This window comes from Gopherus evgoodei, chromosome 2 (genome assembly GCF_007399415.2).
Source record: "Gopherus evgoodei ecotype Sinaloan lineage chromosome 2, rGopEvg1_v1.p, whole genome shotgun sequence".
In the NCBI taxonomy this organism is placed as follows: Eukaryota; Metazoa; Chordata; order Testudines; family Testudinidae; genus Gopherus; species Gopherus evgoodei.
The window spans coordinates 28795375-28865077 of record NC_044323.1 but is presented as its reverse complement, the minus strand read 5'-3'; the positions used below and the strand labels follow the sequence as shown (position 1 = coordinate 28865077).

Genomic DNA, 69703 nt, shown 5'->3' with positions numbered 1-69703 from the left:
AGGTCTATAAGTCAGCTGTCATCTCTACACTCCTCTATGGGTGTGAAACCTGTATGACCTACTGACAGCACCTCAAGAGTTTGGAGAGATACCACCAACAATGCCTTTGGAAGTTCCTTTTTGATTAAGTGGGAAGATTGCCACGCTAACACCAAGCATCCTCACTGAAGCCATGTCACCAAGCATTGAAGCAATGGTCCTTATGCATCAATTTCTGGGCTGGACGTGGTGTGAGGATGCCAGAGTCGCACATCCCAAAACAAGTCCTACTCTCGAGCTCACCTATGGTCAGGGATCCTGTGGTGGTCAAAAAGAAATGCTGCAATGGCCTAGTCTACACTGGGGGGGGGGGGGGGTCGATGTAAGATACGTCGACTTCAGCTATGCTATTCTGGTAAGCTGAAGTTGCGTATCTTATTTCGACTTACACTCCTGTCCTCGAACGGCGCAGGATCGATGGCTGTGGCTTCCCCCGTTGACTCCACGATACAACGACCCCGTGTCTCACCCTGTGGGAGTTCTGGAGTCGACAGGAGTGTGTCGAGGATCGATAGATCCGATCTCCGATAGATCGATCACTACTCCTGATCCGATGGGTAGTCTGGACGTACCCAAAGACACACTGAAAGTGTATCTCAGAAAACTGATGTGGACATCACAAGCGGAAGGAGCCAAGCCACCAATTGACCTCAGTGGCACCACATCCTCCATCAGGCAGTGGCCTGCTTTGAAGGGAAGCGCCTTGCCCTTGAAACTGAGAAGAGAGAGAAGGAAGGAACCTTTCTCCCAGCAGGCAGCTGACCCACCAGGAATGTCTGTGCCTGGTGGTGAATCTGTGTTTCCAGGATTGCACTCCTGAATCATCTCAGGACCCATACGTAAATCCGTGGTAGAGATCATCCTCAAATTGAGGGATCGCTGAAAAAAACTTTTCCCAAAACGTCATGCTTCTAATGAAGAAAAGAGACTGCACTCCCTGATGTTAGATGTGCCTTGGCCTTTTATGTGTAAAGAACTAAACCAATTGGGAAAACACCCAGACTATTTGTCAGTATAGCAGAGCGATGGCAAGAAAAAGCATTATCTGCCCTGAGACACTCCCAGTGCACCTCTGGAAGCTTCATTTTATGTTATCAGTTGGCATGTATTGCTATGCCAGATGGGCCAACAGCACGAGAGAACAAGCAATGTCATAAGCAGGTGCCGGCTCTAGCCATTTCGCCGCCCCAAGCATGGCGGCACACCACGGGGTGGCCTCTGCCGCTTGCCGGTCCCGTGTCTCGGGTGTGACCTCCTGCAGGCATGCCTGCGGATGCTCCACCGGAGCTGTGGGACCACCAAGACCCTCTGCAGGCACGCCTGCGGGAGGGTCCACCGGAGCCGCCTGGCCGCCCTCCCAGCAACCGGCAGAGCGCCCCCCGCGGCATGCTGCCCCAAGCATTTGCTTGGTGTGCTGGGGCCTGGAGCCAACCTGGTCATAAGCACCTCTTTGAGAACTACCTATACTGGTCATTTGTATGATGGCTACCTGGAGCTCCTTCAAAACATTTATGAAGCATTATGCCTTAGTCATGATCGCTTCTGCAGCTGCAGCTGTGGGGACCACAGTATTACAGACGCTGCATATCAACTGTGTCCTCACACCCACCTCCAGTATGAATACTGTTGATCAATCATCCACATGTGGAATACACATGGGGACCAGCACTCAAAATAGAATTGGAGATTACTTACCTGTAACTGAAGGCTCTTTGAGATGTGTGGTCCCTATTTGTATTCCACTATCCACCCTTTTTCCCCCTCTGCTCTCTCATCTTATATAATTGCACTAAGAAGAACTGGAGGGGTGTTGTGTGTGCCACCTTTTATGTCCTTGGTTCAGAGCACGAGAAAGTAACTGTGGCAGGCACAGACCTGTGGACACTACTTGCTACAAATCTCCAGTCTCAGGTGGCCTGACCACATGTGTACCCACATGAGGAATACAGATAGGGACGCACATCTCAAAGAACCTCCAACTACAGGTAAGTAACCTCCATTTCTCAATAATCAGAATATATTGCATGGACCATAATGAGCACAGTAGGCAGGCAGGGCTTTGGATACCCCAATGTAGCTCTTTGTGAATAATCACACTGCACAGCAGAGTATCTCAAAAGTCAATATTTACAGTTTAAATTATTGATGCAAATTGATACATTCCTTGATATTGTAGTAAGTGCATTAATAGTAGTAACATTCAAATTCTAAAATACACATTTATATAAAGCCTAAATGTAATAAATGAATAATCAAATGTACTTGAAACAGGTAGCATGACATTTATCTATTAATACTTCTTTTGGATTTCTAGTTTTTCTGGGAGATAGTCAAGAACTACTTGAAGTTTATCAGGTAAAACATTAATGCAAAACGTTTTATGCTGTAAAAGAGTAAATATTTTAAAGCTATTCACTTAATGTAAAAGAGTGCTTAACTGATCACTAATGTTGTTAAACAGAACTTCATAGGTAAATATTTCTCCAGACAAAGAACAGTGTAAATAGGATTATTGATCATAATTACTCCAGCCCTCCAATTCAAAGGTGACCAAGATATATAGTAGTTATTGGGACGTGATCAATATTTTATTTGAATTTGCCTCAGGATGATGTGTGCTTCCCTGAAGATGGCCTGAAAAGTCTAATGATCTGCTCCTTGAAGGTCCAACCCCTCTAGGGAGAGAGAATAGTCTTAGACATGCAGTTCTTTGCTATAATGGATGATGTGATCTTTATTTAACTGCTCAGTTGAGTCACCTAAGCAAATTGCCTGTTACATATACTTCTTGGTGTCAATGATGCTTGACCAAATGAATGGGTATACTATCAAGCATTAATGTTTTCAAAATTGGTAGATCTATATAATTTTCCATTTAATACTTGGATGCAGAACAACGTGACAGATGTTACTTGAACTGATTATTTTCTGGATATTTGAGAATTTTAAGGAGGGTTTAAAGGACTTTAAGAGAACCAAGTCTAGCACTGTGAGGCTTAAAGTTGCAAAATAAAAATAATGAAGTTTCTCATTTCTGTCTGAGTATTTAGATGAGAAGTCAATATTGTATTAGCTTAAAAATGTACAGATGAAACTTAACTTTGAGATCTGCAAATAAAGTATTCTCTAAAGTATTGGATACCTTGCTGTGAACATTAAAATACTACTAATAACAGATCATTGTGATTTTGTATAGGTCATCTTGGCTAAATGCGTGTAGAAAATATATGTTAAAAATAGAAGTTTAATATTTATCTTAATTTACTGGTTTGCGTTGATGAAGTCATTGAGCAAGTGTTAAGTCTGCATTAATTAAATTGTAAGATTTATTATTAAGAATATGCTTTTTAATATAACATCTCAATGTTTTTGGAATAAAATACATGTGTCACGTGTAACCCCTTCACATTGCTTTTTTAATTTCTAGGATATTCAGCCTTATGTACAAGATTCTCCTAAAGCTTATGAGGTAAAATATAATACAAAGTCTTTAAATTACAAATGAGAAAATATCTTAAATAATCCTTTTAATGCATTGGGTGGTTATCACAAAAGGAATAGATTTACATAAAAATGCATAGTAAATATTTATAATGAGGAGGACACATTAACATTAATTAATTTTTCTACAGACGAGGGGAGCCTGAAATATTAAGAGTAAAAAATGTCCAAGGCTGACAATTCAGGGATAGAATGCCTATGTACTTTCATCAAAGGCAATATGCCAGACAGTACCCCTTTGTCCTGGTTGAGACAACACACTGCCAAACAGCCACTTCTTATAATATTATAAAACCATACCATACTTATATCCCAAACTCTCAAAATGCTTTGCAAAGGTTGGTAAACATTATTATGCAGTTGGTCCAGGTGGAAAACTGTGGCAAAAAGAGATTGTAGCTTACCCAAAGTCACCTAACAAGCCCTGACAAAGTTGATAATAGAACTCAGGTCTCCTGAATCTCAGGTCTCTGCTCTAGCCGCTAATAATGCTCTGGGAGAAAGAAAAAAGTTGGATTCTATTCTGACTGGTCCAAGTTTTGTGCTTAGTCTGGGGTTTATGTGCCTCCCCAACACATCTTGGAGCACTCCTAGAGACTGCTCTTGAGTTCTGATAGCCTTTAGTGCTTGCCTGTGAGCCTATCCAACAGAAAGAATAGCCAGAGAGCAGTGCACTCAAGCCCAACTGACTCCCCATCTTGCCAATCTTCAAGCATGCCTCTTGCATGTCACTGGCATACTAGGGCCCATGTAGAAGGATAGCATAGGACTGTTCCATTGTGCTTCTGAATTTCCTAGGGTAGGCAAGGCCTTATGGGTCATGTGGCTCCTCCTTTTCATTACTGTAGAGGTCAACCAGGATAACTTCCCTGATCTGATAATAAAGTTATAAGCACACAAGTAGAAAAGACTACTAGATCACTTAGCTCAGTCCCACTGCCACAAAAAAATGACCTCATATATTTGCTGGTATTTTCTTACAGTCTAGTTTTAAATGTCCCAAATGATGGTGTTTCCACTTCTTACATTGGGAGGTTAATCACAGTCCAGCTCTAATAATCAGGAAGTTACATTATTGGTCCATCTGCTATTCACTTTTTCAAATGGTTTTCTGGGTTGAAGTTCAACTGTCATGTCCTGTAGTGTTTCCTAAAGATAGTTTTCATTCTTTAGCAGTTCCCTCAGGCACAAGACTACAGCCTTGGACTTGTGATCTGAATACCTCCCCTTTCACCTTAATTTTATGAAAAGAATGTGGCCAAGTCTTTGCTGATTTGTATGACTTGTATGTTAAATAGAAAACTTGAGAATAAACCAGAAGCCCCAGAGAATTTTGTTTTTCAATTGCACTTCCTGTGAAATTTCCACCACATTAGACCCAGGGTCCTGCCATGTACTTCATCTTCAAATCGTTTATTTTTAACCCTCTTCATTTACTCAGACCCCTACACTGTTGTCATGTAAGTCATAATGTCTTTCAGTATAGTGAAGATTTTGCTGTCTTTCAAATAAATGACAATAGTCAGTTCAAGGAGAAATCATTTTAAGCTCCAGAGACCTCCAGAGGTCTATTTTACCTGACATTGGTTACAAATGTCCTCACAAAATCCAGTTGTCCAAACTGTTTGTCCCAATCGTGGAGGTCTGTTCTGTGAAGCCACAATGTTGTCTATATGATGGTAATGTTCATTAAAGTAGCTTAGCTCGATGAGAGCATCCAATTTTTCATTAGAATTGAACTGTATAAACAAGTAATGGATTCAAAATCTGCTAGTATGGTTAGCCCTTTTCCAAAGCTGTCCTGTTCTTTTTTCCAATCTAGTTTCTGATTCCTTGGGATTTGAAAGAGAGAAAAATTACAGTGCTAACGTTTTGGCCTACTCTGCCAGAACAGTTCTTTCCTTTCATGATAACTTCCCCACAGAGGTAATCAGTGGCTTGGCAACATCCTGCCTAGCCTTTCTTACAGTTTCAGCACAATCCTTCATTAGAAAGAAGAAATGGAATTCGTTCACTTCCCCCCATCTTTGGCTCATCATGAGAACAATCTCTGGAGTGGGATAAACAGTTTGAGTTACCTCTGTTCCTTCAGGGGAAAAACAAAAGGAGAAAAATCTTAAAGAGACTTTGTCCTAATTTCTTTGAGTCATAATTAGAATTGTTTATATACAATGAAAGGAAATATGCTAAAAATTCCTCGTGTTTTGTGTTGTTCTATTGCAGCTGCGTCTACATGATTACTCTGTAAATGCTGTGCTGCCCCTATAAAATTTAATACAGCACCTTAATGCTTGTTATGAAGTATACTGGAGCATTGTAATAAGTAACACTTTTTATATTGCTTATTGATTTGCAGATGTTTGTGGAACTGCACAAAGATTAATTACGACATTTTGTTTTTAGGATGTTCATGGGCATCTAGAAGAATTTCATAAAGATCAAAAGGTAAAAACAACACAGAACTGAAACATGTAAAAAGTATTTTTAGGGTATTCTTGAAACTTGAGTGCATGATAATCTAATCAACACTGTATTTGCAAAGTAGAATCTTCATTTACTGCAATTTAGAGCTTCTAGAACTCACCTGTACGTATGACTTAGGGATAATAGCCACTCTGTAAATTTCCAAGTTGGAAAAGTTTTGAAAATTAATGTGTGTGATGGGGTAGGGGGGAGAGTGAACCACATAACATTGTTCTATTGCATTAAGGTGGCAAAAAATGGAATGAAGGGGAGATAGAGAAAAAACAAACATTTAAAATTTAGAAAAAATTAAGTTTACAAATAAAAGATTGCAATTAGAAAGGAATAAATTTCATTTCATTGTGAACTTTTCTATAAAAATGAAAAAAAAAATCCAGCTTGAATTAAAATTTTTTCCCAGACATTTTCACAGGGAAATAAACAGGTATTTCTGCTAGCTGTACTCATAACTGCTTTGACACCCCCACTATCTTTCTGCAAGTCGATTCATTGTATTCTTCAGTGCATCCTTTATGTTCATGTCTCAAAACCATTTGCTAAGGACTTTCCTTTTTCTGAACATTGTAGCTAATTTTGTGCCCCTTTAATATTGCTTTTCTTTCTCCAGAGTATATGAGATCATAGCAAAAGACCTTTAAATGATCAGACGTAAAACAAAACATAAATGTTTTAGGTAAAATGTAAAATAGGAAATATTTTAAAGCTATCTTTTTCAATGTGGTTGTATGATCATGTCAGTAGTAATGTTTTTTTCAAAAATGCGTCATAAAATGCACTTTATATCCAAAGTGGCAAATCATTATACTTATCAGTGTGTATGTATATCTGTGTGCAATATTTTTTGAACTATGACTTTTTCTCAGTGAAGACAGACTGTGAGATCAGTGGGTCAGAGAATCGTCTTCCTTTGTGTGCCTTCCTTATAAATTTACTAGTTGCCTTAATAGTTAAATAATGTTATTTCAGTATTTTGAGGGATTCCGAGCATTCCCTATAGTTAAGTTGAGTAAGTTTAGATACTACGACAACTATTGAAGTAACCTTTAGTGATCTAAACCTACACTGGCAAGTTTTTAAAGGTGACCATGGACTGTATGGTGCCCCAAACACTATGTTCAATAAATAAAAAATTTAGAAAATATAGTACTGAGATTCAAGATTAACAATTTATATTGTAATACTATATCTTAATGATTTTTTAATCATAGGTATTAGAATGTTGTGGCATGTCACCATTCCATTATTACTTTTTGAGTTCCAGGTTTCTCAAGAGGATATTCAAGGCCTTCTTAAAGATAATGAGGTAAAATATACTTTCAAATAATGTGAAAAAATGTTTTTTAAAAACAAGTTCTATATTTTGGAGTATGGTGATTTCTATAGTAATGTGTTAGCTAAGAAGTATCTTCAGTATTTGCAAATTGGTCAAATGGAATTCCAAGTTCTATAAGTACTGTTGTTGAATAAATTAATTATTTGGGTTATTTAAAATTAATCTACTTTTAAATCTTATTGTTTAATGTTGCATATATTAAAGGTCAAATCAAGGTCACTGGTTCACTGAAACTTCAGCCAGTTCCTTCTGAAAAATTGCAAATAAAATTCTTTAATTCTTAAATGTATCTGGTTTGATCTGGAACAGACTGATGTTAGATTTATCTGACTTCCTTCTAGAATCAGTTTCTTGCAAATGATGTTCTAATATTGAACTAAATAGGTGAAGAAATTATAGCTTAATCTTACTAGAAGTAGTTATAGCTATATTTTGAAAATTACTGCAGAAAGCAGTAAACTAGTATAGAATAACTACTGAGATTTCTGTTGTAAGTATAGATGCTTTATATTGAAAGATCTTGTTATTGTTACAGGTCAACTTGGCTAAGTAAGTTTAAATTATAGCTTTTATTTTAAAAAAATTTAAGTTTCATTTTATTTAAATTACTTCTTATTGATTTAATGGGAATATTTCCTTGATTAAATCCCAAGATTTAATCTTGTTACTTATAATACCTTAATATTTTCTTACATCCATTTTATATGTCATATGTTGTTTTTTAAATACTATACATGGTGCCAAATTCCAGTCTGGTGCCTGGTAGTGGACATTTTTTCTTTGAGTGTCCTCTACATATTCCCACTCATGAGATGCTCCAAGGAGAGTAATCTGAATGGTAGAACTCTAGCTAGCAGTCACTGTTGGAGTGCTGACATTTCTCGCTCAGCACTCCCCTCAATGAATGCCGAGCACAAGAACCCTGTCCTCATGAGTGTTGGTCTCTGTGCAAAGAGCCAATCCAAGAGAGAAAGACTTATCTCACTAGATGGTCTTCAAGGGACCTGTTCTGAAAATAGGTTCTCATGGTAGGATCAAGAGCTATTCTTCTTCAGATCTGATTGTTTCAGATACAGATGATCAAGTTCCAAAAGTGAGAGCTAATGAGCTGATGATAATGTGAATCTATAAAGATTTGATAGTCACTATCTATATGGCACTGCAAAAAATGGTTCATTCATTGGATCCATATCCAGTTCTGTCAGTGACTGAACAGGTATTTCCTTTTAGTAGGCATTAGATATTTTGTTATAGCTGACCGAGCTGTTTGGAAACAGAAGGAGGCTTGCAGAAGTCAAGATCTCTCCTTTACTTCTACCACCCAAGACCACTTCTGGATTTCCAGAAAAGATTTTTTCTCCACTCTCCTGGATTCAGCCAAGGAAGTTGTCTCCAGTTCCTTCCAAATCAAGAATGGGCTTGGATAAGAAAAGGAATACATATTAGAGAATGGATCCTGAGAAAGAATAATATAGGCAGTTCTATTCATATGCTCCGGAATCATATGGACAAAAATATTTCCAACCAGATCTGAATAAGGGGTTTTGGCCTGAATGGCAAGTACCCCCTTGGGTTCAATGATCCCACTGGCAATCTTCTGCACCTTTTCAAGAGGGCTTTATGTAAGGAAATAGGTCTTCATCAGTTTGGTACTGAGATGGCATTCAATTGTCAGATCCAGAGGATACAGATCCGACAATGTGGGTAAGTCCTGATTAGTCCCCTACAGTAGTAAGGGAGTTGTTATCTGAAGAAGATGAATTATTGCAGTTCTCAGAGGTTGATCCAGATTTTGGTGGGATGTCTTCTCCAGCTAAAATGTAAGGGCCTCTTCAGCATCATAGCCATTAGGGAATGTGGTAGCATTCCATGAGTTAGTGGATCATATGACAAAGACATTAAATATTCTCTCAGTTTTTATTAAAGAATTCTTTCATCCTATTTTTGATATTTTGGGGAGAGCTACTAGACAAAGGGTCATGCATCCTTTGTTGGAGGGATTGTTACAACAAATGAAGGCAATTTCTCTCATCCCCTCAGCCTTTGTTGAAAAAGGCTGACAAATTATACCAATTCCCTCATGATGAAGGTCTTGCTATGTTTCACACGAGTCCATCTCTTAATTTGTTATTGGTAGAGGCAGTACTTCAAAGATCAAATTGTCCCAGGTTCACTGTACTCCATCTGATGAAGAAGAGAAAAGATTAGAAATATTTGAAAGAAAAATGTTTTCTTCACCTACATTAGCCTTGCATATATCCAATTATAAGCTGTCATGTCTAGATACCAATATCATTTATGGTGGGAAATGTCATAGTTTCTCAATACTCTACCAGAGAAACACAGAAGGTTAGTGAATGCCCTTTATATGAAAGTAAAGAATGTTGCTGAACAGCAGTTAAGAGTAGCATTTAATTCTTTGGATGCTTCAGCTAGAGCAGTAGCTTTGGCAATTGCATTAGGAAGGCATGCATGGTTGAGATCAGAGAATCTTCTTCATGAGACAAAGATGAGGATTGAATATGTTCATTTTGTAGGAGATGGTCTGTTTAGCAGGAAGACTGATGAAGTGCTAAAAATGAAAAATGTAAGATCTACAGTTAGATCTTTAGATTTAAGAACATAAGAACATAAGAACGGCTGTACCGGGTCAGACCAAAGGTACATCTAGCCCACTATCTGTCTACCGACAGTGGCCAATGCCAGGTGCCCCAGAGGGAGTGACACTAACAGGCAATGATCAAGTGATCTCTCTCCTGTCATCTTTAATAGAGCAATGGGATCATCTTCAGCTCAGTTAGGGAATCATTTATCCCATGTTCAGATGCAAAAGACAATACCCATCTACAGCTCTTATGCCACATTTTGACCTCCAGGTTTGTCATTCCTTACACGGGACTGCACCTCAGGTGACTTGAGACATGGCTAAGGTCTGTGTAAACCTCAAACAGACACAGCCTTTCCAAACATATCACTGTATTGCTTAAAGTTCTGGGCTCTCTCAGCAAGTGGAAGGACTCACTGAAGGTCTGCATGGGAACACTGTTCTCACGTCCTCCACCCTCAAAGATCCTCACAACAGATGCATTTCTTATGGGATGGGGAGCTCACCTGCATGGGGCACAGCACAGGGCAAATGCTCTGTGCAAGAGACCATGCTCCACATCAACTAATAAAGCTAATAGCAGTTTGATATGCTTGTCAACACTTCCTTTACAACATACAAGGTCACTCCACCAGGGTAATGCTGGACAACCTTGTATTGTATCAACTGACAGGGTGATGCAAGATCCCAGTCCTTATGTGTAGAATCGCTAAAATACTGGAACTGCAGCATTTCCCATCAAATAGACATCTCAGCAATCTACCAGGCCTCCAGAATACAACTGCACTTCCTGAGCAGGAATTTCCATCAGGATCACAAATAGGAGCTCAATGACTCTGTCTCCACAATATCTACCAAACCTGGGGTCTCCCAGAAGCAAACCTCTTTGCTACCCCAATTGACATGAAATATCACTTTTTCTGCTTCAAGGGCGCATATGGGCACAATTCATTGATCTTATAGTGCTGTGGCCCCATATCTTGCTATATGCTTACTCACCTCTTCCTCTAATTCTCAAGCCCTTTCTCAAACTGCTACAAGAAAGAGCGAGGGTTATTCTCACAGCATCATCCTGGCAAGACAGTTGTAGTACTTGAACCTCCTTCAACTATCTGTGGTAATGCCTCTCTGCCTTCCTCTCAGGAGGGATTTCCTGTTACAGAACTCAGGGAACCTTGAACCTGAGAACATGGTTCCTAGATGGTTCTTGAGCATGGAATAACCTGTTCAGATAGTGTCCAGTCAGTTCTATCTAGCAAGAAATGTACTACTCACAAAACCTACCTTCAAAAGTGGAAACACTTCCATTCCTGGTGTTATCTTCATTCTTCTCAAGCACCAGAAACTCCGCTCTCCAAGATCCTACACCCCTGTTGGATTTAAAGACACAGTGTCTATCAATGAGCTTAGAGTACATTTGTCTGCCATTATGACCTTCCACTCATCCATTGAGGGTTTCTCAATTTTTGCACACCCTATTATGACCAGATTTTCTTACACAACTTATTTTCTCCTGTACAGAACCCAATTCCCCAGTGAGACTTAAATTTGATTATCAATGCCATGAGGTAACCCTTCTTTGAACTGATAGCTCTCTCCTCCACCTCTCCCTCAAAACTCTCTCTTCCATCTCTCCCTCATTCCTGATAGCCATCACTTCAGCTAAATGAATGGGAGAACTAGGTGCCCTTATGGCAGATCCACTATTCACTACCTTCTACAGAGATAAAGTTACACTACATTCCTATCTTATTTCTTCCTTAAGGTTTCTTCAGAATACCATAGTAATAGGGAAATCAGTCTGTCAGTGTTCTATCTAAAGCCTCATATTTGCAGGAAGGAAACCAGCCTACATACTCTAGATATCAGGAGTGCTCTCACCTTCTACCATTTGTGGGGAGGCAGGGGTCCCCTCTGGACTCCACTTCAGGTCCTTATACTATCTTTTTCTCCCCCTCCCCTCCCAAGGGGCACCATTTCAGATTTTGGGGTGGCAACTTTAACTGATTCCAGGAGCTACTTAGATACCTGAAAACTGTAGGGTTTTTTCTGTGTGCAGATAACTTATAAATTAGCTCATAGGAGCACTGTATCTAATTTCTATATTAAAAAAAATAAATATTGGATCCACTCAGCTCTCATACTAACATTTCTCACATCTTGTGTCAGAGTCACTTAAGGGGCATTAGTTAGTTTTAAAATTTAATGTATATTTTTACTTTGTTACTAAGTCTTGAATACAACAATTGTAGAAAAATCTAGATTACTTTCTATCACTTTTTTGCAGTTCACCTAGCTTGGAATAGATCATTTGACTTGGGAAATATCCTACGAGGGTAAGGCCCCATGAGTTTATAATGCATCTGCCTGGGGCTCTAAGAGTGTTATCTTACTACAAATAATAGACTAAAAACTGACCTTAAACAGGAGTGAAACTAACACTTTCAAGCCACTTTCACAGTATTGCCAATCCCAAATATTCAAAAATCATGAATCGGGCAAACCAAAAATCATGAGATTGGCTTTAAAACCATGAGATAATGTAAAAATAACAGATTTGGTGTTATTTTTATTTGCCTTCTGCTTTTTGAGCCTTTGGGTGCACTGAGGTTACATTTTGAAGCTTTCTCCATTGCCACAAGGACTAGAAATTTCATTTTTCTTTAAGAATGAAGGCTGAAATCATCACATATTCACTTGATGCCAGGAGCTTGGGCTTTAAGGAAAACAATAGTTATCATGAGACTCATGACAAAATCATGAGAGTTGGCAACAACTGCTTTCATTTGTGTTTAAAGGCTAGTTATTTTCCAGAAGGCTCTTAAACACAATACTACAGTGATTGAGTTGCAGTTCTCACAGGAGAATATTTAAAACCAAACACAAAGAAAATTTCACATTTTAAAGTTGAGAAAAAAATGGAGACTTCTGAAGTATATCAGGGCCACTGCAGTCAGGAAAGGAAAATAAACAGGCACAGTAGCTTTGGGCGGATCTTCCACTTGAAAGAAAATTGGAGGATCAAATCTTCTGGTCCTTAATCTAGTAAAACTTTTATTGCCATCAGCTTCTCCACTCATTGATATTAACATGTGCTTAATAACTATACACTTCATACTTAAATATCTAAGCCATCTTATCCAGGGCTACACATCTTATACATATTGGCTCAAGGATTGCATTTTCTGGCATATTCTGAATAGTACTAAGCACACAGATGGTGCCCAGTGAATAATACAAATCATGACAATAATCGTCAACTTTATGGACTCTGCGGGTGCAGTTTCTGTTCTTTATTTTGGAATTTGCCTGGATACAGCTGAAACCATGGGTGGTGGGTATTGTATGCAGGGGAAGGCCATGCCTCCCCAAACAGCCTAGCATGGCCCCGCCTACACTCCTCCAGACCCCCTCCTGCCTGCTGCTTCCTTCTGTGGCCGAAAGGCTAGGGCAGGCGGACTGGGGGCCATGGTGCACAAGGCCAGGCCATGTCACACATCCTCCGGGCACTGAGACCACACTAGGGTTGGGGGCGCTCTGGCAGCCCGTCCAGCACTGGGACCACACTGTGGCCAGGGGCACTCCAATGGCACCACCCACCCGCTTGGCTGTGGTGCTCTGGCCGTGCCACCCGCCCAATGTTGGGGCTAGGGGCGTGCTGGTCAGGCCGCTGGCCCATTCAGTGCTGGGGCTGGAGTTGTGCGGGGGAGCCAGCGGCCGCGGGGGTCTGTGTGTGTGCTCTGGGCTCCAGTGGGGAAGCAGAAGGAGCAGGGCCTCAGGTAGAGAGGGAGGGACCGGGGGCTAGCCTCCCCCAAGGGCATGTCACCTGCCGCCTATGGCTGAAATCCTAAGAATTAGAGGCATAAACAATCTGATACTTATATGACACTTTCTGATTCCTTCATTTTCTCAAACTCAGAACAAAAAATGATTAAACAAAAGTGGTTTTCAGTTAAAATGTAAAATTGCACAGTAGCCATTGCTCTATAAACTAACATGGGGCAGAACATGCCACCTCTTGGGATTTAAGTGATCCCTTCTCATCTGACTCTCATTCTCCATCCTTCCTGACTTCTGTGCTGCTTTTCATGCTGTCAAACATGATATCCGTCTCAACCTCCTGGGACCTTTTGCTGGCGTCTCAGAGAACTGGCCGCTTTGGTTTTGCTCCCATCTATCAGAATCCTCTTTTTTTACAGCATTCAGCAAAGAGATATTAGCTGCGCAGACCAGCCCAGAGAACGTAGACTGTCAGTAATATTTAACTCAGATGCATCTACATACGGATGGGAAGTCCATTCAAACAGCAATTTGTTAGTTGGAGCTCATTGATCCTGTAGACATGTGGACTCATCCCTGTGGCACCTCCTGCTGGTCTCCCAGGGAATTACCTCTTTTTCCAGCTCCGGATCACCCTCTGCAGGCCAGTGATCTGCCTGTCCTGTGGCCCCATGTCCCTCCCAGGATCCTGGTGCCCCATTTACATGAGGTGCTGCCTCCTGGCAGTAACCCCTCAGTCTTAGGGTCTCCCCTCCCCAGGGAACCCCCACCCACTATTCCCACCTTGCCTCAGTATAAGCCTACTGCCAGTCATCATATAGCCCCCATGCCCTGGGGCAGACTGCAGTATCAGCCTACTCATCACTGGCAAGGTTGGGTTTGGACCCGCTGCCTTTGCTTACCCTGGGCTGCCCTCTGCAACCCCCAGTACCCCTTGGCCTTCTGCTAGGCCACAACCTGGTGCTTTCCTGGCTGGAGCTTACCAGCTCCTCAGCCTGTTCCCAGCCCTGCTCCACTCAGGTACTCTGTCTCTAGCTCCCGGCAGCCAGGCCCTTCTCGCTCTGAATGCAGAGAGAGACTTCTTGGGCTTCTGGCTCCCAGCCTTTTATAGGGGCCAGCTGGGCCTGACTGGGGCATGGCCACAGTTGAGCCTACTTTCTCCAATCAGCCCAGGCTTCTTGCCCCAGCCACAGCCCTCCCCTGGACTGTTTCAAGCCCTTCAGGGCAGGAGCAGGGGACCACCCCGCTACAGTACTGGACTTGTTGCAATGACAAAGGATGGTTTATCAACCATATTTTTGATGTTTTCATCTAATGGTATGGGGAGTCAGACTCTGGGATTGTTAGAAAACTATTGCTTACTAGAGGTACAAAATGTAACAATGAATTCCAGGGAAGAGTTCACATTAAATTGTTATAGTCATAAATGGAAAATATTTTTATTGTGGATTTCTATGTATGTTGTAGATGCCTGTTCAGCACCAGTTAGTTATATATTAGAATCTTAACAAAGCAACCCTGTCACTATGTTCAGTGAAGGTTCATCTCTTTGCTATAGCAGCATACCATTTATCATGTTTATTAATTATACAGTTAAAAGACTCGTAAAAGGCCTTAATAACTTATATCCTCCAATAAAGAAACTCTATGCCATCTTGGGATTTAAATTTAGTGCTCTTACAATTGATGAAACTTCCCTTTGAACCTTTGGGAGACTGGACTTTGTTCCATTTGTCTATTAAGACAGCATTTCTGATAGCTACGACTTCTGCAAGGCATATAAGTACCTTAATGGCTGACTCGCCATTCACTGTTTCTCATAAAGACAAAGTAATTCTTCGCACACATCCTCAGTTTTTACTAAAAGTGGACTCAAATTTCATATAAACAGATCTATAATTTTACTAGTTTACTTTCCCATCCTAACCATGAGGCTTGGAAAAGCTAAATTACATATACTGGATGTTAGAAGGACCTTAGATTTTTATGTAGACAGGACTAAGCAATTTAGACAATCTTCATAATTGTTTATTGCTTATGAACAGAACCGATGCTAGGGGTTTTAGCGCCCTAGGCGCATGGCATTTCGCCGCCCCATGCCCTGGTCCGTGGCTCCAGTGGAGCTGCTGCAGTTGTGCCTGCGGAGGGTCCGCTGGTCCGTGGCTCCGGTGGAGCTGCTGCAGTGGTGCCTGTGGGAGGTCCACCGGAGCTGCGGGAGCAGCCGACTCTCCACAGGCACTACTGCAGCAGCTCCACGGAAGCTGCCTGCCACCCCCTCCGGCAAAATGCTGCCCACCAATAATCCTGGTGCCCTAGGCAATTGCCTAGGCTGCCTAAATGGAAGCTCTGGCCCTGCTTATGAAAGAAAGAACAAGAGAAAAGCTGTTTCTGTGTAAACACTATCAAAATTAGTTAGATTATGTATTAATGAAGCATGTAAATTGATGGGTTGTCCCTTCCCCAGAGAATTAGGACATTCTACTAGATCAAAGGCAGCCTCTGTGGCTTTTTGTAGACATATTCCTCTAATAGAGATATGTAGAGCAGCAATGTGGAGTTCTGTTCGCATCCTTAGTAAACACTATTGCTTAGATTTAGATCTGTTGCAAAATCTGGCAAAACCATTATGCAGTCCTTATTCAATTAGGACTCTGTGGTCTCACCTTTCTGGATCAGAATATTGATTATTAATCTATTTCATGAGTGGGAATATGCAGAGGACACTCAAAGAGGAAATGAAGGTTATTTATTTGTAACTGAGATGCTTCGAGATGGCCTCTACATAATCACACTCCCTGCCTGCATTTCCCCACTACCTTGGAGTTCTGCAAACCAAAGGGCTTGGGGTTGCACAAGAAGAAACTGAGTTGACTTTAAGGCATGCCCCCTTTATATCCTTGCTCTTCTTGGAGCATTTGACTTTCATTGAAGGGAGGGGTGAAGGATACGTGTGAGTGCACCAATGGCTACTGAGAGCTAGAGTTACGGCATTCAGGCTGCACCAGTTGGAGTATCAGAGCACGGTGCACATAGAATATAGCAGTATGGAGAAGATACAGAAGATGGCAGGGAACAAGATAGCTATACACACAAAAAAGAGATCATACAAAAGAGAGGAAGGGATGACTCAATAAACAAAGAAAGGGAAACAATGTAAAAGAAATTATGGGGAAGGGTACACGATTGCTTTAGAAAGCGAGATAGCATGCAGGAGAAACAAAGGTAGGGGGCATGGAAGAAATGGCAGAAAAGTACAGTCTTAAAGGAAGAAAGAGAAAAGGCAAAAAAGATTGAGTGAAAAGGTAAAGAGCATGAGTATAGGAGAGAAGAAGTGCCAGGTTAATTAGCCAAAAATGTGAAAACAGGAAGCAAAACTCTTTGGGGCAGGGATCATCTTTTTTTTTCTGTGTGTAAAGTGCCTAGCACAATAGGGTCCTTTAACATTAGTAGAGCTTCTAGGCACTATGGCAGTAATAAAATAATAACAACAATAATAAAACAACATAGGAACATAAGAATTGCCGTACTAGATCAAACCTGAGGTCGATCTAGTCAAGTATCCTGTCTCTCACAGTGATTGGCATCAGACATGTCAGATGAAGTTGTATGAAATCTGCAGTAACTGATGTGGGCTAATTTGATCCCCACAATAAGTCTCATTCTGATATCTAGTAGTTAGAGATTGGCATACGGCCTGAAGGATAATATACCTTCCACAAAATTTTTGTTAGTAATTATTAGGGCTGTCAAACTATTAAAAAATAATTGCAATTAATTGTAAGATTAAAAAAAAGGTTGCCATTAATTGCATTTTTAATTGCACTGTTAAACAATAATAGAATACCAATTTAAATTCAGTATGGAAGCATGTCCCCTGGAAGGGTGGTCAAAGCGGAAAGGGGCATATAAATGTTTAGCATATGTGGAATGAAAATACTTTGCAATGCCAGCTACAACAGTACCATGTGAATGCCTGTTCTCACTTTCAGATGATATTGTAAATAACAAGTGGGCAGCACTATCTCCTGTAAATGTAAACAAACGTGTTTGTCTTAGTGATTGGCTGAACAAGAAGTAGGACTGAGTGAACTTACAGGCTTTAAAGTTTTACGTTGTTTTGTTTTTGAGTGCAGTTATATAAAAACAATAATTCTATATTTGTAAGTTGCACTTTTACAATAAAGAGATTGCACTACAGTATTTGTCTGAAATGAATTGAAAAATAGTATTTCTTTTGTTTATTTTTACAGCACAAATATTTTTAATAAAAAATAATATAAAGTGAGTACTGTACACTTTGTATTCTGTGTTGTTATTGAAATCAATATATTTTAACATGTAGAAAAGCATCCAAAAATATTTCTAATACATTTAAATTGGTATTCTATTATTGTTTAACTGTGCAATTAAAATATTATTAATTACTACTATTTTTTTAATCTAGTTAATTTGGTTTGCATTAATTGCTTGCATTAACTGTGATGAATTGATAGCCCTAGTAATTATGGTACCCTAGGTAAAAGACAAGCTAGCACTGATCTAACCTCAACTATTGTTCCTAGTTTAGAGAAACCCTTAGAGAAGTTGCGCATAAAGAAATGGCAAGATATAGACAGAGCTTGGACTTGTGAGCCTAAAGAGAGGTCTGAGTTAAAGATGATGTTCTGGTCATGAGCCTGAGTTAGATGGAGGTTGGTAGCATTGTCCACAGTGAATGACAAAGTAGGAAGGGGTGAATAATTGGTGGAAGAGTAAATATTAAGTGATCAGTTTTGGCTCTGGTTGTCTTAAATTGATGGCTGGATATGCACAAGAAGATGTTAGAAAGACAGTCCAAGATTTTAATTTGACTGAATGGAGACTTGCCCAGAGTGGAGAAGTAGATCTGGGTAAAGAAGACAGCTGAAGCTCTGTTTTCTAATAAGATTGCCTTGACATAAAGTGTAGAGGGAGTAGAGAAAGGAACCAAGATCAAAGAGCACTGTGGAACCAGTACTGAAAGTTGAGGAGGGTCCGCTGAATAAAATGCTGAAGAAATGATTAGAGAGGTAGGAGAAGAACAATGAAAGGAGAATCATGAAAGCTGAGCTAAGACAAGATTACAAGAAGGAAATTATTGCTAGTGGTGTCAAAGGTACCTGCGGGGTCAGAAAATGAAGACAGAGTATTTGTCTTAATATTGGTGAGAGCTATTTTACTGGAATGTAAAAAGTGGAAGCCATATTGGAGTAGAACTAGGGAGATACTGGACCAAAGGATCTTCATATAGTGGTTATACGCTGTGGTTCCCGAGCAGTGAGTATATTTAACCTAGAAAGAATTGCACAGAAGTGGTCATACATATTTCCATTAACCTAAAGAACAAACTTCACTAAGATGTTAAAAAAGAAATTGGTTGTTGATATATAATTGAACTATCATTTCATATTATGTGCTATTCTCTTTTTATTGATAGACTATAATTTTGGAGAATATTTTACCCAGTGAAAAAAGTCTTCCAAGGATTTACAAAGAGGCAGTAGATCTTAAAGGTAAACATTTTTTTCTCTTTTCCAAGAGATGGAGAATGTTTGATAATTGGAGCCATCATGCCAAAATACATTATGGAATGTGGTGTAACACATTTCACATACATAAGTGACTGATCTTTTGTTAAGTGCTATCCTTATTATAAACTGAGGAAAAATTCTTAAAGCAATCAATTTATTTGTTAGCCAAATTGTATTTTGTGAACATTTATGAAAGGCATTCATTTATAATGATATTCTGGAAAAGCTATTTTCCTTTGGGAGCTTTACACCCTCAAAAAAGATGGTTCATGATATAAATTTTTATTAAAGCTAGCGTGCACTGCTTTTAAAAATAGATTATATTGTATTGTCTTAAATAATCTCTCTTATGTAGATAAGAGATGAGCTGTCAGACAAAAGAAGGCTTTCATTTGCAAAGCTGCCATCAAACAAGCACAAACTCTTACAACAGTTCAATTAGAACCAAGAAAACCATTGACAAGTGAAGAATTAGTAACACATTGTTTGAAAATTATTACTTTCATAGAGTCTTCTGGGATTTTCATGGTTTATTTGCTATGCAATGTAATCATTCTTCAGTAAACAAAATGACATTTTCTTAAATGACATCTTAACTCCACATCACCTAGATTATCAAGAGAACTGAAGACACCCCTCACCCCTCCAGGGACACTATTAGGATTGCTGGGACTCTTACCAAAAATCAGTATGGAACATTCACTCACATGGCTTGTGCACCAAAAAGTGTATCTCCTTGCTGAAAAGTGTAGCAACATAAACAAAACCTTAGACTTCTCTATGTAAATTAAAACCTCATTCTTGGTATATAATTTAAAATAAAAACAGTTAAAAAACCTATAGTTTTATGAATGGTACCTGTGGTGGAGTGGTGCCCCACGCCCTGAGGAAAAGGGCTGAACCAGGCCAGAGAGTCTCTGTGGACCAGCAGCCAATCAGTGAAGGCCTGGGGAGAGCCAATCAGGGCAAGAGAAGAGGCAGCCAATCAGGACCCAGCTAGGTCCTATATAAAGGCTGCCAAGCTGGGGAGACAGGCCTGCCTGCTGGGAAGTGTACCAGGGTACCTGAGGTGGAGCAAGGCTGGGGAAAGGCAAGAATTGCTGAGGAGCTCCTGCCTGGCAACTCCCCAGGCTGCCGGCCTTGTGGAAAGCCAAATATGTGCTGGAGTTGCAGGGGGCAGCCCAAAGGTAGGCATCGGCAGCAGATCCAAAACCCCCTTGCCTGTGATGAGTGGCTTGTACACTTCAGTCTGCCGCAGTGAACGAGGTCTAGATGGTGACTGGCAGTAGCCTTATACTGAGGTGAGGGAAAGACTGCTGTTAACAACAACCCCCTCGCCCCGGAAGGGGGTGAGACTAAACTAGTGGGCACTGCCGGAAGGCAGTGTCCTGAAGTGGACGAAGACTGGCCTGAAGAGAGCGTCGCCGAGCAGGCAGCAACGCAGGCCCCAGGGCAGCAGCAAAGATGATGGGCCAGACACTATGCATTGAGGGTACTCCGCAGCAGTCAAGAGCTAATTCCTGGAGCGATCAGTCGGAGGTGCTAACGGTGGTGAGTTGAACCCCGTCACAGTACCCTAGAAAAAACAATGTGATTTACTACATTTAATTGAAATTAAATTAATACCACACAGAACAGCATTGGTTTTAGAAAAATATGAGTATTTCAGTGACTCACCAAGAACACAAAGGCCTCCAAATACTTGGAGGAGAAATGAACCAAACCATTTGAAGAATGTGTGTGTGACCTTTGTACAGGAGGCAACATCGGTACATGGATAAGGCAATGCATTAAGACTCAGGTGATGTGGATTCTAGTCCCAGTTCTGCCACTCATTCACCGTTTGATCTTTTGCAAGTCAATTCACTTCTTTGTACTTAAGTTTCCACTTCTGTAAAATAGAGATGATACTTAAGATACTTCGTAAATCACTTTTTAGATCCATGGATAAAAGGCACTATATAAGAGCTAATTATTAGTATTATTATCATTATTATTTATCTCTGACTGCTAGAGGTTTGAAAGAGCTTGCAATATATTTGCATATGCTCTGGCTTGCATCTACACATACTACCATATGTGTAGTAGTGCAGTGCTATGTATCAAATCTTCCCCAATACATTATACCTAGTATTTATCTCTTCAATGTGTATTTTTTACCAACAAACCCAAAATGTTACTATAAACACTTTTTCTCAAGATCTATATTAATATACTAATCTTATTTTTGCAGTGCCATTTTGCAGATCTTAGTCTTTTCTATACCTTTGAACTTTTTGCCCACATGAATTCCACTAGCAATTATCTACCCCCAATATTTACTGGAAAGAATGCTTTCAACACAATAAATCAATGTCTTGGTCATATGCAGTTGTGGCAAATTACCCGTTTGCTTATGCTGATCAGACAGTCAGTAAACTGACAAGTCCATTTTAGCCATGTCCCTTTACCCAAATACTCCCTCTGTGCTGGTAAAGAGGCTTTTGTGGTAATACAGCATTATTGTCACAGAGATGGGACTTGGAGGTGAGATGACTCTTGCAGCATTATGCAATAAACATATAGTCTCATTACTTACTTATATGTAAATCTGGCATATTATATTGTAAATGGGAATGTTATCTTAATTCTTAAGAGAGGACAGGGGAGAATCAAGACTTTATGGGAGGGATCCCTGTCAAACATTTCAAAACTTTTACTTTTCAAGATAAATTCAAAACATTGTTAAATGGGTATTATTTTTACTGATGACCATAATGGTTTATTTCGAGTGGTTGTTTATTTACATAAAAAGCTTTAAATTTTCCTTTACATATTCAAAACACAATGCTAGTGATACGTGTTCACAATAACATTTAATGATATGATGACATACTGTTTCTTGAATAATATTGTACTATAGAGTTTTTTACAGGATAACTTGCAAGTAAATGATTTTAAAAAGAGTCATTGTGCATTCAACCTCAACTTTTGTATTTCCGGAATTTTGAATGTTTAAATGAGCAAACGTAACATACATTAATTTTAAGCTTTCATGTAGACTAAAATATTCAAACTCGGTGCCTGATTTTCAGATGTGCTGAGTACTTATAGGTCCAGCTGAGATAATTGTAAACTGTAGATGCTCATTCTGCATATCAAGCCTTTTATGACTAAAGGTAGGCTCTCAAATCTATATTTAGGCACAAAAAAAGGAGTAATTTTGCTTTCTGAGGTGTTGACCATCCACAGCTTAGAGGTTAATTTAATTTCTGAGCCTAACTTTTAAGTATATATATTTGAAAATGTTTACCCCAATTTCTTAATATTTTTAAATAAATAAAAAAGCAAGAAAAAATTCTGTTTTGTAGTTAACAGTCCCAAGTCAGCAAAGGCTAATTGGTGTCTGTGTCATTAATAAACTGCGTATGTGCAATCTTAACAAGCACTATTTGACTAAAGATTGACTAACAAATTATGAATGTAGTGCATTATCACTATCAATTTAAATTTGTTATATTTTTAAAACCATTGTATTAATTTTCCTCAGTTATAGCTTGAGTTTTATTGAGATATACAAAACATACCAAGTTTGAAAAAAATTGGTTTGGTTTTACAGTTATGAACGTTTAATTTCAGCAAGTTTATGAAAAAATTTCCTATCTGTTAACTAGCCACAAATATATATACAGTACATCTTTCTTTGAGACACATTCTGGCCTCATTGTGTCTCTCAGGGAAGAATCAGCTGGAGCTCCTCAGCCTCACCTAGCTCTGTTGTCATGAACACTTGAAATCCTCTGCTAGGAAGGGAGGGTTTTGGTTACAGGGTGGTGGCAACATTGCAGCTAGATCACATGCTAGGGGCCTTTGGAGATGACATCAGGGAGGTCTTATGTGAGTGTAAAATGTCCATGGAGGTTGGTTTCCCTGTCTGATGTTGGAGATCCTTAAAGGAGCACAATAATCAAAACAGCAGATGACAGACTAAGGGCTATGTAACACACTTCAGTCTGTAAATGAAAGCTAAGAAACTGCAAAAACTGATGGGACTACAAGAGAACTGCATCTGCACTATATCACAGGGAAATAGCTTAGTCAAACGTATTTCCGTTTGTTACCATGGTATCTAGGTGCTTTTAGGCATATTAGCTGTGTATAAAATATATAAGTACACTATGGAAATATATTAAGCTAATGTGACAATGGGAAGGTAAGTTTTATATAGGCCATAAGTATAACTGGGTTTAAAAAACAACACTGGTCTACAATTTTTGAGAAGTCATCTGCTTCAGAGATAAAATGTGATATTTATTATGTATTTTGATGTGCTGAATTCAAATATGACAATTAAAACAACTGATTGGCTACTGTTTCTAAGTTATTTAAGTTTTTACATTTTATGCCTATGATATTGTGTAGATAGTAGAGTTTAATCATATATTGTAAACCTAGGTCTTTTCATGTGTTTATGGTTGCTTTACATGATAATATTTCACCTGTCCTGTTTATGTAACACTTTAAAAATCAGCAAAAGGGTTCTATAAATAAAATTTATTATGAAACAAAAGGCAAAAAATTATTATGTACATAGTTCAGTGTCTACTCGGTGCTTCTTGGCTTGTCTCTTGTATTCATTAAATGGAGCATCTCTCGTCACTGTCCAGCAATAGTCTGCAAGCATTGAGGGGCTCCATTTGCACTGATAGCCTGCCAGGAGATTCCACTGCTGTAGTCTGGAGCCCAACAGCTCTGCCTTACTCTTGGGTAGTTCCAAATCCCTGACAAGGTCATTCAGTTCACCTTGTGTTATGAGGTGTGGTTCAGAGGAGGAGGATAGGAGAAAATGTGGGTCTTGTGACATTGATGGTTCAGGACCAGAAGTTTCATCCTCTTCCTCTTCCTCGTCTGACTCAAGTGAGAATGATTCTGGTGCATCAGGAACCAGCAGTCCTTCTCCGTGGGGTACTGGGCGTATAGCTGATGGAATGTTTGGATAACGCACAGTCCACTTTTTCTTCTTTGACACACCTTTCCCAACTGGAAGCACTATGCAGAAGTAACAATTGCTGGTATGATCTGTTGGCTCTCTCCAAATCATTGGCACTGCAAGAGGCATAGATTTCCTTTTCCTGTTCAACCACTGGCGAAGGTTTGCTGCACAAGTGTTGCAGCATATGTGTGGGGCCCACCTCTTGTCCTGATCTCCAATTTTGCAGCCAATATAAAGGTGATAGGCTTTCTTAACCAGAGTGGTTATACTGCGCTTTTGTGATGCAAAAGTCACTTCACCACAAACATAGCAGAAGTTATCTGCACTGTTCACACAAGTACGAGGCATCTCTGCTCACTTTGGCAAAACAGAGGTGTGTCCCTTTGCAAAATCAAACACTGACAAAGAAGAGAGCACGACACTGTATGATTTCTAGAGCTGATATAGGGCAATTTGTTCAGCAGAGTGATGTAAGCTTCTCTATGATTGCATCATCCATGACTTCTAGGAATAACATGATGCAATTCATATCATGTATGAGGCAATACCAGCTTCAGATTGCATCATTCATTGTTTTGCCTAAAAAGCAAGTACTGTCCAAACCCAGTCATAGATTTATTCATAGATCCAGTCAAAGATGTATTTTAGTCATTTCTGGTTTAAATTGAGATCCCTTCCCTTTATAACTCACTTATCCTCTGCCATTCCCAAGTCAAGGGTCGTATATACTGACCCAATAGCATATCTTGAAAACTAGAGCCAATTAACAATTTTAAGCATCATTTTCGTTCTCAGTGACCCAGAATTAGTAAAGTTGGACTACATTTATTTCAGAAGCATTTTAGTTGTAGAGCAGTGCAATTAGATAAACTCCTGAAGGATTGGTCCGTCAATGGCTATTAGCCAAGATGGTCAGAGATACAACCCCATGATCTGGGTGTCCCTAGCCTCTGATTGCCAGAATCTAAGGATGGACAACAGGGGATTAATCACTTGATGATTGTCTGTTCTGTTCATTCCTCTGAAGCACCTGGCATTGGCCACTGTTGGGAGACAGGATATTGGGCTTGATGGACCATTGTTCTGACTCAGTATAGCCATTCTTAGATGCTTTTTAACTGGTCTTGCTGGACAGTTCTTTTAGCTTCCTTGTTTCCTGGTACATGAGAACATAACAATATTAGAATTTTTAGATGTAGGAGAGAATGAACAGATAATTTATTCTGTTTGAGATTGAAGAGTTATTAGAAAAAAGACTTCACTTTGTAGGTCATGTGGCAGATCTGAAAGATATGTACCAAGCAGAAACTTTTGCAGCACTCTTATTAGAACGCACCAGAACCCTTGGTAAATGCAAATGTAATAGTGAAAGAATATATTCATCAAAAAAATTCTGAGTTAATTGAAACTTTGTATTATGAAAACAGAATACAATTTCTGATCACCAAAAGTCTGACAATACTTTCCTAATTCATCTGTACATGTGATTTAAAAATTTTTTTTTGCTGTATTAAAAATGCAACTTATCCTGCAAAGAGTGGTCAATGGAAAAAAATTTATTTCTCTCTGAGGGTTTAAAAAATCCTGCCTCACACAGATATGTAAGGTTCCCTGCCCTGTTACATGATAGTCTCCTTTAAGGTTCCTGTCTGCCTAGAACCAAGCCTGATCAGTACCTAAGGATTTTGCTCAAACTTTAAAAAAAATTCATCTTTGAGCAGAGATCAAATTTCAGGCCTAGTGATGAGTGGTTTGGAAAGTTGTAAGTTTGTGAAAACAAGGTCTATCATGGAAATGATTTTAACCATAATACACCACTCAATACTAATTAGTGGAAAATATTTAGATGAGCTATTGCATAGTTTCTGAGAGAAGAACCATCATTAGTTCCATGTGATCAGTTGTTACTTCTGATTAAGGCAACTATCATTATGCTAGATACATATTCTCAATGTGCAAATATGGTTTATATAACAAAATATTATTTAACTATACGTCAGCAGATAAACATTTGAGATTAGAAATTTAATGAGTAAAATATATGATTATTCTGTTACCTGGATCCTACCTTAAAATTTGTGCATGTTTCCATAAAGTTATGACAAAGAGAATTTTCAACAAGTTACTTTCTCCTTCTTTTGCATTCCCCAATGAAATAGAAGATTTATCAGACACAGAAAGACTTCTGTTACCAAATCAGTTGAAAAATCTGAATGAGATTCAACAAGCACAGACTCTTATTCTGGTAGAAGCAGGACAAAACATTGGTAAGTGGAAGTTAATCATTTAGAGATCTAGTAAGCAATTATGAGTTCTCTGAAGACTTTGGTGTCTTGCCCTAAGTGAAGCTAAAATTATATATCTTTCTTTCCCACAAAACTTGAACTCCTGCCACTGACTACCTTATAATACTCCAGAGTGCAGAAGATGCAGAAACTGCTCTACTGTTGAAGATGACTCAAAAAATTACAGACTAATGATTGAATTTAGGATATTCCAAAGCAAAATTTGAAATCTAGAGGAAAGGACCCCAGAATTAGTTTGTCTAAGATAGGCAATCATGTAGAATTTTATCATAGAAACTATGAACTTCCTTCCTTTTTATGTATATCGTGCCTAAGGGGTCTAAGTTCTTCACAGAATGGGGTCCCTGTTACAAATGTACTTTCCAAAACTGAAATAGGCCAAAACCAAGTGCACCCAGATTGGAATAAACAGAGTCTTCTACTATTGAGCTAATAATAGTGTAGTGTAATAAGATAAGATTGTTCCAGAGGTTGAAGACGATTCTTTCAAACTCCTTCCTATCGGGACTCCTTTAACAAGTAAGTCTAGGTGCTAGATCATATTGTAGTCAAACTATGTGCTCTTGTCATTCAAGTTCACCTTGTACCGCATCCAACGAAGTGGGTATTCACCCACAAAAGCTCATGCTCCAAAATGTCTGTTAGTCTATAAGGTGCCACAGAACTCTTTGCTGCTCTGATACTTGTACTGCATAATGATTTAAACATCAGGTTTGAAATATTTAGATTACAGATTCAAATGGCAGTAACATAGACTCATCCCTTCATCTATCTGAAGTTTGGATAAATTGAATTTTCACTGTTTACTGTGTATACATCTTCTACATAAGAATTTTTTAAAATAAAATGAGGTCCTGTATGCTTTGGGTAGCTATTAATGGTCTCATAGCACTTATCATAATACAACCGAACACTCATAATCAGAATTGACTAGGAGTGAACAGCCTTTTATCTCCATTGACATGCATTATCTTGACATTGACAAGAGCCTTCCAGGTGGGCAACCTGGAAACCTAAAAATTCAGTTTCAGTTCTCCCCAAATTAATTTTTAATGTAAATAACTCTCCATGAATATTTTTGCATTTTCAGTATTTTGCTCCAAACTTTTTGCAGAAAGGGATTCCCTTTTCTTGGCCAGCTCAATGATCAACCTTTCTAATCTTCTCACAGTAGCCACTGAAGGTGCACAGCTGCCATAGCTGTGTGCCAGAATACATACTACCACGACAGGCTGTAAAGACCCTCCCTTTCCAAAGAAAGCATCACCCAAAGATGGGTAGAAAATAAATTGGGAATTTAAAAAATATTGCCACAACTGCAGACTAGTTCTGCTTCTGCCATCCATCATACAGGAAAGTAGGGATCCAAATAAATTCAGTCAGTATGAATGAAGCTGGGTGAATTAGTTCACACTAAGCTAGTACATTTTAAGAGAGAAATTAGAGAAAACCCAAGAAATAAAACCTCTTCCCTCTGTTGCACCTTCCTAATCCTATGCTACTCTGTAGCCCCAGTATAATTTAGATAGCTCTGAAAGCCTGTCTGAGTTACCTTTCTATGTGCCCTAGCTTTCCTTGGGCCACAGACTGCTGGGAATCTCTACAGGTCTGTGTACTGCATCTCCATTTATGACATGCCTCTCCTGCCCTCACCCTCACCCCTGGCATGCCCGTACACTGGGCTTGCAATGGGGTCTTCCCCAGTTTCTGAAGCAGGGGAATCTTCCTCTGGCCAGATATGCAGAGCTCCTTTTTACCACTCTGTCCTTTTTACCCAGTCGGTGTAAAGGGGCTGAGTTGGGGTGAGGAGCTACCTTAGATCTCTTACTCTTACAGGTTTAATTGGGGAAAAAAAGGTCCTGGCATTCTTCCAGGCTCTGCCCACAAAATAAATACTTACTACTTGAGATGCTGTAATGGAAACCACTCTCAGTATAGTGTGCAGATGGTCAAAACAATCATGTATGCTGTTTGGGCTCCATGAGATTTGTCCCCCTCCATGGGATCAGAATGTACCTCTGGGTTGTGATGAGCTCCTTGGGCTTGGCTCCTCCTTTTTGGAGCTTAAATATGCCTTTCTTTTCAAGTGCTGATATATTTAAGATAGTTATTTTTATTGAAGATAAAATTTCAATATTTTCAATATTAAATATCTTGTCTGTCTATTTCTAGCGAAACCTGCTAGAAATTGTTTATATTCTTTCTTTATTGGATGGTATCTCAGAATAAATTTTTGTCTCTATGCAGGGAAGACAATAGATGACCTCTCAGACAATAGAAAAAGTTTGCTTGCAAATATAGCATCAAATACAGAAGTTCTTCAATGTATGGTGGCTGTTGAAGCTGGCCATCCAGGCAGTAGCACTGGTAAATGCGTTATTTCTTCCTTTTACTCACTGTAGCACACAAGAAAAGTCACTGCTCTGTGCAGCTCACAATCTGGACACAGAGCAGTTCTCCATGGCTATGTGGAGATTGATTGAGCCATATTCAGTAGATGTTTTGCCTGAGTAGGCAGTGCAGAATTAGGCATTTATAACAAAGATCCAATCAGCAAAATGAAGCGTTTACATGAGTCTCTAAGGGGAGAATTCTAAACAAATAAGGAATTGAAGGCAACATCTCTTTTGTTTCCCTTATGGGGAAGTGACCATATGCTGAAAGAAAGTGCTGTCCTCACATTGAATAAGGATATTGTAGGCAGACTGATTTGCTGCTGTGTATTCTTTAAAGGAAACGTTTGTTTTAAATAGTTGACATCATTTAATTATTAAGTATTTTCAGTGTCAGAACCATGATGGTCCAAATATGCTTCACCATCTACTTCTGATCAATGTTTGCCATAGCAGAACGCTATTATAATAAAAGGTAAAAGTTTCGGCAGGCAGGAAACGATTTCCTTTATTTGTCAAGATATATTTAGAGAATTCTTAATAGACATACTTTTTTACCTTATAGATCACTATAGTTTGTAGAATTTTTTCTGTAATCTAAATGATCTTTTTAGACAATTTTGGGTGCCCATTGTACCTTAAATATAGTTACCGTATTTATTACAGAAATGCAAAAGCCACTTTTCAATGTTGATTATCTTGACTATTTCGTATTTCCAGGAAAGCCTGTGAAATGTTTTTGCTATTTAATGCATTAAAATGTTCCTCTTGTAGAGAGCAAAGAATATGAGCCAAGAGAGCAAAGAAGGATGATGGCTGCAAGTCTCAAAGCATATCTACATGACCTGCAGCAAGCACAAGCTCTTGCAGCAGGCCAAGTAGGAAAATACAGATCTGATGGTGAATAATGACTTAATAGCCTATATGTACAATTAGCAAAAAATGATAAGTTCTTTAGGAATTCCATGAAATTTCATTAATTTGTGAACCAAAAATATAAATGATCTTTCTTCCACCTATGGGGCTTTCTCATTCTGCTTTTATGTACTCAGTGTAGAAGAGATCCATATGGCAGTTGGTTGTAAAGGTGGCTGTGGGAATAAATTAGTACATTACTTATTCATGTAGAGTGAATGAGAAGGATGTTTTCTAGGTGATCTGAACGTTGTGGAAGAGAATGTGCTTCAAGATTCTTTTGTCCTATCCAGAGGCTTGTGCAGAACTGGAAAAGAATCTGGAAGCTGCCCCAAATCCCTCCCTACACCTGCTGACAGGTCTCAAAATATAATTATGTAGGGGAAATCATCACAGAATTGTATTATGGATTGGTAGACTATTTAGGATATGTCTGCACTGCAGTCAGAGGTGTAATTGCAGCATGTATAGATAACCAAGCAAGCTTTAGCTAGCATGTAGAAATAGCTGTGAAGCCACAACAGGAAGGATTTCAGTGTGCTGTCAAGTACTATACAAGTAAGTACCAAGGGTCCTAGGTGGACTTGTATAGCTTACACTGAATCCCATACTTCACTGCTAGTGGTACTGGTGCTAGTTAGATTAAAGCTAGTTTAGATTTGTCTACATGTGCTGCAATCACATCTCTGATTGCAGAGTAGACATACCATACCCTTAGATCAGTTATTGTTGATATACAGTGAACACTTTTTTCAGTTTAATAGTCTTATTTCATGTCATTCAGATTGAAAAGGAAACATTTAAATTCACTCTCTATTGATGACTCAACTGTTCCACCTTTATAGAGAAAGATATAAATAAACTATCAGAGAAGAGAAGATTTCTGCTTACCAGATTGAAACCAAATTTGAAAGATCTGCAACAAGCAGAAGCTCTTGCTGCTAGCCAACCAAGCAGTATGAATGGTAAGTAGAGAGTTATGGCTCGATCCTACTTCTTTATCTGAATAAAACTCTATGGTAGCTTTGTGTGGCTAAGTGTGGATTCATTGAGCCATACTCAGGCATTTCTCCTGAGTTAGGATACAGGATAAGGCCTTTATTAACATAAAGATCTATTAATCAAGAATTAGTTCTGGGAGTTCTCCATCTGAATACCTCTTATAAATTACTAAGAGATTTCAAGGCAACATCTGTGTCATTTTCCATATGTAGTAGAGAGCACCTATTAAAGGAAAGTGCTGCTCTCACGCTGGCAAAAATGATCATACATAGCCTGTTTGCCATTCTGAATGCTTGAAGTGAAAGCAGGTTTGTTCTAAGTACTTGTCATCATTTAGTTGATAAAGATTTCTGACCATTCCAATATGCTCTACCAGTCCACTACTGCCCATTGTCTACCTTCGCAAGAGGCCATTATACTATAAAGGTAAAAATGTAAGCAGGCGGGAAAAAATTTTAGTTTTTCAAGATAAATTTAGAACATTCTTTAAACATAAACAGTATTTTTACCTGATGGTTTCTGTGAAGTGGTTTAATTGTATAATCTGATCTTTCTGATCTTTATAATGATCTCTCTAGATGTTTTTCTGTCACTATTGTAGAAAATGTATTTAGCAGAGTTATTAGAAAAATTGAAAAGCAATTTTCTTTGTTAAATATCTTGTCTATTTCATGTTAGAGAACACGTATCAAATGTTTATATACCATTTTTCTAGTGTAGTGGTTTTCAACCTTTTTTCATTTGCGGACGCCTAAAAATTTTGAATGGAGGTGCAGACCCCTTTGAAAATCTTAGACATAGTCTATGGACCCTAGGGTGACCAGATAGCAAGTGTAAAAAATCAGGAGACTTTTTTTTCCAGAGGGGTGGGGTGGGGAAGGGGAATAATTGCCTATATAAGATAAAGCCTCTAATATTCGAACCTTTGGTCACCCTAAGCCCAGGGCTCCCTAACACAGCTCAGATGACTCAAGTCCCACTAACCCTGCGCTTAAACTGTGGTACAGACTCACCCAAAGTGGCCACTGACTCTCCCGCCTGACTTTATAACCATCCCCACCCCTGCTGCGGGAGATAGTTCGGAGAGCACACATGGGAAACTGCCCCACATCAAGGCACCATCCACCTCTGCTCTCTGCAACGTACCCCTTGGTGCCCTCCCTGCCTCCGGTCACTGCAGGCTGCAATCACCAGCCAAATGCCCTCATTGGGTCACGGCTGCCGGTCCAGGCAGGGTGGCATGGTGGGGGCCGGGGAGCTATTTACCCCACTGGCATGCGCGGTGCCCGGCACTGAATGGAGCCCACGTGCCACATGGAGCTGTCCGTGCGGTGAGTGGGGAGTGGAGTTACATGGTCTGTGGGGTGGAGTGGTGTTGGTGTCCCCTCCAGATGCCCAGACCCAGGCAGCGGCAGCTTCCCCAGTGGCACTGCTCAGCCGCTTCGGGGCAGGCTTCTCCCCCAGCTCGCAACTGCGCCAGCTCACTGTGCTTCCCAGGATGGTGGGAGCCCAGGGTGGCGCTCTCCAGCACTCTGTGCCACACATGGGGCCCCGACCCTAAGAGCCAGAGGGACCAGCCAGGGGGTGAGGTGGGGAGTCCTGGTGGTGATTACCTAGAGCGGCTCCTGGAAAGCATCTGGCAGGTCCTTCTGGCTCCTAGGGTTGGATTGGGTGGGTGGGTAGGCGGAGGACTCTCTGCCTGCTGCTGGTGCCTGGAAGCCCCACCCCCACAGCTCTGATTGGGCAGGAGGGAGCCCGTGCAGCACGCGGAGACCGCCTCTGAAAAAATTCTGCATGCCTTTGTGCCTAGGGGCTGCCAGCACTGCAGGCTCCTGCTGGCAGGCAGGCAGGCGTGCCACCAGGAGCTGCCCCAGGAAGTGCCGCCACACCAGTCCCTGGACTTTGGCGATGATGGGGACTGGTTCCCAATATTGGGACAAAGGGCATCCTGACCAATGTGTGGTCGGGACGTGAGACAAATGTGTTAAAATTGGGACTGTCCCAATAATATCAGGATGTCTGGTCACCCTAACGGACTCCCAGAGAACCGCAGACCACAGGTTGAAAACCAGTGTTTTATGATAATGACACCCTTTTGCAGACCCCCTAGACATCGTCTGCAGATCCCCAGGGGTCCGTGGACCACAGATTGACAGCCACTGTTCTAGTGAACACACTAAAAGTTTTCTGATTTCTGTAGAGAAAAAAGTATATGAGCTAACTGAACAAAGAAAGATGTTGACTTCAAGTTTAGAAGCAAATCTACAAGATCTGCAACAAGCCCAAGCTATTGCAGCAGGCCAAGTAGTGAAATGCAGACCTGATGGGGATGGTGAGTGCAGAATTGATAACTTACTTGTACAGTCAGAAAAATTGAGTTCTTCTGGAGATTCCTTTTTATGCTAATGATAAAATTCTTAAAAGAAGAATATAAATTAATTACTTTTTTTCCACTTATAAGGCTTTTAAGTCTGTCATTTGGATTCTTTATGTAAACTGGCAACAGGCTCTACAATTTCCAATTTAAAAGAAGCAGTCCACATATGAGATGATTTACTAGTGTCTGAACTGAATATGGACTAAGGAAAGAATCTCACAGAAGATTAAAAATTGACTGCCTCCTCTGCAACTAACTCCTCAATAGTTTTCCCAAAAGTAAATTCCCCCCCAGAAAAAGACCCTTGACAAAACATTCCAAGCGTGATCCCTAAAGTTAGGCCATAAATCCATATTTGGCCCCTAAATGAGTGGCCTGATTTTTCAGAGATACCCAGCTCTGATTCAAGTCAATTGAAATGGATAGCACAAGGGACCTGTTTTTTATGGTCCACTTTTGGAGACTGATGGAAACACTGAGTTCTTCTTTGTGTGGCTTCTGTATATTCCCACTCTAGGGGTGCACTGGCTGCTCAGTTCTGATGGAACTTTCTCATAGCAGTCATGTTGGAGCATTCTCCTGCACCATTTTTCCCCTCCCCTCACTGTTTCTCAATATTCTGAGGGCAAGGCTATAAAAAGGGGCATGGCACTCCAGCAACCTCAGTACTTTTGAACTCAATTGCAAATATACCAGGAGCCTCCTTCAGTCAATCTGATCCAGATTCATGGACTCAAGACTCAGGGTATGTCTACACTACGAAATTAGGTTGAATTTATAGAAGTCGATTTTTATGGAAGCAATTTTATAGAGTCAATTTTGTGTGCCCCCACTAAGCACATTAAGTCGGCGGAGTGCATCCACGGTACCATGGCTAGCATCAACTTTAAGAGCATTGCATTGTGGATAGCTGTCCCACAGTTCCAGCAGTCTCTGCTGTCCATTGGAATTCTGAGTTGAGCACCCAATGCCTGATGGGGCAAAAACATTGTCGCGGGTGCTTTTGGGTACATGTTGTCAGTCGCACCTCCTTCCGTGAAAGCAATGGCAGACAATCATTTCACAGCTTACTATGGCAAACGTGCAGCCCGCTCAGCTCAGCTCACCAATACTGCTGCTGTTGTGTCTTCGGTGCTGCTGTCAGCAGATGGTGCAGTAGGACTGCTAACCGTTGTCATACACTGCTTCCACTGCAACTCTGCTCTCCTGCTCTTGTCTCGATAGTGAATTTCTCCATGTTGTCTGTCCTGGAGTCCCACGTATGTGTGTACTTTCTTAGGAAAAGTGTGTGGTGCTAACCATCATCCTCCACCACTTCCACTGCACTCTGTTTTCCTGCTCTCCTGGTGCCATGAATCCACCTCGCAGGTCCTCTCGTCGTTTTGTATAAATATATATTCTCATGGCATCCATCGTCATCTACTGATTCCGCTGCTACTCTGCTCTCCTGCAGATGCCATACCACGGCAAGCATGGAGCCCGCTCAGCTCACCACTGCTGTTGTGAGCATTGTAAACACCTTGCGTGTTATCCTGCAGTTATGTGCAGAACCTGCAAAAGCAGGTAAGGAGGCGATGACAGTGCGATCATAATACTGATGAGGACATGGACACAGACTTCTATCAAAGCATGGGCCCTGGCAATTTGGACATCATGATGGCAGGTTCCTGCCGTGGAATGCCGATTCTGGGCCCGGGAAACAAGCACAGGCTGGTGGGACCGCATAGTGTTGCAGGTCTGGGATGATTCCTAGTGGCTGCAAAACTTTCGCATGCATAAAGGCACTTTCATGGAACTTGGTGACTTGCTTTCCCCTGCCCTGAAGTTCAAGAATACCAAGATGAGAGCAGCCCTCACAGTTGAGAAGTGAGTGGCAATAGCCCTCTGGAAGCTTGCAATGCCAGACAGAAATCAATTTGGAGTGGGTAAATCTACTTTGAGGGCTGCTGTGATCCAAGTAGCCAATGCAATCACTGACGTTCTGCTATCAAGGGTAGTGACTCTGGGAAATGTGTAAGTCATAGTGGATGGCTTTGCTGCAATGGGTTTCCCTAACTGTGGTGGGGTGATAAATGGAACTCATATCCCTATCTTGGGACTGGACCACTTTGGCAGCCAATACGTAAACTGCAAGGGGTACTTTTCAGTGGTGCTGCGAGCACTAGTGGATCACAAGAGATGTTTCACTGACATCAAAGTGGGATGGCTGAGAAAGTTGCATGACGCTCGCATCTTCAGGAACTCTGGTCTATTTGAACAGCTGCAGAAGGAACTTACTTCCCAGACCAGAAAATTACCATTGGAGATGTTGAAATGCCTATAGTTATCCTTGGGGACCCAGCTTACCGCTTAATACCATGGCTCATGAAGCCATACACAGGCACCCTAGACAGTAGTAAGGAGCAGTTCCAGTATAGGCTGAGCAAGTGCAGAATGGTGGTAGAATGTGCATTGGACATTTAAAATCTTGCTGGCACAGTTTACTGACTAGCTCAGCGAAACCAATATTCCAACCGTTATTACTGCTTGCTGTGTGCTCCACAATATCTGTGAGAGTAAGGGGGAGATGTTTATGGTGGGGTGGGAGGTTGAGGCAAATCGCCTGGCGGCCGATTACGCACAGCCAGACACCAGGGCGATTAGAAGAGTACAATTGAGTGCCCTGCACATCAGAGAAGCTTTGAAAAACTGTTTAATGACTGGCCAGACTACAGTGTGACTGTTCTTTTTGTTTCTCCTTAATGAAAACCCTCACCCTTGGTTTACTCTACTTCCCTGTAAGCCAACTGACCTCCCCGCTTCAATCACCACTTTCAGAGGCAATAAAGTCATTATTGTTTCAAAATCATGCATTCATTATTAATTCATCACACAAATGGGGGAAACTCGCAAGGTAGCTTGGGAAGGGTTGGTGAGGAGGGAAGCACCGGGTGAGGTGGTGGAGGAGGAAGGACAAGGCCACACTGCAGTTCAAAACTTATTGAATGCCAGCCTTCTGTTGCTTGGGCAATCCTCTGGGGTGGAGTGGCTGGGTGCCCATATCCTCCCCCCACGTTCTTGGGCTTCTGGGTGAGGAGGATATGGAAGTTGGGGAGGAGGGCAGGTGGTTATACAGGGGCTGCAGTGGTGGTCTGTGCTCCTGCTGCCTTTCCTGCAACTCCCCCAGATGCCTGAGCACGTCAGTTTGCTCCCCCATTAGCCTCATTGCATCCTGTCTCCTCTCAGCGTGTGCCTCTCATCACATTCATTTAACGCTTTCCTGGGCTCTGCCATTGTTTGCCTCCATGCATTCTGCTGAGCTCTTTCAGTGCGAGAGGACTGCATGAGCTCTGAGAACATGTCATCACGAGTGCGTTTTTTTCGCCTTCTAATCTCTGCTAGCCTCTGGGACTGAGATGATGGGGGAGCGTAGAAACATTTGTAGCTGCAGGAGGAAAAAGGAAGAGTAGTATTTTAAAAGATACATTTTAGAGAACAAAGCGAAGACTATTTCACACTGAATCAAGCGATTCACATTACATAGCACATGTGCTTTTGGTACAAGGTTGCATTTTGCCTCTTATATTGAGTGTCTGCCAGTTTGATGAGAGACATCATACACGCTCGGCTGGGCAACAGAATTTGGCTTGCAGGCAGACATGGTAAGGCAAAGGGTTTACGCTTCTTCAACCTTCATAACATGTGGGAACAATTTCAAACAGCAGCACCCTCCTTTCCCATACCAAGCAAAGCCTGTTCGGTTGGCCATTTAAAAGGAAGGACTGCGGTTTTAGGGTGAAGGTGCAGCACAATCCAACCCCAACCCCAACCCCATCCCCAGCACCCAATTCTCTGGGATGATTGCTTCACCCCCCTCCCTCCACCACCGCGTGGCTAGTATCAGGGAAGATCCCTGTCAGCCGAATGCGAACAGCTCAGCATGAACCGGCCTCCTGCCACTGCGTGGCTAACAGTGGGGATGATTTCTTTTCAGCCAAAGGCAAACAGCCCAGCAGAAACAGGCACCTCTGAATGTTCCCTTAAACAAATTTCCCATATTTCAACCAGGTGACCATGAATGATATCACTCTCCTGAGGCTAACACAGAGAGATAAAGAACAGATGTTGCTTGAATGCCACCAAAGTCTGGGCCCATTCGCTGCAATGTTTTGTTCTGCAATGACTCCAGGCTACTTGCTACTGGCTGGGCGTGGTAAAGTGTCCTACCATGGAGGACGGAATAAGGCTGCCCTCCCCAAAAACCTTTTGCAAAGTCTTTTAGAGTATCTCCAGGAGAGCTTCATGGAGATGTCCCTTGAGGATTTCCGCTCCATCCCCAGATACGGTAACAGACTTTTCCAGTAGCTATACTGGCTGCGAATGCATGCCAAGTCTTCAGGGCAAATTAATCATTAAACATGCTTGCTTTTAAATCCTGTATTATATTTACAAAGGTACACTCACCAGAGGTGCCTTCTCTGGTTTGATGGTCCGGAAGCCTGCCTTGGGAGGGTTGGGAGGGTGTTGGCTCCAGGGTGATGTATGGTTCCTGGCTGTCAGGGAGAAGGGATTCTCTGCTTGCCTGCTATGTGCTATCCTCAACCTCCTCCTCCTTCTCATCTTCCTCATCCACAAAATCCTCATCCCTGTTGCATGAGACTCCCACCTTGCAAGTGTCCACGGACAGTGGTGGGGTAGTGGTAGGCTCCCCCCGCCCCTAGAATTGCATGCAGCTCATCATAGAAGCAGCATGTATGGGGCTCTGATCCGGAGCGACCGTTTGCATCCTTTGGTTTTTGATAGACTTGCCTCAGCTCCTTAACTTTCGCATGGCACTGCTGTCTGTCCCTGTTGTAGTCTCTGTCCATCATGCCCTTGGAGATATTGGCAAATATATTGGCATTTCATCTTTTGGAACAGAGTTCTGCTTGCATGGATTCTTCTCCCCATACAGTGATCAGATCCAGTACCTCCCGTTCGGTCCATGCTGGAGCTCTTTTGCATTTCTGGGACTCCATGGTCACCTGTGCCGATGAGCTCTGCATGGTCACCTGTGTTCATCAGCTCGCCGTGCTGGCCAAACAGGAAATTAAATTCAAAAGTTCCTGGGGTTTTTCTTGTGTACCTAACCAATGCATCTGAGTTGAGAGTGCTGTCCAGAGAGGTCACAATGGAGCACTCTAGGATAGCTCTCAGAGGCCAGTACTGTCAAATTGCATCCACACTACCCCAAAGTCAACCCAGCGAGGTCGATTTTAGCGCTAAACCCCTTGGCGGGGAGGAGTACAGAAATTGACTTTAAGAGCCTTTTAAGTCAACAAAACAGGCTTGGTTGTGTGGACAGGTGCAGGGTCAAATTGACCTAACGCTGCTAAATTTGACCTAAATTCATAGTGTAGACCAGGGCTCAGTGCTGTAGCTAGTTCTTAATGTAAGATTAGTGTCTTCAATTTAATTTCTAGTATTTCCCTAATTCATTTTAGGATGTTTGATCAGTTCCCATGCCCCAGTGCAGATCTGATGACAGATCTGAAAGAAAAAAGGCCAGGATTTACTAAGTGTGCATCTTGTCCTTCTGTATTCTCTGCTTCTTCTTCAAGTTGCATATACATTCCATTTTGGGTGTGTGCACTCACAACGCACTTGAGCAGGAGACTTTTGGTAAGCAGTTCAGATTGGCATGTGCCTTGAGTGCTCTTGTGCCTCCAAGCAAAGGCCACCCCAACTCTGTCTCAGCCCTCGTCCAGACTAACCCGCGGCATCGGCGGGTTAAAATCGATTGCTTGGGGATCGATATATCGCGTCTAGTCTGGACGCGGTGTATCGATCCCCGAGCGCGCTTACATCGATTCCGGAACTCCATCAATCCGAACGGAGTTCCGGAATCGACACGGAGAGCCGCGGACATCGATGCGGCGCCGTCCAGACTGGTGAGTACCTCGATTTTAGAAATTCGACTTCAGCTACGTTATTCTCGTAGCTGAAGTTGCGTATCTAAAATCGATTTTAATTCCTAGTCTGGACGTGGCATCAGTTTCTTCTCATCACTCAGAGCTACAATTTGGAGCTTGCTGTCCCACCTTGCAGATCACTGTTCTCCTCCAAGTGATTGTGCACATATATATTCCACAGCAGGTGTATACGCACCCAATGCATTAGAGTCAAAGACTTTTGGCAGCAGTACCATGAAGGGGGTGGATATGCATAAAAAGGGCATCTGCTGCCTCCTTCTCAGTTCTTTCTCATCACCTGTGACAAGAACTGTCTGTAGCATTTGCTTTGGTTAGCAAGCATCATAAAGCTTTAGTGAATATAGTTACATGTGGTGTTGTAGCCTTTTTGATCACAGGATATTGGAAAGATTTCCACCACAACTTCAACAACCACCCCTGTCCATTAAACTCTCTCTGGAACACCTCCACACAAGCATCTACTTCCTGGACAACACAATCAGCTTCAACAATGGAACCAAATAGGCAACTAATACAAGAAACTCATGGATCACCACACCTACCTTCATACATCCAGTTACCTAAATACATAACAAAATCTGTTATCTACAGTCAGTCACTCACATACCACAGAATATGCTCTGAGGAGGAAGTCCAGGATATACACCTTAACACACTCAAAACTGCCTACACCAAACAAGGAAACTCACCAGAGAAGTAGACGGCATAATGGAATGGGCCAGACAAATACTGCAAAGAGAACCTGCTTCAGTACAGAAATAAACCCTCCTCTGACAACACCCCAGTAGTTGTCATGTATCACCCCACCACGATACACCAACTCAAAGCGGCACCTAGAACAACAGATGCAAAACCTGCAGACATATTTCCACTGCTACAATGATCAACACCCCCCACGACACAATTTTCAAGATCCCTGGGTCCTACACATGCCTATCACAATATGTGGTGTACCTCTTCCAGTACGCTAAATGCCCTAATAGCAACTTTGTGAGTGAAGCAAGGCAATCACTATGGTCTCAAATGAACTCACACAGGAAAATTATAAAAGACAAAAACCTTACATTACCTGTGTGTGAACACTTTTCACAAAGCAGTCACTGTATATCTGACCTATCAGTCCTCATCTTCAAAGGAAACCTCGAAAGCCCAACACTTCCAAAAGATGAGCCCCAAAGCTCAAATTCATAACTTTGATAGACACTGAAAATCACAGACTGAATAGAGTCAATGGATTTATGGCTTGTTACAACACTCTATAACCCACTAACAACCTCTCCATCAACTTCCCCCACTCCTTCCTTCCTATAATTGGAGGGGTGTTAACAGGCCACTTTACCTTGTATGGTTCTTTGAAATATCTGTTAACCACTTATTCTAAACAATCTGTTTCATCTTGTATTTAGCTGTGACTCTCCAAGTAAGTTTTCCAGACCTGAAGAAGAGCTCTGTGTAAGCTCAAAAGCTTGTCTCTCTCAACAACAGAAGTTGATCCAGTAAAAGATATTACTTTACCCACCTTGTTTCTCTAATATAGTTAGACATATTCAGTAGTAGTTTAGCTAGTTATAGTTTAGTAGTTCCCTGGAGGATTTTAGTGTGAAAAAATCACCAAGTTTTAAGCAGGGTACCACATACAGGGATGTTATCTCTGTCAGATAGGCACAAAACCCTCTTGTTGAGGACCACATGAAGGCCAAATGCTTCATTTGTACCTTCTTCCCCATCAGGAGTAAAAACAGGGATTTTCATCTTAAAGTTCACTTCATGCAAGAGGTGATTTGCCCTGTGTTGGAGTTTAGCCCCATCCGTGAGGCAGGGGACTCAGAATTGACCAGGAGTGTCCCTCCAGCTGTTTCTGATTCCAACCATGAGTCTGGTGGCAAATGTCATGCTTTGTTTTCACTATCTGCCTTGTTAAAGCGCTCCAGGCATGCTGATGCTGACAGGTGCACAAAGTGTTGGATTTCTTACAGAAAGTCCTCTGATAAAAGGTGTGAGATTTCACAAATCCAGTTCTCATCGGTCTCATCTGAGGCAACACTGTCGACTCCAGGTCCTTCAGGGCTGTCAAGACTAGTATCTTCACTCAGGCTGGGTCCTTCTTCCTCCTTTCAGCCAATTCAATGTACTCATTCCACTGGGACTATCAGCACCAATACCCTTACCTGAGGTGCCCTCTACTCATAGACTCGTAGACTTTAAGGTCAGAAGGGACCATTATGATCATCTAGTCTGACCTCCTGCACAACGCAGGCCACAGAATCCCACCCGTCAGCTTCTATAACAAACCCCTAACCTATGTCTGAGTTATTGAAGTTCTCAACTTGTGGTTTGAAGACCTCAAGCTGCAGAGAATACTCCAGCAAGGGACCCATGACCCATGCTGCAGAGGAAGGCAAAAAGCCTCTAGGGCCTCTGCCATTCTGCCCTGGAGGAAAATTCCTTCTCGACCCCAAATATGGCAATCAGTTAAACCCTGAGCATGAGGGCAAGACTCACCAGCCAGCACCCAGGAAAGAATTTTCTGTAGTAACTCAGATCCCATCCCATCTAACATCTCATCACAGACCACTGGGCATACTTACCTGCTGATAATCAAAGATCAGTTGCCAAATTAATTGCCAAAATTAGGCTATCCCATCATACCATCCCCTCCATAAACTTATCAAGCTTAGACTTGAAGCCAGATATGTCTTTTGCCCACACTACTCCTCTTGGAAGGCTGTTCCAGAACTTCACTCCTCTAATGGTTAGAAACCTTCATCCAATTTCAAGTCTAAACTTCCTAGAGTCCAGTTTATATCCATTTGTTCTTGTGTCCACATTGGTGCTAAGCTTAAATAATTCCTCTCCCTCCCTAATATTTATCCCTCTGATATATTTATAAAGAGCAATCATATCCCCCCTCAACCTTCTTTTGGTTAGGCTAAACAAGCCAAGCTCTTTGAGTTTCCTTTCATAAGACAGGTTTTCAATTCCTCGGATCATCCTAGTAGCCCGTCTCTGAACCTGTTCCAGTTTAAATTTATCCTTCTTAACCATGGGAGACCAGAACTGCACACAGTATTCCAGATGAGGTCTCACCAGTGCCTTGTATAATGGTACTAACACCTCCTTATCTTTGCTGGAAATACCTCACCTGATGCATCCTAAAACTGCATTAGCTTTTTTAATGGCCATATCACATTGGTGACTCCACTAGCCTTCTTTTTGGCAAGGTATCTTATTTGCCTTTCCCTACTGAGCTCTCCTTTGCTGCAGCTGACATCAGTGTCCTCAGCTCTATTGATGCATCTGGCACCATGAATGTGCCTGGCGCTGTCAATGCATTCAGTTCCATCTCATATAGCATCAGCTTTTTGACCTATTATAACAGCACTTCATCCTGACCACTTTGTCCTGACCACTCCGATCCTCATTTTCCTTGGAGCCCAATGTATGTTCTATACCCAGACCATCTAGAATCCCAATGGGGACTGCTCCTTTCTGTTCTGAAAAGTTTTATATTTCTTCTTTGGACTCTGAAATGGAGGAACCTATTTTACCTCCAGTTGATTTTAGATCACTTTATAGCTGTTCTACCATTATGAGACCTAAAGTCCAGGACTGGTTTTCCTATAGGGAAGCTACAGCATGGGGTCTCCGACCGTGGATGGCTCACACCATGCAGTCCCTTCATAGCCTTGTTGGTCTTGGGCTGCTCTGAGAGCTTGGAGACCTCCATCATGATCACTTTTAAGAGGAAGTCTTCTCCTCCTCCAGTGCGAGAAACTTCTACCCAGGGTCCTGCTACTATCCCTATGCTGGACCCCACAGAGGAGAGGGAATTAGATGTTTCCTCAAATATTTATTCATCTTCATCATATGAAGCTGTTACTCCAGAGTCAACATCTCCCTTCACATAGCACTTCAAAGTTTTTCAGGATCTCATATGGAGGTTCTCTAGATATATGGGCAGAGCCTATGCAAGAGAACCCTCACACACTCCTTGATATTTTACAGACTCCTGTTCCAGGAAGGACTCCTGCTCCTGCCCTTTGTATCAATGAAGCATTACTGGAGCCAGTAAAAACCCTCTGGTAGACCCCAGCCTCCATACCTCCTACAGCCAAGTGAGTGGAAAGGCCAACATCAAGTCCCTCAACAAGATTTTGACTGTTTCTTTACCCATCCTATTCCTAGATCTTGGTGGTCAGAGATGCTAAGGAACAGTCTAGTCCTGTCCTCAATTCATTCCGAGAAATAAGGAATTTAAGAGGCTTAATTTATACAACCAAAAGATTTATTTCACTGCCACCCTTCAAATGAGAGTTGTTAATTACCAGGCTGTTTTTTGTCAAAATATAATTTTATTAATTTCTCTGAAATTTCAAAATTTGATGCCAAATTGTCAGATGTCCAATAAAGATCAGTTTTTGGCTTTGGTTTCTGAAGGACACCTTACTGCTCAAACATCTCTTCAGGCAGCAATAGACACCACTGATATGGCCTCACATTCCATAGCCACTGCAATGGTCATGAAGCGCTTTTCCTGTCTGCAGACTTCTGACATTCCAAAGGAGCTGCAGAACACAACAGAAGATTTAACTTTGAGGGGTATAAATTGTTTTCTATCAAAACAGATGACACTATGCACTTACTGAAGGACTACTGTACAACGCTTTGTTCGCTAGGAGTTTGTACTCCATTTACACAAGGGTAACAGTTTAGGCCTCAGTCTTTCTCCAGGCCCTCTCTCCAACAGAGGTCACAGTATTTTTCCTAGAGAAGCTCAAGACTTCCTTGATGTTGCCAGCTGTCTTCATCAAACAAAAGACCTTCTTACTATACAGCTGCAACCTCCAAACAATCATTTTGACTTTTTGATCAAGAAGAGCACACTAAGTGTATTTTGCCCCGTGGATTATGCCAGTCCTCTTTGACTGTGCTTGAGAAGACATTACATCAGACAAGTTGGTGCTCAGCACAGTAAAAGAAGGATATGTTATCCAATTTGTTTCCATCCCTTTTCCCAGCCCACTTTCCCCATCCCTTTTCAAGGATCCTTCTCATGAGACTATTACTTCAAGAAACATGGTCTCTTCTAGATTTGGGAGCAATACAAAATTACCAGTACAGAGGGAAAGGTTTCTATTCCCAGTACTTCTTGGCTCCAAAGAAATCTGGTAGTCTTAACCCCATTCTAGATCTAGGTAAGTTAAACTATTTCATCAAGAAAATCAAGTTCAGGATGGTCACCCTCACTTCTGTTTCCATTCCCTGGAGGCTGGAAATTGGTATGCTAACTTGATTTACAGGGTGCATACTTCCACATGGCACTAAATCCCTGCCACAGGAAGTACCTTTAATCCGTGACAGGCAACAACCATTACCATACACAGTGCTTCACTTCGGGCTGTCATCAGACCCAAGGATCCTCACCAATTACATGGCATACGTGGCAGTCCACCTACATCCTTTGGGCATCCAATATTTCCTTACCTGGACCAATGGCTGATTCATAGAATATCAAGCAACCAGGTCCAAAACAGCACCCTAGTCAACTGGACTGGGCCTAGGCCTGCAACTAAATTTGGACAAGTCACAGTTACAACCAACAAATAGAATCATAGAACTGGAAGGGACCTCGTGAGGTCATCTAGCCCAGTCCCCTGAACTTGTGTCAGGACTAAGTATTATCTAGACCATTCCTGACAGGTGTTTGTCTAATCTGCTCTTAAAAATCTCTAATGATGGAGATTCCACAACCTCCCTAGGCAACGTATTCCAGTGCGTAATCACCGTGAAAGCTGGAAAGTTTTTCCTAATGTCCAATGTAAGCCTCCCTTGCTGCAATTTAAACCCATTGCTTCTTGTTCTATCCTCACAGGCTAAGAAAAACAATTTTTCTTCCTTCTCCTTGGAACAACCTTTTATGTACTTGAAAACTGTTATGTCCCCTCTCAGTCTTCTCTCTTCTAGACTAAACAAACCCAATTTTTTCAATCTTCCCTCATAGGTCGTGTTTTCTAGACCTTTAATCATTTTTGCCGCTCTTCTCTCAACGCTCCAATTTGTCCACATCCTTCCTTATATGTGGTGCTCAGAAATGGACACAATATTCCAGCTGAGGCCTAATCAGTGCAGCATAGAGCAGAAGAATTACTTCTCGTGTCTTGCTTACAACACTCCTGCTAATACATCCCAGAAGGATATTAGCTTTTTTTTGCAACAGCGGTACACTGTTGACTCATATTTAGCTTGTGGTCCACTATGACTCCCAGTTCCCTTTCTGCAGTACTCCCTCCTAGGCAATCATTTCCCATTTTGTTTGCGTGCAACTGATTGTTGCGTGCAACTTCCTAAATGGAGTACTTTGCATTTGTCCTTATTGAATTTCATCCTATTTACTTCAGACCATTTCTCCAGTTTGTCCAGATCATTTTGAATTTTAATCCTGTCCTCCAAAGCACTTGCAATCCCTCTCAGCTTGGTAATGTCTGCAAACTTTATAAGTGTAATCTGTATGCCATTATCTAAATCACTGATGAAGATATTGAACAGAACCGGACACACAACTGATCCCTTTGGGACCCCACTCGTTATGCCCTTCCAGCATGACTGTGAATCACTGATAACTACTCCTTGGGAAAGGTTTTCCAACCAGTTTTGTACTCACCTTATAGTAACTCCATCTAGGCTGCATTTCCCTAGTTTGTTTATGAGAACAAGTATCAAAAACTTTACTAAAGTCAAGATGTACCAAATCTACCACTTCCTCCCTATCCACAAGGCTTGTTAAACTATCAAAGAAAGCTATCAAGTTGGTTTGACACAACTGGTTTTTGACAAATCCATGTTGACTGTTACTTTTCACCTTATTATCTTCTAGATGTTTGCATATTGATTGCTTAATTATTTGCTCCATTATCTTTTTGGGTACAGAAGTTAAGATCATTGATCTGTAATTCCCTGGGTTGTCCTTATTTCTCTTTTTATAGATTGCACTATATTTTCCCTTTTCCAGTCTTCTGGAATCTTTCCCATCTTCCATGACATTTCAAAGATAATCGCTAATGGCTCAGATATTTCCTCAATCAGCTCCTTGAGTATTCTAGGATGCATTTTATCAGGCCCTGTTGACTTGAAAATATCTAATTTGTTCAGTAGTTTTTAACTTGTTCTTTCCCTAGTTTAGCCTCTTCTGATCTTCCTCATTTTCACTGGCATTCACTATGTTAGATGTCCAATCATCACCAACTTTCTTGGTGAAAACAGAAACAAAGAAATCATTAAGCACCTCTGCCATTTCCACATTTTTCTGTTATTATTCTCCCTCCTCCCCATTGAATAATGGGCCTACCCTATCATTGGTCTTCCTCTTGCTTCCAATGTATTTGTTGAATGTTTTCTTGTTACCCTTCATGCCTCTAGCTAGTTTGATCTCATTTTGTGCCTTGGCCTTTCTAATTTTGTCCCTACATACTTGTGTTATTTGTTTATATTTATCCTTTGTAATTTGACCTAGTTTCCACTTTTTGTAGGACTCTTTTTTTATTTTTAGATCATCGAAGATCTCCTGGTTAAGTCACGGTAGTCTCTTGCCATAATTCCTATCTTTCATACGCAGTGGGATAGTTTGCTCTTGTGCCCTTAATAATGTCTCTGTGAAAAATTGCCAACTGTCTTCTATTGTTTTTCCCTTTAGACTTGCTTCCCATGGGATCTTACCTACCAACTCCCTGAGTTTGCTAAAATATGCCTTCTTGAAATCTATTGTCTTTATTTTGCTGTTCTCCCTCCTACCATTCTTTAGAATCATGAACTCTATAATTTCATGATCACTTTCACCCAAGCTGCCTTCCACTTTCAAATTCTCAACCAGTTCCTCCCTATTTGTCAAAATAAAATCTAGAACCGCCTCTCCCCTAGAGGGCATAACCTTCATGGGGGCAGACCTCAGTGCCATTACCGCCATGGGTTACCTTGCAAAGCAGAGAGTCCTTTGGCAAATAATTATCCACTGGCCATCTCCAGTCAGAATACAACTTCTAAGCAATTATAGCAGGCCAGAGAATCCAGCTCATATAATCAAATATCTCATGTAAATCAATTTTAAAGGGAATATTTAAATACAATTTAACTATCGATGATTCTAAAGTATTTTTCTTTCCTTAGAGAGGAAACTATATGAGCTATCCGAAGCAAGAAAGGTTTTGCTTGCAAGTCTGGAATCAAATTTGAAAGATCTGCAACAAGCACAGGCTTTTGCATCCAGCCAACCAAGCTCTATGACTGGTAAGACTCAGACAAAACTGCAGTTGAGTTTTGTGTTGCCATATAAAGGCTTTTTGAGCCTTTATAAAAAGAGCTTTTGCCAGGCTAAGGAGTGCAGGATAGATACTTTAGTAATGTTGTATTGGTAAAGCGGATGATTCTCAGGTCGCGAAAGTTGTTGGGTTTGCAAACCCGTTTTTTACTATTAAAACATTAAACTTAAGTTTGGTTTGAGCTTTGTATGGTATGGTGCTTTCATTGCTTACAATCAGAATGAAATATTTTTAAAGCCTTTTGTCAAGCCCACAAGAAGATAAACATTTGGAAAAGTTAGGTCAAACTTTGTCAACTATTTTCTTTATTCCCTTTCCTTTTAGCTGTATAAAATATTTTAAAAGGAAAATTTCTTTGATAGATTTTTAGGTGGCATTAAAAGCCCTTATTGGCATTAAAAGAATAAGTTGTTAAAGTTTGACCTTGCTTCTTTTTAAGACAAAACAAAACAAATGCACACACAGGGAGAGAGGAAAGATAAATGAGGTTCTGTAACTTAATAAAAATAGTAACTTGAAGGTTAGCTGCTGGAAAAAATGACAGGCACAACATTGTTTCCCAGGGTAAATTTTTACCAGTATTAGCTTTCCTTTGTGAACACCTCAGTGTTATAAGAGATTACTTGTCCTGGGCTGGCTAAACTGGATGCCTATTAGAGAAGTCATAAAGAGAAAGAAGAGTTAGAAAGATTAAAGTGGGGGGAACTGGCACATTAGAGATGTAATAATATTAGGAACCTCAGACTCATATCTCATATATTGCTCAAGATTTAATCAAGCTGATGGATGGTGTGATGCAACTTGGTTCCCCCTCCTTACCCAGTCTGATCAAAGGGTACGTCCAGACTACCGCTGGATCGGAGGGTAGCGATCGATTTTATCAGGGATCAATATATTGCGTCTCATCTAGATGCGAGATATCGATCCCCGAATGTGCTCCCCGTCGACTCCGGAACTCCACCAGAGCGAGCGGCAGTAGCGGAGTTGATGGGGGAGCCACGGCCGTCGATCCCGTGCCGTGAGGATGGGAGGTAAGTCGAAATAAGATATGTCAACTTCAGCTATGATATTCCCGTAGCTGAAGTTGTGTATCTTACATCGACTTCCCCCATCAGTGTAGATCAGGCCAAAGCAACTTTCTGGATTAGGAAAACAGAAGTCCAATATTGTATATTTGTGTGGCCCAGCAGGTGGCAGCAATTGTGATCATGAGGCTAGCTGATATGCAGTGCATTCTCTTTCTTCTCTCAGTACTTTCTTTGTGTAAGCTTAAGATAATTGACATGGAGAAAAACAGTATGCAGAAAGAGGCTGGCAACTTGGTCCTATCAATCAAAACACATATATTGACATCATTCCAATGCCATCTTAGTATGTTGCTATAGCAAATTTGTAACCTCACAAGGAATTTTGAACACTCATTTAGCTTAAGCACATCCAGTTTGTACTAGTTCTTTGTCTCTAACTTTTGTTTATCTTATGAAATGATTATATTAATAGATTCCAAGGTCAGAAGGGACCATGGTGATAATCTAGGCAGACCTCTGTATAACATAGGCCATAGCACTTGCCCAAAATAATTCCTAGAGCATATCTTTTAGAAAAAAACATTCAATCTGGATTTTAAAATTATCCATGCTGGAGAATCCACCACAACGCTTTGTAAATTGTTCCAGTGGTTAATTGCTCTCACTTTTAAAAACTTATGCTGTATTTCTAGTCTGAATTTGTCTAGCTTCAGCTTCCAGCCATTGGATCATCCTATACCTTTCTCTGCTAGTTTGAGGAGCCCATTATTATATATTTGTTCCCAGTGTAAGTACTTGTAGACTATAATCAAGTCAACTCTTAACCTTTTCCTTGTTAAGCTAAATTGAACTCCTTGTCTGTCTCTATAAGGTATTGTTTGCTAATCATTTAATCATTCTTGTGCTCTTCTCTGAACTCTCTCCAAATAATCTTCCTCCTTCTTGATTTGTGGACCCCAGCACTGGACACAGTATGCCAGTAGCGGTCACACCAGTGCCAAATACAGATATGATATAATCTCTCTACTCCTACTTGAGATTTCCCTTTTTATGCATCCGAAGATTGCATTAGTCCTTTTGGCCACAGGATCACACTGGGAGTTCATGGTCAGCTGATTATCCAACACGATCCCTAAATCTTTTTCAGAGTAGTTGTTTGCCAGGGTAAAGTTCCCCATTGTGTAAGTATGGCCTACATTCTTTGTTTCTAAATGTATGTGTGTGTGTGTGTGTGTGTGTGTATAATTTACATTAATGGTTATATTAAAATGCATATTTTTTGCTTGAGCCCAGCTTACCAAGCAGTCCAGATCACTCAGTGTCAGAGACCTGTCCTCTTATTTACCACTTCCCCAATTTTTAAGTCCTCTGCAAACTTTATTAGTGATGATCTTATGTTTTCTTCCAAGTCATTAATAAAAATGTTAAAGAGCATAGGTCAAGAACCAATCCCTGTGGGATCCCACTACAAAATTCAAGGATGATCCTCCATTTCAATTACATTTTGAGATCTATCAGTTAGCCAGCTTTTAATCCATTTCATGTCTGCATTGTTAATTTGTATATCTTTCTAGTTTTTTAATCAAAATATCATGCAGTACCAAATCGAATGCCTTACAGAAGTCTAAATATGTTACATCAACACTATTACCTTCATTAACCAAACATGTATTCTCATAAAAAAAAAGTCGTTACTTTGAGAGGATTTGTTTTCCATAAAACCATGCTGATTGACATTAATTATATTACCCTTCTTTAATTCTTTATTAATTGAATCCTGTATCAGCCACTCAATTGCCCAGGATCAATATCAGGCTGATAGGCCTTTAATAACTCAGGTCATCTTATTTACCACCCTTTCTAAATATTGACACAACATTAGTTTGGTTTCAGGCTTCTGGAATTCCCTACTGTCCCAAGACTTATTGAAAATGAACATTAACAGTCCAGAGAGGTCCTCAACCAACTTTTAAAATTTTCAGATGAAAGTTATCTTGACCTGCTGATTTAAAAATATCTAATGTTAGTAGCTGCTATTTAATATCCTCCTGAAATGCTAGTGGAATGGAAAGAGTTATCATATGATATAGCATCATCTTTTTTTCCCCCCAAATACAGAATAGAAATGTTTATTGAACACGTCTGCCTTTTCTGCACTATTATGGATAATTCTACATTTCCATCCAGTAATGGACCAATACCATTGTTAGAATTCTTTTCATTCCTAATAGACTTTACAAACTTTTTCTTATTGCCTTAACTGTGCTGGCCATATATTTATACTTATGTTCCTTTGCTTCCCTTATCAATTTTCTACAATCCCTAGCTTCTGATGTATATTTATTACTATCAACTTCCCCTTCCATTTAATATATATTTATATTATTTTTATAGCTGCCTTCACTTCCACTTCATGTACATTGGCCAAACCGGACAATCTCTACGTAAAAGAATAAATGGACACAAATCTGGCATCAGGAAGCATAACATTCAAAAACCAGTGGGAGAACATTTCAACCTCTCTAGCCACTCAGTGACAGACTTGAAGGTGGCAATTTTGCAACAAAAAAACTTCAAGAACAGACTCCAAAGAGAGACTGCTGAACTTGAATTAATATGCAAATTAGATACAATTAACTTAGGTTTAAACAGAGAATGGGAATGGTTGGGTCATTACACTAATTGAATCTATTTCCCTATGTTAAGTTCTCCTCACATCTTCTATGGGTCATCTCAATTATCACTTCAAAGGTTTTTTTTGTTCTGCAGATGATAGCTCATCTCAGTCAATTGGACTCTTCCAGTTGGTATGCGTACTTCCACTTTTTCATGTTTTCTATATGTATAAAAATCTCCTGTCTGTGTGTTCCATTCTATGCATCCAAAGAAGTGAGCTGTAGCCCATGAAAGCTTATGCTGAAATAAATTTGTTAGTCTCTAAGGTGCTGCAAGTACCCCTGTTCTTTTCATTTCCCCTCTTAGTCAGGTTGTTTTTTTAACAAATACATCCTTCTTATTTGATTGTGGCTTTTGGGGCATCTAGAAAAGTGTTCTTAAAACATCCTCAGGGCAGAGCAGGAATTGGAGCAGCTGTGGGAAAAAATAAAAATCAGTACTTATGCATTGATCCATGAGCATTCAAGATCGGTTTCTTCTGAGTTGTCAGTGACTCAGAAACAGGTAATGCCATTTTTAACATAGACTGCAATTCCCATTCCTCTTTTGCCCACTTGATACTTTCTAAAATCAAATGATTATAATGTATATAACCTTCCAATCATGGGAATCATCCCACCAGATTTCAGTAATGCCACCTAAATCAAATTTATGCTCATAAATAAGCTATTCCAATTCCTTTTTTGTTACCTTTTGTTTATATAATATGTTGAGATGAATTTTGTAACTATTCACCTGGAAAGATTTAAAGTGCGCAAAGCTTAAACTGGAACAGAAGATTGAGTCAGTAAAAGTTAGTTTTTTAATTATTCCTCTGGGTATCCCATGTAGACTAGTAAGGAAGATAAAGAAAACACTTTTACTAAGTGTGGAATGGAGTATTTACTAAAGAATATGTTGTTCTAACACCAGAAAAGTGTCATATAGGTTGACTACAGTGGTGTATGCTTTAGGAAGAATATGTTTTCTTTTAAATGTTTGCCATTATTTGGTTACTAGATATTTCCCAGCTCAGGACTGTGACAATTCAGATATACACTGAAGGCCTACTTTTGACCATTGCCCGCCTTTGTAGAATGCTGAAACAGATAAAACAATGTATAAGAAGGAAGGAGACTTTGTTTTATTTTTCTAGATGTATTCTTAAATATAAAAACTAGATACAGTTTTTACTGAATGCAACATAATGGTTTATGTGGTTTAATTCTATTGTCTAAAAGATCATTTTAGATTATTGTCTGTAGCAATCGTAACTACCTGTACATAGAGTGGTTATTGCAGAAATGCAGAAGCCCCTGTTTAGTGTTCTATATTTTTGTATATTTCATTTTACAGAGTGTACCTATTCAATATTTTCTCTATTTAATACACTAAAATCTTCCTCTCTCTTTAGCAAGCAAAGTAGATGAGCTAACCAAGAAAAGAGAGATTCTGGCTGCAAAGCTGGAAGAAAATCTAAAGGATCTGCAACAGGCACAGGATTTTGTAACAGGCCAGAATGGAAAAGAGAGATCAAGTGGTGAGTGCAAAGTAAATAACTTACAGTCAGTAAAAATGATGATTTGTGGGTGAGGGAGTCTTCCATGATCCCCTGTGGACTGAATGCTTGAACCAAGAATATAAATTCTGTCATTTTCACTTATGAATACTCAGGGTTAGATCCACAATGGGGAGTTAGACTCAGCATTGCAACATCTAACATTTAGGTGCTCTACTGCCTTTTTGAATTCACAATCCTAAATTAGGTTCCCAGGCTCCTCTCCTTGGGCAGAATTAGGAGCCTAAGAATGTGATTCACAAAAACCAGCACACTGTGTGGGGAGTTTCCTAAGCTGGCAGCTAGGAAGCTGTTCCACTTTGTATAAATACCTAAATATTCATTGGGGCAGAGAGAGAATGAGAGTGATTCTGTAGGCCAGTGGTTAGGGCACTGGGAGACCCAGGATCCAGTCCCTGCTGCAGTGTGTATTTAAGTATTTCAGACAAAGTGGAACAGCTTCAACAAAAGATTGAGACTCACCCCAGAATATACTGTATAGCCAAGTGATAAGGGACTATCCTACAAGGTAATGGGTCTAAGTCCCTACTCCAGTTCAGGCAGAGTAGGAATTAGAGCTTGATCGTCCATATTCTGGGTGAGTGTCTTCTGACTATCTCAGATTAAATCATGCAGTTTTATAAACCATAATGAAGAACAAAGTGAAATGTTTAGGATTGGTAAATGACACTATATGCAACCCATACTGTTAAACGGCCATTAGCCAACCACTGTCCTTTTTGTGGTTTGACAGTGAGGTATATATTTTCCAGAGATAATGTGAAGTACAGTTGTTCTGCATTTGTGAGTGTCTTCAAGGCAAGATGTGAATCGCTTTAGCACCTATGAAATCAAGTTGACAAGTAGTGACATTTGACTCCCAAATATCTTATGAACATTACAAAAACATGCCGATGTTCCTAAACAATGACATTTGTATGGGAAACATATATAGAGGTTTACATTGATATCAACATAGTCTACCAATCTGTTTACCTCAGGCACAGTAGGTCAAATTCAGCCCTGATATAAGTGGGTACACCTATTCCTGTACTCAGTGGAGTTTCCCCATACATATAGAATTGAGTAACTTATGTTTTAAGACTTATGTGAAGTCTGAAAATAAATTCTAGTTGCCTGAAAGACTGTAATAGCTTTTGTGAACACATTACTTTCCATCATTTAAATATATTTGTTAAATTATTGTTAAATGAACTAAGTAAAAAAGAAATCTCTTTTTAGTGTGAACACACATGCAAATGCAAAACATAATGCAACAGCCACCTATCCTGGACCATAATCCAGTGCTGTGTATCCCATCAGTGGGGAAGGTGAAAGGAGTGCCCTAACCACTGGCCTACAGAATCACTCTCATTCTCTCTCTGCCCCAATGATAAACCACCATCTAACTTCTTGAAGAAAATTAAAAAATGATGTCTATGTATTTATAAAAAAACTTGCCTTTTTAAAATTTAATGTCACTCTTTACTGTTTTTATATTTTTTATTTTTAAATTGCTTAAAACTTTTGCCCTTTAAATTTTTGCATCTTGTTTATGTTTTGTCACTCTGACTCCCTTTGTGCTTGAGATGATCCCCTGGTGATAATATTTCTAAAAGATAACTACTGAGCATGTGCTTTAATCACTTCTCAGAGTTAAATGTTTTGGTGTTTGTAACTGCAGTTGCTTAAATATCTATACATATTTTCTTTCCATTGGGCAACCCATAGGCAGCAAAATGGCACATTTAGAGACAAAAAAACTCCTGCCAGAAAGACAACTATTAAGTAGTAAAAGTGCACAGCTGGGCCATACTCTTTCAGCACTCCTGCCTCAAGACCAAAACACTAGTAAGTAAAGAGTTTATAATTTGTTAAATTTATTTAGATGATTTTCTGTTTTCACTTCTTCTGGTCACACCATAGAAAATGAAGAAATACTATAGCTGTGTGACCATATGGTGTTTGGCAGATTTCTCTCTTTGGGAGAGAAAGGGGGACTAAGTGCTACTGGACTAAGAGAAAGTGGGAGGTAATAGGTTCCTAAAGTAGCTACTATGTAATCACAACTTGAAAGTTTTCTATCCTTTCACTGAAAGTTGGATTGTTCCAAAATGTTTCTCTCCAGATAGATAATAGATGCAGTTTGTTGCTTCTGAAAATGCTTTTTAAAAAAAAAAAAAAAAAGAGGAAATTTTAGTCTTGCAGTTATATGGTAGCAAAAACGTTTTTTAAAAAGGTCTAGTTTCTAAAAAGCAAAAATACGAGAGACAAGGTTGGTGAGGTTATATCTTTTATTGGACCAACTTCAGTTAGTGAAAAAGAGAAGCTTTCAGACTTATACAGAGCTCTTCTTCAGGTCTGGGAAAGGTGCTCAGAGTGTCACACCTTCAACAATGAAAGCCTATAGACGACTGTACACACAAGAAACCCACCAATCACCACAGTTACCTTGTCAAATCCAGTAACCATCCCAAACACACCAAGAAATCTGTTATCTACAGCCAGCCACTTGGACATCACAGAATATGCTCTAAGGAGAAAATCTGAGATACACACCGTAATACACTTAAAACAGCCTTCACCAAACAAAGTCACTCCATCAAAGAAGTACATTGCATTATGGAACAGACCACCAAATACCCTGAGATAAGCATGTTCAATATAGAAAAATAATGCTCCAACTGCACACTCCTAGTTGTCACCTACCACCCCACGCTGGACTCCATATGTGATACTGTACCATTAAACAATTACAACCCATACTCAATGAGGATCCCATCCTGAAATAAATCTTTTCCAAACTCCCTTTTTTGGCCTTCAAACCCCTAAACCTCTCCAAGTCATTATCAGAAACAAGCTCCACACAAGCCTGCCAACTCAAAGTGGTAGTAGACTTTGCCATAACAACAGATGCAAAACCTCCAGACATCTCATGGCTACAATGATCATTACCCACCCCCAACACAGCTTTCATGATCCCTGGGTCCAACACATGCCTATCACAACATGCCGTGTACCTCATCCAGTGTACCAACTGCAGTAACTACTATATGGATGAAATGAGACAATCACTATGCTCTCAAATGAACTCACAAAGAAAAATTATAAAAGACAAACACTATTACCTGTGTGTGAACACTTTTCACAAAATGATCACTCCATATCTGACCTCTCTCCTTATCCTCAAAGGAAACCTGAACAACACCTTCAAAAGACAAGCCTGGGACTTAAATTCATAACTTTGTTAGACACTAAAAATCATGGAATCAATAAACACACTAATTTATGGCTCATTACATATAACATAAAAACATTAGAATGGCCATACTGGAATTTCCAGGCTTGCCTTTGGAGCCTTTTTTTAAAAACCAGCATTACATTAGTTATTCTCTAGTCATCTGATACAGAGGCTGATTTAAGTGATAGTTTACATATCACAGTTAATGAGTGAATACCATCTGCTCCTGGTGACTTATCACTGTTTAATTTATCAATTTGTTTCAAAATCTCCTCTATTGACACCTCAACCTGGGATAGTTCCTCAGATTCGTCACCTAAAAAAATGGCTTGAGTGTGTGAGTCTCCCTCACAGCCTCTGCAACAAAGACCGATGCAAAGAATTCATTTAGCTTCTCCACAAAAGCTTTGTTTTCCATTAGTGCTCCTTTAGCACCTTAATTGTTCAATTACCTCACTGATCGTTTGGCAGGCTTCTTGCTCATTTCATCTTGAATAATCTCTTTCATGTTAACTCCTTATTAGGGTTGTCAAACTATTACAAAAATTAATCGTGATTAATCGCAAGATAAAAAATAATCCTGATTAATTGCAATTTTAATCACACTGTTAAACAATAATCAAATGTCATTTATTTTAATATTTTTGGACGATTCCTACATTTTCAAATATATTGATTTCAATTACAACACAGAATAGAAAGTGTATAATACTCACTTTGTATTATTATTTTATTACAAATATTTGCACTGAAAAAAGGATAAACAAAAGTATTTTTCAATTCACCTCATACAAGTACTGTAGTGCAATCTCTTTATCGTGAAAGTGCAATTTACAAATGTATAATTTTTTTTACATAACTACTCAAAAATAAATCAATGTAAAACGTTAGAGCCTACAAGTCCACCCAGTCCTTCTTGTTTAGCTAATTGCTAAGACAATGGGAGATAATGCTGCCTGCTTCTTATTTACAATGTCACCTGAAAGTGACAATGGGTGTTCACATGGTACTGTTGTAGCCAGAGTTGCAAGGTATTTACGTTCCAGATATGCTAAACATTTGTATTCCCCTTTGTGCTTTGATCACCATTCCAGAAGATGTTTCCATGCTGATGACAGGTTCTGCTCAATAATGATCCAAAGCAGTGCAGACTGACACACATTCGTTTTTATCTTTTGAGTCAGGTGCCACCAACAGAAGGTTGATTTTCTTTTTTTGTGGTTTAGGTTCTGTAGTTTCTGCATCACAGTGTTGCTCTTTTAAGACTTCTGACAGTATGTTTCACAACTTGTCCCTCTCAGAATTTGGAACGTACTTCAAATTCTTAAACCATAGGTTGAGTGCTGTAGCTGTCTGTAGAAATCTCACATTGGTACCTTCTTTGTGTTTTGTCAAATCTACAGTGAAAATGTTCTTAAATTGAACAACTTATGCTGGGTCATTATTCAAGACTGCCATAACACAAAACATATGATAGAATGAGGGTAAAACCACAGAGCAGGAGACATACAATTCTCTCCCAATGAGTTCAGTTATAAATTTAATTAATGCAGTATTGTTTTAATGAGCATCATCAGCATGGAAGCATGTCCTCTGGTATGATGGACAAAGCATACAAATGTTTAGGATCTATGGCACATGAATACCTTGCAACACTGGCTACAACAGTGCCAAGCGAATGCCTGTTCTCACTTTCAGGTGAGATTGTAAATACGAAGCGGTCAGCATTATCTCCTGTAAATGTTAATAAATCTGTTTATCTTAGCGACTGGCTGAACAAGAAGTAGGACTGGCTGGACTTGTAGGCTCTAAAGATTTACATTGTTTTGTTTTTTAGTGCAGTAATGTAACAAAAAAAATCTACATTTGTAAGTTGCACTTTCACTATAAAGAGATTGCACTACAGTACTTGTATGAGGTGAATTGAAAAACACTATATTTTTTACAGTGCATATATTTGTAATAAAAATAATAATATAAAGTGAGTACTATACACTTTCCATTCTGTGTTGTAATCGAAATCAATATATTTGAAAATGTAGAAAAACATCCAAAAAGACTTAATAGAATACTAATTTAAATTTATATTGTTTAACAGTGCAATTAAAATTGTGATTATTTGTGATTTTTTTAAAATTGATTTAATTTGTTTTGAATTCATCACTTGAGTTAACTGCAATTAATTGACAGCCCCACTCCTTATGCCAAGCACTCTGTTCCACCTTTTATTTAGCTGTGACACTGAGTATCTTTCTCAGACCTGAAGAAGAGCTCTGTGTACACTTAAAAGTTTGTTTCTTTCATCAACAGAAGTTGGTCCAATAAAAGATATTACTTCACCCATCTTGTCTCTCTAATATCCTGGGATAAACATAGCAAAAACAATACTGCAGATTTAAATCGTTCATATACTGGACTGTCAGAGTTTAAAACTTATCACTTCATTAGTCAAGTTTAAAATCATCTTATCTTTAAGAAAATGACATGGAACAGATAGCATTAAGAAAACGTCTCCTGCTTGCAAATCTGCCTTCAGCTTTTCCAGATATACCTCCACTGCCAAATCTACCACCACTCCAATTAAGCCTCACTGGTAAGTCGAGGACTACTAGAATAAGGCTTTATTCAGATAATGTTTTATAAGATTGTAATTTTTGGAGAAATACAACGGTGGACTATCTTGGGGGTTTTACTCACCCATACTCACATGTACAAGGATGGCACATAAAAACACTTGTAAAATCTAATATAACAAATCATTTCTCAAGCAAGTGTTAACAATTACCCCCTTTAAAACTCGAATGGTTAGCCAATGTTTGTGGACTTGAGGGTTGTTCTAGCTGGGAGTAGAAATTGATGATGGACTCTGGTAATTTCTTTGATGCAGTCTTGTTTATTTACAAGGAATGTTCAAAGTCCTGCTTCTCTGATCACAGGATGAACCAAAACCAGGAGAAAGCTTCCTTGCTTTCAGCACCAAACTCTTTCAGCCAGCTTGTTCAGGCTGTGTGTGTCTAACTTTCCATCTGCTTATCTCTCTCTTTCCTTTCCTTTTCCTGAGTGTTTCAGTGTGCATGCAGTTCCATCAATCAAAGTCTTAATGTCTGCATTTGAAATCCCTTGCCACATGTTTCAGCTTCTACTCAGTTTTCTATAGGCCTATGGTTTTGGGTACTACTGCTATTGTTTCAGCCACCTGATTACAATGGCTTCTTTACATCATTCTGAATGGAAGATAGTGGCCATACCTGACCCATAACAATGCTGTAGCTAGTGTATCTGCTCTGCTTTCTTGAATTCTTAAGGTAAAGTTCTAGTTCAAATTATGATGTAACTAGTGATCAAATATGAACTGGAATTTGTTAATTTCAATGTTCTGGCCAAATTCCATCTCCAGGAATTTCATTCTGTTTAAATTTTCTATGAAACCTCAGTTTGATACAATGTTATTTTTCACAACATGCCTGAAAATGTAGTGTAGTATTGCTGTGTGCTGTGAAAAAGCTATTTTTTTCACTCCACAGATAGCTGCCTTTCAGTCCTTAAAAGTTCTATGTAAATGCCAGGTGGAATTAGATGGCGTCAATTTAAAAGTTACGTATGGGAAGAATAGTATAAAAGTAACTATTAGTATAATTTTCCCCTCTTTGTGTGTTATATATGTTTCAAATTTAGTGAATGATACATTGTTTACATATTTTCTTTGTGACTCATATAATAGTTATTTGTCTCAACAGAGAATGAAATACAAGAATTATTAGACAAAAAAAGGCACCTGCTTACAAGTCAAAAATTCAATCTTGACTATCTATCACAAGCAAAGGCTCTTGCACAGATCCAGTTACAACAAAACAACATCATTGGTAAGTGAAGAATTAACAAATTAAGGATGCACTCATATAAATGTGTAAATTCCACAGAAATGCCATAGACTCCTTTCCTGTGGAATCTACTCCTGATTAAAAACAATCTGCTGTGATGCAATCTTCTGGTAAACCAATGTTTCTCTGGGTTCTGTACCTTTGGCACATTAATGTCATGAGATGGCACTTGTGATGTTATTCAGACTAAGTTTATTTTAGGCTGGCACTCATGCATATTTGAATAACAGAATATAGAAATAACAAAGTCCTACAGTAGTCACTCATTTATGCTGAGATCCTCAACATATTTAGGTGCCTTCAATTGGAGTTATGTGCTAAATATCTTTGAGTCAGGGCCTTACTCGAGAGTACATTGACAGGGAAATAGACCATGTTTTTTAGTGCTTTGTCCAATCCCTTTAGAAATAGGGATCCATCATTTCGTTTCAGAAAGTATTTTTGCAGTATAATAGATTTTACTTTTGTGAGAACTCTGTCCTGATTTAATCCACTCATATTGCAACAATGACTAGTGTGGTCATATTTGATGATTGACTTAGAAAATGAGCAATATCTGGATCTTCATTTTCAATTGTTTGTCCATGTAAATTCTGTTTCTGGGAGTCTGCACCTTATAGCCACAAGATTGGTTTCTTTTGTCCAGCAGTTTCCATTGGGGTTGCATCTGTGCCATGTGTACCCTTGTGCAGCCCTCACCCCTGAGGGCATAAGGGAGGAATATGTCCCAAAGTTCTTTCTTATTGCCTATGGCAATGAGATGGAACTTAGCACTGCCAATCTGCTACCCTGTAGCTTTTTTTCTTTCTTTAATTAATTAGTGTAGTTGGGCTAATTAATAGCATTACTTACTCCATTTTAGCACATTGGCAAAAATAAATGAATAAAATAATTAGTTGATAGAATCCCCTTGGTACTAAGGCCTCAGTTTCATTGTTGAGGCAAAGTTCTTAGGGTTGATTCTTCTTCAGGTGGTTTCAGATGTGTAATCCACTCAGGTATGTGTGTGCCCAGCACACCAAAGTCAGATAACTTTGCTTAGCAGTACCCATTGGGACAGCACCTATACCTTTTGGTCTTCATAGTGCCCTCCCCCCAATAGCAATACAAGTCCGGCATGGACCAACCTCCTTCAGCTGCTTCTTGTCCCCTGTGGCTCGAGTCACAGTGTTCAGTGTGGTCTCTCACTAATGTTCTTTATCACAGTGTTTCTGTGATTTTTTCTGTAAATAATTAAGTTTAGATATACCTTTGGATTTAATTTAGCTTAGTGTAGTTTGTAGAATCTTCCAATATGTGAGATAGAGCTGGGCCGTCAAATGGCTCTCTGGTACCAATGCCTGATCAAAGGCTCTATACTACGACTAAGTGGGTATTCACCCACGAAAGTACATGCTCCAATATGTCTGTTAGTCTATAAGATGCCACAGGACTCTTTGCTACTTTTACAGATCCAGACTAACATGGCTACCCCCCTGATACTAGGCTCTATACTGTTGACTCTGTTACCACTGTGGGGCATCTGTTGAGTCCGGTATGAACGACATTGGTATTGACACTCTGTCTCCACACTACTGCTGTATCAGGCAGCAGTGGACTTGCTGTGCCACTTTATTCCTGATTTACTACTTATTCAAGAACATTAGACTGTGGCGGCTTCATCTTTGGTGTCTCCGCATCTCCTAAATGTCTGACTTATATTGTCAGCACTGTTATCAGCACTGTCTAATACCCTGGGTTACAGTTGGTTTCCTGTTTGGAATCCCTGGGAGGTTCCTTGTTGTCTGAGGTACCAATTGTCCACTCAGTCAGGACTAGATCACTAGTTCTGTGGGTGGTCTCTGTGGCTGGGCCACCTGTGCTACAGACAAAGGCAGCGGGGGCTCCTTTGGGTTGGTGCATCCTGAACCCTTGATGCAGTTAAATGTGTCATGACTGGGATGCAGGCAATCTGACCTAGTGGTTAGAGGAGTTGTGAGTCAGGCCAGGTCAGATACCAGGATGTCAGAGTCTGAGACAGGACAAGAATCAGATGTCAGGAGCCAGGTAAGGTCAGGTTACCAGGAGATAAGCTGCATCAGTAGGAGCAGGTATCACAGGGGAAGAGATCCAAGGCAGGAAGAACCGAGTTGCATGTATTCCTGTTCCTGTGCTGGATTTATATGAAAGCTGTGAACCAATCAGCACTGGAACCCCTAGCATTCTGCCAATCAGATTCCAGGACTGGACTGGATTCTGGTTCTTCCTGCTCTGTTGGAGTTCATCTTCTGTTCTGGCTACTGTTAGGCAGTCCCTGAGTGGCAGGTTGAAATTTACTAACTCCTAAGAGCCTAAACGATCAGGGTTTGAGACCTGTAGTCCCTGACATCACCTTGTCCTCAAGAGGTGCCCTCAGGATGATGTGGGACTGGGCTTTTCAGGGTGATTCCAATGGCATGCTTCAACAAGGGGTGGGTGGGGGCTGTACATTTTCCGCAGGTTCCCAGATGCACCCCTCAGGACCATAGCCATCCCTGTCAACAAGATACTAGAGCCTGCCACAGTTACATTTATAGCCCAGGATTTTGTGGATCATGTATTCCTCGTTGCCCTGGACTCTAACATAGAGAGCAACATACCAGTCGTGAACATTTCAACCTCATCTCCTTACCTTGGGGACAGGCTGCCTTGCTTCTACAGTGCTTGGGAAACCATAACTACGAACAGCTGTGTCCTAAGCATTTTGGGATTACACCATACAATTTCTGTGCATTCCCCTACCCATTCCACTACCCTCTCTCTTTTCAGGGACTTCTCTCATGAGCCATTATTTCTTCAACAGGTCCTGACTTTGTGTGCTCTGGGAGCTTTAGAGGAAGTTCTCTTCTTCACTGGGAAAGGGAATCTACTCTTGGTATTTCCTGATTCCCAAGTCCAAGGGAAGGGTGAAACCCATCCTCATTCTTTGCAATCTCAACAAACGCATCAAGTATATGAGAGTCTGCATGGTTATTCTGTCTACTATTCTTCCCACATTGACTCACAATGACTAGCGTGTTGCTTTCAATCTTCCCTGTGGGGATCTTCCCAGGCCACAGAAATGCCTGAGAGTCTTTGTTGCCAGTCAACACTATCAGTACATAGTTCTCTCCTTTGGCCTATCAGCTCCATGTTTTTTTACCAAAAGCATGATGGTGGTAATAGCTTTTCTCAGAAAGAGGGAAATTCGTGTCTTCTCGTACCAAGATGATTGGCTAATGAGAGGCAGATCAGAGGAATGAGTCTTTGGTCTTGTCCAGTTCACACTGAAAATCTTTCATCAATCTGGATTGATTCTGAACAAAGCAAAGTTGACATTGACACCAACTCAAAAATTTGAGTTCATAGGTCCCTACTAGATTCTACAAATTTGCAGGCCTTTCCACCACACAAGCAATTCCAGACAATTCTGTGCCTTTGCCTGGATCTCCAATCTCACCCTTCAGCAATGGTCTGTGTATGCCTGAAGTTACTCGGACATATGGCTGCATGCACGTATGTGATTCAGCATGTAAGATTGTGGCTTTGTCTGTTAAATCATGGTTGAAGTTGGTCTATCGCCTGAGCTGCCAGTCATTGGACAAGCTTTCCCGAGTTCCTCCAGAAAATCTGGTCTCTCTACAATGGAGGACAGAACAGAAAAATGTATACAAGGGTGTTGCCTTTGCCTGCCCTCCTCTGTCCAGAACTGTAATCACTTATACCTGCACAATAGATTGGGGAGCAAATCTAGGAACATTAAAGGTTCAGGGTTTGAGGTCGGAGCAGGAAGTGTCATGTCATATCAATGCCCTGGAGCTTCGAGACATTTACAATGTGTCTTGTGGCTTCTGGAATAAGATCAGGGGAGCAGTGGCTCACATACTCACCAACAGGGTTAGGGTTGCAGTTGCGATGACTGGGAGAACCTCATGGTGGTTTGCTTGCCTAGTGTGAAGGCTGAGGATCTGTCAAGACATCTGGATAGACTTATGTTTAGCGCTGGGGAGGTACTGGTGGTTGTGGTACATGTAAATACCAATGACATAGGGAAGGATAGGAGAGAGGTCCAAATTTAGGCTGCTAGGTAAGAGATTGAAGTCCAGGACCTCTATGGTAGCATTCTCTGAAATGCTTCCAGTTCCATGCGCAGGGCCAGTTAGACAGGCAGAACTGCAGGGTCTCAATGCGTGGATGAGATGATGGTGTAGGGAGGAGGGGTTTAGATTTACTAGGAACTGGGAAAACTTTGGGGAAACGAGGAACCTATACAGGAAGGATGAGCTCCACCTAAACCATAATGGAACCAAATTGCTGGCACTTGAAATTAAAAAGGTCATAGAGCAGTTTTTAAACTAATGGCTGGGGGGAAGCTGACAAGTGTGGAGGAGCATGTGGTTCAGACAGAAACATCTCTTAGGAGATGATTAATGGAGATTCTCTATGTTCTAAGGAGGAGGAGAGAATGAAAGATGATAAAATACAGGTGGGATCTGATGAGAAACAGTCAAATGAGAAAGAGGTCCATTCAATTATATCATATAATGGCAGACAGCTAAAAAGTGACAAGTTTTTAAAGTACTTATTGTGATGGGGCAAGGCCAGATGGCTACAGTAAAGTACTGAGAAACAGGTATGTTAGCCCCAGGCTAAACAAATCCCTAGGACCCTGGTAACCAAATGGCAGTTGCTCCAGGTTAATCAAGGCACCTGGGGCCAATTAAGATCTTTATAGAAGGCAGTAGAGATAACTACTTTAATTAGAACACCTGCAGCCAATCAAGGCAAGCTAATAAGGGCACCTGGGTTTAAAAAGAAGCTCACTCCGGTCAGGCAGGAAGGAGCCAGAGGAGAAGGAGCGTGTGTGAGGAGCTGGGAGCAAGAAGGCAAGAAGCTGAGAGTGGGAGAGTGGACTGCTGGAGGATTGAGGAGGACAAGCGTTATCAGACACCAGGAGGAAGGTCCTGTGGCGAAGATAAAGAAGGTGTTTGGAGGAGGCCATGGGGAAGTAGCCCAGGGAGTTGTAGCTGTCATGCAGCCGTTACTGGAGGCACTATAGACAGCTGCGATCCACAGGGCCCTGGGCTGGAACACGGAGTAGAGGGCGGGCCGGGTTCCCCCCAAAGCTCCCAACTCCTGATCAGACACAGGAGGAGCTGACCCAGACTGTGGGTTCCACAAGAGGAGAAGATCAATGAGGTGAACAAATCCGCCAATAAGCACAGGACCCACTAAGGTAGAGGAGGAACTTTGTCACATTATATACAAATGCTAGAAGTCTATATAATAGGATGAGTGAACTAGAGAGTCTCGTATTAACTGTGGATATTGATATAATAGGCATCACAGAAACTTGTTGAAATGAGGATAGAAAATGAGACACTCTAACACTAAGGTACAAATTGTATCAGAAGGACAGAACAGGTTGTGCTGGTGGGGGAAATGCACTATATGTGAAAGAAACATAGAATCAAATGAAGTAAAAATCTTAAATGAACCAAGCTGTACCATGGAATCTCTAGGGATAGTAATTCCATGCTCTAATAACAGTATGGATATATTACCGACCACCTGACCAGGATGGTGATAGTGACTGTGAAATGCTCAGGGAGATTAGAGAGGCTATAAAAATAAAAAAGCCTTGATAATAGTGGGGGATTTCTACTATCCCCATATTGACGGGGTACATGTTGCCTCAGGATGAGATGCAGAGATAAAGTTTCTTGACACCTTAAATGACTGCTTCTTGGAGCAACTAGTCCTGGAACCACAAGAGGAGAGGCAATTCTTGATTTAGTCCTAAGTGGAGCACAGAATCTGGTCCAAGAGGTGAATATAGCTGGACCGCTTAGTAATAATGACCATAATATAATTAATTTTAACATCCCTGTGGCGGGAGAAACACCACAACAGCCCAGTACTGTAGCATTCAATTTCAGAAAGGGGGACTACACAAAAATGAAGAAGTTAGTGAGACAGAGGGAACCCCAAGGCCTTTAATTCCCCCCTGCAGGTCCGGCAACCGGGCTGGGGCCGAGATTTAAAGGTCTTGGAGTTCCCGCCGCTGTGGGGAGCCCCACACCCTTTAAATCTCCCCCACAGCTCCAGCAGCCAGGCTGGGGCTGGGATTTAAAGGGCTTGTAGCTCTCTGCAGCAGCAGAGCCCCGGGCCCTTTAAGTCAACCCGGATCCCTGGTCTTCAAACCAATTTTGAGGATTTCAATAACTCAGTCCTGGGACAGGGGTTGTTATAAAATTGGATGGGTGGGGTTCTGTGGCCTGCCTTGTGCAGGAGGTCAGACTAGATGATCAGATTGGTCCCTTCTGACCTATGAGTCTATGAGTCTATGAGTTAAGTACCAAGCGGACTGTGAAGAGCTACAAAAGGATCTCACAAAACTGGGTGACTGGGCAACAAAAATGGCAGATGAAATTCAGTGTTGATCAATGCAAAGTAATGCACATTGGAAAACATAATCCCAGCTGTACATATAAAATGATGGGGTCTAAATGAGCTGTTACCACTCAAGAAAGAAATTTTGGAATCATTGTGGATAGTTCTCTGAAACCATCCATTCAGCATGCAGCAGCAGTCAAAAAAGTGAACAGAATGTTGGGAATCATTAGGAAAGGTATAAATAAGACAGAAAATATCAAGATCACATCTTGAATACTGTGTGCAGATGTGATCTCCCCATCTCAAAAAAGATATATTGGAATTAGAAAAGGTTCAGAAAAGGGCAACAAAAATTATTAGGGGTATGGAACCGCTGCCATATGAGGAGAGATTAATAAGACCGGGACTTTTCAGCTTGGAAAAGAGACAACTAAGGGGGCATATGATAGAGGTCTATAAAATCACGACTGATGTGAAGAAAGTAAATAAGGAAGTGTTATTTATTCCTTCTCATAACACAAGAACTAAGGGTCACCAATGAAATTAATAGGAAACAAAAGGAAGTATTTTTTTCGTACAACACACAATCAACTCCATGGAACTCCTTGCCAGAGGATCTTGTGAAGGCCAAGACTATAACAGAGTTCAAAAAAGAACTAGATAAATTCATGGAAGATAGGTCCATCAATGGCTATTAGCCATCAATGGCTGTTTTGCCAGAGGCTGGGAATGGGCAACAGGGGAAGGATCACTTGATGATTACCTGTTCTGTTCATTTCCTCTGAGGCACCAGGCATTGGCCACCCAGGATACTGGGCTAGATGGACCTTTGGTCTAATCAGTATGGCCGTTCTTATGTTCTTATACAGCAATACTACTGCAATGTGTACAAGCAGGGAGGAGCCTGCTCCCACCAGCTTTGTTAGGAAGCAATAAAGTTTTGGCACTTCTGCATTAAGGAGGACATCAGCCCCATGCCGGACTCTCAAAATCTGTTGGCCAGCCATCTCCCCAGGACTTTCTCCAACGATCATGAATAAGGATAGCATTATGTCATGGAGGTCATGGATTCCATTACTTCCATAGACCTCTGTGACATTTTCCACTTCAGCCCCAGAGTAGTGGGACTGGAGCTGTCATCTGATGAAGGCCCTGGAGCTCCAAGCCGCATTGGGCTGTGGAGGGATCCGAGGTGGTGAGAGGACCCACAGCAACGAGCTGTCGGCTACGGAGCTCTCAGCTGCCATGGGGGGTGGGAGGACACCGCAGTTCCCAGCTGCTTGCTCCAGAACTCTGAGCATAGGTGGTGGGAGGACCTCAAATGATGGGAGGTCCCTGGAGCTTCCTGCTGCCATGGGTGGCAAGGGGCCCCAGAAGCCCTGGTGGGCTGAGCCATGGCAGGCTGTGGAGGGATCCCAGGTGGTGAGGAGACCCCACAGCTCCAAGCTGCCGGCCATGGAGCTCTCAGCTACCATGGGGGTAGGAGGACACTGCAGTTCCCAGCTGCTGGTGCCAGAGCTCTGAGCTTGGGTAGCGGGAGGACCCTGGATGATGGAAGGCCCCTGGAGCTTCATGCCACCATGGGTGGCAGGGAGCCCCAGCAACTCTCAGTTGTCATGTGCAGTGGGGCACGCCACAGCTCTGAGCCACTGGCCCCGCAGCCCTGAGCCACCACTGTCAGTCAGGAGACCCTGGAGCTGTCAGACACAGTGATGGTGAATGCTGGACTTTCCCTCCTTCTCTCCTGCAGCAGGGCCTGGGCTCTCATCTCCCCATCAGCTCCATTTTGTCAGTTATTTTTAGTAGAAGTCGGGGACAGGTCACAGGCTTCCATGAATTTTTGTTTATTGCCTGTGACCTGTCCCTGACTTTTGCCAAAAATAACGGTGACAAAATCTTAACCTTAATCACGAGTGGTCTCTAAAGAACAGTGTGATGAGGTTCATTTTCAGGATTGAGGCATCCTGTTGGTTAACTTATTTTCAACAAAGGACAATAAGAAATGCTGTCAATTTTATTGCCAAGTGGGACTCAGTTCAGGCTCTCTGACTGATGCCTTCCATCTGAACTGGGGAACAGAGCTGATGTATGCCTTTCCCCCATCCCTTTAATCTCTCAAGATATCCTCAAACTAAAGTTGGACTATGCCAAATTAGTACTTATTATGCCAGCTTGGCCAAGACAGTGTTGGTTCTCTGACCTTCTCAATCTGTCTGTTTGACCTCCCAAATTGCTTCCTCTCTTTCCTGACGTAGTGAGTCAGCCCCATGGTCAGGCTGGTCAACTGTTACTGAGCAGTCATGGTATGGATAGGACATGACTAGATGAGGAGGAAAGGCAATGCTCAGAAGCATTTCAGAGGAACCTCCTTAATAGTAGAAAACCATCTACTAGGTCTGTTTATTTGGCTAAGTGGAAACATTTTTTGGTTTGATCAATGTCTGAGGGCATTCAACCCATATTCAGGACATTTTGGACTACCTGTTACGTTTGAAGTCCTCGGGTCTAGCTCTTAGTTCTTTGAGGGTTCACTTGGCAGCAATCTCAGCATTTTGTCCTCTGATCCAAGGAACATTGATTTTTTTCAAAATTCATGATAGTGAGATTTCTGAAAGGTATTGTCTGCCTGTTTCCACCTGTGAAGGAAATGGTCCCATTGTGGTACTTTAGCACTGTGCTGGTCATCCTCATGGGTTCTCCATTTGAGCAGACAGTAATCTGCACATTGTCTTTCAGTTCCCAAAAATACAGCCTTTCTTGTGACTATAACATCTGCAAGAATAGTCAGTAAATTACAAGTCTTAATGACAGAACTTCATATAGTTATTTCTTCAAAGACAAAGTGTCCTCACATCCACACTGAAAGTTTTGTTCAAGGTGGTTCCACAGTTTAGCATTACCCAGGTTATTTACTTGCCTGTAGTCTTTTCTAAGGCAGCTTTTGCCAACAAAACAGTGGAGGTGTACACACTACAAAGCTACTTTTGGCAGCAAAACTCTGCTGTTTAGCTGACAAAATGAAACCACCTCAACAAGAGGCATAGAGCTTTTTGTGACAAAGTTAAAACAACAAAGCATCAGTGTAGACGCTGCCGTTCATTATGTTGCCATAACTGGCCTCCCCCAGTATCCCACAATGCCCTCTGTGACCTTTCTGTTCACTGCTTTGAACTCGGCTGCCCTGCATCTCGCTATGCAGGCATGCACCCCTCCCTTTTCAAAGCTCTGGGAAGCTTTGACATTCCTCAGCCTGGAGAGCTCACAAAGCTGCTGAGGACACCACTCCTGGTTTTTGAGGAGGCTGTGGGAGAACTCGGAGGGAATCACGGAACCATTAATGTGGAATCGGCAGGCAGAGTGGGCTGCTGCTGTGGGGTGCGGGGTGGGGAGAGACTGCTGTGCTGCACAGAGCCAGGGGCTGATATGTG

General features: G+C 40.8%; 1 protein-coding gene across 1 annotated transcript; it reads left to right on the top strand.

The window, feature by feature from the left end:
- The first annotated feature begins 26361 nt into the window (after positions 1–26361).
- LOC115644800 lies at positions 26362–59872 on the top strand. Its single transcript, XM_030549269.1, has 10 exons — positions 26362–26530; positions 28817–28936; positions 30723–30842; positions 33080–33211; positions 44298–44402; positions 47368–47487; positions 52617–52742; positions 54492–54611; positions 58478–58594; positions 59739–59872. The coding sequence occupies exons 1-10, from the start codon at positions 26362–26364 to the stop codon at positions 59870–59872; spliced, it is 1263 nt and encodes a 420-aa protein (XP_030405129.1).
- The last annotated feature ends 9831 nt before the right edge of the window (positions 59873–69703 follow it).

Coding starts and splice junctions, on each gene's coding strand:
- LOC115644800 (XM_030549269.1), top strand. CDS start 26,362: ATGACAAAGAGAATTTTCAACAAGTTACTTTCTCCTTCTTTTGCATTC. Junction 26,531..28,816: donor AGAAGCAGGACAAAACATTG/GTAAGTGGAAGT, acceptor GTCTCTATGCAG/GGAAGACAATAGATGACCTC. Junction 44,403..47,367: donor TAACCCCATTCTAGATCTAG/GTAAGTTAAACT, acceptor TTCTTTCCTTAG/AGAGGAAACTATATGAGCTA.